This window comes from Adiantum capillus-veneris, chromosome 17, assembly GCF_014529385.1.
Source record: "Adiantum capillus-veneris isolate H3 chromosome 17, ASM1452938v2, whole genome shotgun sequence".
Classification (NCBI taxonomy): domain Eukaryota; kingdom Viridiplantae; phylum Streptophyta; class Polypodiopsida; order Polypodiales; family Pteridaceae; genus Adiantum; species Adiantum capillus-veneris.
The window spans coordinates 73,807,129-73,879,217 of record NC_140947.1 but is presented as its reverse complement, the minus strand read 5'-3'; the positions used below and the strand labels follow the sequence as shown (position 1 = coordinate 73,879,217).

The window sequence follows — 72,089 nt, the reverse complement described above, 5'->3', positions numbered from 1 at the left end:
CAAACCACTTGGCTCTTAACTGATTCTGCCTCTTGCTCACTCGGTATCCGTTGCTTCCTTTTTATAATGTCGATGATCTCCTCATGGAACGCGTGCTTGGCAATTCCCAAAATATCCTTAATGTGAGCTCCACTTTACTATTCAGGAGACTTCAAAAACCTTCTTCAGATCTGTAGCCAATTCAATATCAGATTTAAGTTTATATGAAGCTCCCTAGGCTTAACTTGCTTTTTTTCCTTTGGACCCTCCTCCAGAACCACTTCAGGAGCAGGCCCTTCTTATTTCTTACTATTGGATCTCGTTGGCCTTTTCGATGTCCCGGCAACCTCTTCATCCCTTTTTCGCTTCTCTTCCACCATAGCTTCATTTGCTTGAGCTTTAGCTATATATGCATATACTGAAAGAGAATCTACTGGACCGGTCCACCCAGTAGTTTCCCGAATTGATTTCCCTACCTGTTGTAACTTCCCATATGTTACCTTACCTGCTTTTGCTGTCTTTAAAGCATACGGCCACAATTGGCCCTTTGCACCTGTACCATCATCATCTCCCTTACCACAAACCTGTAGCCCATATGTAGCTGCATCCACAAGAGCAACATTATGTTGTATTCTTCCACTAGCTTCTTCTCATGCCGCCCTTGCCAAAGTTTAAGTGGAGCATCTCTCCTGTTGCGCTCAGAAGAATCTTTCTTTCTTTCGAGAAAACCACATTCTTCTTGTAAGCTTCATCAAACTCATCCCACTCTTTCACATACCTATGGTCTTCACTATCGCACAACATGCATTGATTATCCCAATTTTTACATGGTGGCTACTGCTGCTTAGGTTCGAAAGTAGAGGCTTTTGCAGCTAACCCTTCAAATTTAATAGTTTTGAAATTTAGATTTAGCTCTTGAATACATTTTACCAGATCGTTGAAAATAGGCCCCTCCACCTTGGGTACTGTCGAGGGTGATTTCTCTTTAATCTCTTCTTCGACATCATCTATTACCTCGACCAATGATCTCCTTGTCAACTTGCCCCTGCCAAAGTTTAAGTGGAGCGTCTCTCCTGTTGCCCTGAGATGAATCTTTCTATCTTTCCAGAAAACCACATTCTTCTTGTAAGCTTCATCAAACTCATCACACTCTTTCACATACCTATGGTCTTCACTATCGCACCACATACATTGATTATCCCAATTTTTATGTGGTGGCTGCTGCTGCTTAGGTTCAAAAGTAGACGCTTTTGCAACTAACCCTTCAAATTTAACAGTTTTGAAATTTAAATTTAGCTCTTGAATAGCTTTTACCAGATCGTCAAGAATAGGTCCCTCCACCTTGGGTACTGTCGAGGGTGATTTATCTTTAATCTCTTCTTCAACATCATCTATTACCTCGACCAACGATCTGCTTGTCAACTTGCTTCTGTCGTTTTACAATCATATTCAGCGCTTCAACGACTATTTTTCAATCTGATGTCAACCCCAGTTCGCCTGTCGGATCCTTCAATAATTGCACCAAATTCTTTTGAAGTCATGGATCAATAGCTTGAATAAACAATTCCACCTTCTGATCCTTCAAAGAACGTTGTTGTGCTGATGACAACTGATCAAACTTCTTTTCAAATTCTCGTAATAGTTCTTGTGCAGATAAATTTTTACTCTTCTTCTGCACCCACTTGATAAAACTCTGTCTGATCACCCTCTGAGAATCTTCCAAAGAATATTCCTCTTACAGCGCCTTCCTGAAGTCCTGCCAATTTGGTCCTTGAGCCGCCTGAATTTGTTTAATTCGGGCCCTAAGTTCCGGTATTGCAATCAGGTGAAATCCTTCCACCAAGTCTTGGTCCTCAATTCCATTATCTTCCATAGACTGCTCATAAAGATTGTAAAATTTTGAAATATCTCGGCCTTCAAACTGTTGCAACTTTTTTGTAACAGTTTTTCAAGCTTTACGAATCCGTTCCTGCAGATTATGTTCCTGTTAGACAGCGTGTTGCTACTGCAAGTACGTTGCAAACTACTGCATCATTTGCTGCATGGATTCCTCTTGCAGTGTAGACATAGGCTACAACTACTTTCCCACCCCGGCTCAGTTTCACGTCGGGTTTAGCAGGTTGTCAGGGGATATGGGTTCGAAACATGAGCCAAGTGCCAGGCTACTGGCTATGGTAAAATTGAGAGCCAAGAAATGCTAACGACCCACAAAAACCGCTTGAAAATTGATAACACTGTCAAAATTGATGCAAAATTTGAGGCAGTGTCGTTAATGACACCTGCTACACAATTCTATTGATGTTGTAGGAGTTTAAACTCCCCTTACAGTTTCCTCCGAGCCGTTATCGGCTCCGTCATTTATCAAAACAGATTATTTAAACCTAAATTGGCCAAAATTTCCTCCGTATCTGATTTCCCTGCTTTGAATTTTGTCGAGCTCTATATATTTTCACTGCTTTCTCTTACCGAGCTTGAGCTCAAGAGAGTTTGGAAATTTTAGCTTGCTATCCCTGGTCTCAATCGAATAATTTCCCTTGGCCGAGTCCTTGCTTCAAGTACCTTCTACTTGCCTTTGCTTAGAGTGGTCGTCAGAGCTTCTTGAGCCTTTGTTTTCCCTTCTCCAACTCTTCTTGCCTCGAATAACTACACAACAACAATTGCCTCGAGAGCTTTCTTGGAGTTTCTTTCTCCTCCAAGCTTCCTTCAACTCTTGCTTCGAGGCCTTCCTTGCCTTGCTTCTCAAGCACGAGAGAGAGCCTCCCTTTGCTAGTCAAGGACGAGAGAGAGAGAGAGAGCTCTTCTTTCTTCCTTGCTTCTCCGACACGAGAGAGAGAGAGAGTCGTTCTCTTCCTTTGCTAGCCGAGAGAGAGAGAGAGAGAGAGAGAGAGAGAGAGAGAGAGAGAGAGAGAGAGAGAGAGAGAGAGAGAGAGAGAGAGAGAGAGAGAGAGAGAGAGAGAGATCCCTTTGCTTTGATTCACCTCCTGTTTGTCTCCCTCTTTGCCTACCCTAAAACAACCCCTTACATTCTCCTTCCCTCCCTTTAGCTATTTTTAACCCCCTCTTTAAAAATACCCCCTTCCCTCCTAAGCAATGACGGCACCGTTGTTGCTAGGTGTAGGAAAGGGTGCTTGATGATGTGGTAGTGCTTTCCAGGGTACGCCATTCTACGTGCGAGTGATACCAAAAAGGGGCGCTAGGACACGAAGAGAAAACTTTGTTTCATGCTCGTCTCCATCTGCGGCCCGTGCAGACCACTGCGTGCCTTCTTCTCCCTGTGCAGCTTGTGCTACCCTGTTTACGCCATCCCCCCTTCTTGTTTTTCCTTCACACTCAATAAGGCAAAGCCCTTATGCGCGGCATTCTTTGGACGATCGGCTTTAAGTTAAATTTTTAAGTGGCCTTTAATCGGTTGAATTGGGCGGCCACCCTTTGTGTGACCATTAAACTTTAATTACCAAAGCATTGCCTAGCAGCACATCTTTCTCCAACTTGACATGGTTGCACATTGTAGGAGACACATTTGGCATATAATTCACCAAAACATTCCTGGACTCCAGATGTCCTCCTGAAGCCCTCGGCTTGCATATCATCATGAATTTAGTTGCTCATTTCAATTCCTTGGATATGGTGCCACTGGCCTTCATGATGCAAGTATAAATGATTTCATTTGAAGAAAGGCCTTCTCTTCGCATTCGGTTACGGACACCATCATGGCAACAACGAGCAACAGATTGGCACAAAATCATCTGCTAATATGCGGTCAACAATTGGCACACACTTTAACTTGTTATATCTTTTTGACCCGGGTTCCGATTGATGCACAATCACTTTCTGATGACCCCATATACTGAGTAATACCCTCTCAAATTGTGTCAAACTCCATAAAACACCAAATAGCACATCGATTGAGGCGACCGACCTGGCATGGAATTGGCCCTCGAGGAAACTTAAACTGGCAATAACTTGGCGCCCAGATCTTCGATTGTTGATTTGAAAAGACCGATGTGCTCCACAAAGTGAGCACTTCAAGCCCATGCATTCACTTCATTTATGTCCCCTCAGCTGCAGTTGCCCAATCCGGTACGGATGTGCAATTGACTCAAACTTCACACTACCATAACTTTTCCACCGTAGCACCAATCGACGAGCCATAAAGACAAGCCGGCAGAGCACTTCAAGCACTATAGTTCTAGATCATAAACTCCCATCAGTGCTCACTTTAAGAATATTATTTCTTAGCATCATCAAGGCATCAGTTGGCCCTTTGAAGCCGCATCTAGCATACTTTTAGCATTAAAGTTGGATTGTTAACAAGCCCTGAAAACTGTTCATTAATCAAGTAAGCTTCAAATAAGCTCGACGTGTATTTTTACGGTATCTTTCTTAGCATGGAAGCGGAGTTGCACGACAACGGTACCTTTGCCATCACTGCCTTATCAGCATCCGATTTGGGACAATCGTGCTTGCTAATTTCTTTGTATGCAGCCATTGGGGTACTCAATGCTTTCCCCCCTTGCATATTAAAATGTTGCAAGGCCTTGTGAATATACTCTTCCTGTGAAAGTTCAAGTATACCACGTTTGTGATGTCCCTTGATACACATACCAAGAAAGTGATGTACATTGCCCAAACCTTTCATAGCAAACTGCTTGCTTCAGGCATCCTTGAGAAGTGCAATCTCACCTTTTGTCTTCCTGGCTATGAGGATATTATCAATGTACAAAATTAGAATGATGAGGGAACCATTGTTCAACATCTCTATGTACAAGCAGTGACCCTCTTGGCTCCTTACGTAACCCTGGGACTGAATGTACTTGTAAAACTTGATGTACCATTGCCTTCAGCCTTGCTTTAATCCATACAAAGCTTTCTTGAGTCTACACACCAATTCTACTCATGTTGGCTTTTCAAGCTTTATTGCAAAACCTTTTGGCTGTTTCATGTAGACATCATCTTCAAGATCCCCATGAAGAAAAGCTCTCTTTACGTCCATTTGGACCAATTCCAAGTCCTTGATGGTTACTAGATCAAGCACAAGACGTAAGGTAGTCATCTTGACCACTGGAGAAATGATTTCATCGAAAACCATGCGTATCATTTTCTTGAACCCTATTGCAACCAATCTTACCTTATAGTTAGGCTCGGGATCAGGTGATATACTTCTTCTTGTACACCCATTTGCATGGCAATGGTTGTTTACCTGCTGGTAACTCTGTCAAATCTCAAGTTTCATTGGCTAAGATCGAGTTATACTTAGATCCCATAGCCTCTTCCCACTCATGTTATCATTCATTTGAATGGCCTCTTTGTAGTAGCAAATGGTTCACCACAATCAGTGACTAGTAAATAGTCCAATCCTGGCTTAAAATGCTCAGGTACCAGATGTACCAGTAGACCTCTGAAGTGCCTCACTGTTGGATTCCACTCTCGCTGGAGCAACATGTGTGTGTGTACTAGTGGAAGGTGCATCACTAGCACGCCCAACATTCTTTGTAAATGGCGATGAGGAAACATCCTCAAATCGTACTCTGTGATACCCAATGTCTTTTGTTGCCTTTCTATGCATCTTAGACTCGTTGAATATCACATGTGAGTTGCATATGACCTTCGTTGATTTTGAGTGCTAGAGACGATATCCCATCTCTCCGTCTACACCATATGAAGATGCACTTGTGTGATATGGGTCCAACTTTTTTCTAAGCGCTTTTGGTGAATGTGAGAATGCCTCACACCCAAATACACGTAAACTGTCATAATTGGGCTCTTTGCCCGTCCACATCTCCTGCAAAACCTTGTACTATAGTGGTGTACTAGGTGATCGATTGATCAAGTAAGCAGCCATCGTAACAGCTTCTCCCCAAAATTCTTGAGGTAAGTTGGCTGTAGACAACATAGAAGTGACCCATCCTTGAATGGTTCTATTCATCCTTTCAGCCACACCATTTTGGGTGGGTGTGTAAGGTGTGGTAAACTATCTTCTAATGCCTCTTTATTGCAAGATTCCTTGAACTCGGAGGAGATGTACTCACCTCCATTGTCAATGTGCAAAGCTCTAGACTTCTACTCGATTGGTTCTCTACCAATGCTAAGAACTTCTGAAAGACACTAAAGGCATTGCTCTTGTGTTTCGAGAGATAAACCCACACCTTTCTAGTAGAGTTATCTATGAATTTTAGGAAGTATAATGCTCCCCCTAGAGACTTGACTGGCATAGGTCCGCACGAGTCAGTATGTGGACTCCCTAACTCCTTGTCCAAAGGCACTAATGTCTAACCTAGCCTACTTGCCATATATACAATGCTCACATAAAGAGAAATTAGAGTAACCTAGCAAATGGATATAACCAGAACACTACAAGACTTTCATTCCTTAACTCATATGTCCTAGCGGGTTATGCCATAACTCTGAGGACGACAGATTGGCTACATAAATAGAACTCTCTTTCACAAAAGAGACATAAAGTGAGTACAATGAGCCAGACTTCTGGCCTTTAAGCATGAACAAATTTCCGTTCTTGATAATCCAAGAACCATGAGCGAATATGGTAGTGTAACCCAAATCATCCACCTATCCAACTGACATTTAACTCTTTGTCAATCTGGGTACATGTATGCAACATAAACTCAGTGCCATTACACATAGTAAACTTGATGTTGCTAACACCGCATATATCAGGCTCATAAGAATTTCCTAGCTTCACTGTGCCATGCACAACAGTGTATGTAGAAAACCACTCCTTGTGAGGAGTCATGTGAAAGCTAGCACATGAGTCCACAATCCAATTTTGCACATAACACTCATCATGAGCTAGAAATGCATCAGGACTAAAATTTGATGTGAAAATCAACACATCATTTGACACTTCATAAAATTTTTCAATGGCTGGAGACTCAACCACATTAAGCTCTTCAGGCTTTTCTTTCTCTTTGCCCTTATCACGCTGCATTGTGCGGCAATCTTTCTTCAAGTGTCCCTTTTTATGGTAGTACTAACACTCAACATTTCACATGTCTTTGCCGTGACTCTTGCTATGACCTTGCTTGCCTCTTGAGAATGATTGTAGCTACAACCACGCTGCCTTTGCTTGTCACTATTGCCACTAGCCACATATGCATCACCATGTCCACTCGCATGAAAAGATTGACGTCAAATCTCCTCAATGAGCAATGCACCAACAACACCGTTGAAATCTAGCTTGCCATTGGGTGCAAAGGTGCTTATGGTTGTGTTGAAGGTATCCCATGACGATGGGAGCAAACATAGAGAGAAAATGGCCTTCACTTCATCATCAAAATTGAGACCTTTGAAGTAAGCTATGAAAACATGTTGTTGAACTCGTTCAAGTAAGAACTAACATTACTGCCTTCTTTCATGTTCATGCGTATCAATTTATTCATCAAGAAAACCTTGTTTAAGGCATTGTTGCCATCCCATGCCTGACATAGAGCATCCCACAAACCTTTGGCATTGGTCTTATCCATTATGGTAAAGTAAATAGATTCACCAAGATACCGCCAAATCGACCTCAAAAGCACAAAAAAATGTCCAGATACATGTCCTATGGCGAGGGTATCGTAAAGGGGGGAACTCTAGCTACCTGTATCACCAAAGGTATCTTAACATTTGCGAATACCCCAGCTCAAAAGAAACCTCATGCTATCGACCCTCCAAAGGCTAAAGTAGACACAAAAGGACTAGCCACAGTCTCAAAAAGGTCTCTTCCGGTCTGAGTCTCAGAACTGATAAGGAAAACTACCAAAATAGCAAAAAAATGGCTCCACGTGTAGTAGTATGGGCTGTGTCCGCAACTCAACGTACATGAATGACTGTCCTCAAACAGGCACCAAGAATTTTTGTATGAAATAAAAGTGATCCCTGCGAGGATATCTGCTCTCAAAAGAGCTCAATAGCAATATGGTGTGCTAAAGCAAACATACATCTATCAACTCACCCGTCTGCAGAGAAATTGATGTCAAAATGACTGCTAAATCGCCTATAAAAGCGTTGTGTCTATAAGTGTTTAGAAACCTGGAGAATCTGTGTGTAAATAGTCTTAAAAGCCCCTTGTACCTAGCATGTCGGTGTGGATATGTCCCAATTTCCATTGTTGGTGCTAGTTGAATAGCCACCAAAGGTGCACGGAGTCCAAAAAATGTCATAGAGCTTTGAAGTGCCTGACTGTTGGATTCCACTCTCTCTGGAGCAACATGTGTGTGCGTACTAGTGGAAGGTGCATCATTAGCATGCCCAACATTCTTTGTAAATGGTGATGAGGAAACATCCTCAAACCGTATTCTCTGATACCCAATGTATTTTTTTGCCTTTCTATGCATCTTAGACTCGTTGAATATCACCTGTGAGTTGCATATGACCTTCGTTGATTTTGAGTGCTAGAGATGATATCCCATCTCTCCGTCTACACCATATGAAGATGCACTTGTGTGATATGGGTCCAGCTTTTGTCTAAGCGCTTTTGGTGCATGTGAGAATGCCTCACACCCAAATACATGTAAACTGTCATAATTGGGCTCTTTGCCCGTCCACATCTCCTGCAAAACCTTGTACTATAGTGGTGTACTAGGTGATCGATTGATCAAGTAAGCAGCCATCGTAACAACTTCTCCCCAAAATTCTTGAGTAAGTTGGCTGTAGACAACATAGAAGTGACCCGTTCTTAAATGGTTCTATTCATCCTTTCAGCCACACCATTTTGGGTGGGTGTGTAAGGCGTGGTAAACTATCTTCTAATGCCTCTTTATTGCAAGATTCCTTAAACTCGATGGAGATGTACTCACCTCCATTGTCAATGTGCAAAGCTCTAGATTTCTACTCGATTGGTTCTCTACCAATGCTAAGAACTTTTGAAAGACACTAAAGGCATTGCTCTTGTGTTTCGAGAGATAAACCCACACCTTTCTAGTAAAGTCATCTATGAATTTTAGGAAGTATAATGCCCCCTCTAGAGACTTGACTTGCATAGGTCCGCGCAAGTCAGTATGTGGACTCCCTAACTCCTTGTCCAAAGGCGCTAATGTCTAACCTAGCCTACTTGCCATATATTAAATGCTCACATAAAGAGAAATTAGAGTAACCTAGCAAATGGATATAACCAGAACACTGCAAGACTTTCATTCCTTGACTCATATGTCCTAGCGAGCTATGCCATAACTCTGTAGACGGCGGCTTGGCTACATAAATAGAATTCTCTTTCACAAAAGAGACATAAAGTGAGTACAATGAGCCAGACTTCTGGCCTTTAAGCATGACCAAATTTCCGTTCTTGATAATCCAAGAACCATGAGCGAATATGGTAGTGTAACCCAAATCATCCACCTGTCCAACTGACATCAAACTCTTTGTCAGTCTGGGTACATGTATGCAACATAAACTCAGTGCCATTACACATAGTAAACTTGATGTTGTGAACACCACATATATCAAGCTCATAAGAATTTCCTAGCTTCACTTTGCCATGTGCAGCAGTGTATGTAGAAAACCACTCCTTGTGAGGAGTCATGTGAAAGCTAGCACCTGAGTCCACAATCCAATTTTGCACATAACACTCATCATGAGCTAGAAATGCATTAGGACTAAAATTAGATGTGAAAATCAACACATCATTTGACACTTCATAAAATTTTTCAATGGCTGGAGACTCAACCACATTAAGCCCTTCAGGCTTTTCTTTCTCTTTGCTCTTATCACGCTGCATTGTGCGGCAATCTTTCTCCAAGTGTCCCTTTTTATGGTAGTAGTAACACTCAACATTTCACATGTCTTTGCCGTGACTCTTGCTATGACCTTACCTGCCTCTTGAGAATGATTGCGGCTACGACCATGCTGCCTTTGCTTGTCACTATTGCCTCTAGCCACATATGCATCACCATGTCCACTCGCATCAAAAGATTGACGTCGAATCTCCTCAGTGAGCAATGCACCAACAACACTGTTGAAATCTAGCTTGCCATTGGGTGCAAAGGTGCTTATGGCTGTGTTGAAGGTAGCCCATGACGATGGTAGCAAACATAGAAAGAAAATGGCCTTCATTTCATCATCAAAATTGAGACCTTTGAAGTAAGCTATGAAAACATGTTGTTGAACTCGTTCAAGTAAGAACTAACATTACTGCCTTCTTTCATGTTCATGCGTATCAATTTACTCATCAAGAAAACCTTGTTCGAGGCATTGTTGCCATCCCATGCCTGAGATAGAGCATCCCACAAACCTTTGGCATTGGTCTTATCCATTATGGTAAAGTAAATAGATTCACCAAGATGCAGGCGAATGGTCTCCATAGCACGCTCATTCAAGTCATCCCACTCATCATTAGTATACACATTCTCTCTTCCTGCACACAAGAGTTGTATCAAGCCTAATATTGCATACGCTGCCACCAAGTGACAAAGTTTGAGCCATCAAAGTTTTTGATGTGTACTCTTCTTTTTCAAAAGCACTACTCGTAGCCATGATTAAGAGAATGTAGCCAAAAACTTTATGGAGAATTTCTTGGGATAATTTTGACAGAGTTTCCCCTAGAATAGGAGCAAAGACTTAAACCAAAAGCTCCACCCGTAGTAGTATGGGCTGTGTCCGCAACTCAACGTACATGAATGACCGTCCTCAAACAGGCACCAAGAACTTTTGTATGAAATAAAAGTGATCCCTGCGAGGATATCTACTCTCAAAAGAGCTCAATAGCAATATGGTGTGCTAAAGCAAACATACATCTATCAACGCATCTGTCTGCAGAGAAATTGATGTCAAAATGACTGCTAAATCGCCTATGAAAGTGCTATGTCTATAAGTGTCTAGAAACCTGGAGAATCTGTGTGTAAATAGGTTTAAAAGCCCCTTGTAACTTGCATGTCGGTGTAGATATGTCCCAATTTCCATTGTTGGTGCTAGTTGAATAGCCACCAAAGGTGCACGGAGTCCAAAAAATGTCATAGAGCACGATCGATGCGCTTGATGCAATGCCGGGTGTCACTCCTCTATGGTGGAGGCACCTCACCCGTGCGTGTGGCAAGCACAACCATCTGCGAGAATGCTGGCATGGAATATTGGGAATTCGCTTGTGTAAAGATTGTTGCCAAAATCGGTGTCAAACCGAGTCGAATCGGCGCTAGACTCTAAAATCGGTGTCAAAACGGTTCTAATCGCAGATGTCAATGTCGTCACTCACTGCCGGATGGGAGCCTCCAAAGCCGAGATGAACGGTGCACTATGATGTTTGAGAGTGGCCCTGGGAGATGTTGCAAAACCCTGCTCTCTCGCTCTCTCTCATCCACTCGCTCGCTCTCTCTCACAACTCTGTATCTCTCAAGCTCTTTTCTCACAAATTTTGCTCTCTCACTCTCACTCAAAAAGCTGTCTCTCAATCTCTCTCACACGCTCTCTTTCTAAGCTCGATTTGCCTCAAGCTTTTGAGATATTGTCGACCTACTGCCGCGCGGCCCGTGGGAGCCTCTACCGCTGTGGGGAGAGATGTGTGTGATCGGGGTCGGGGAGTCGGGGGGGACTGGTGGGAACAAGGCCTTGCACACACATTCAATGTGTGAGTTCAAAAGATTAAAAAAAGAAAAATCAAATTTAGTTGACTGCAAAACTCTTGAGAATTGCTACAGGTTCTGATGAGAATTGATGAGTTGTAGGGATGGGTGTGTGTGTGTGTGTGTGTGCTACAGGTTCTGATGAGAATTGATGAGCTGTAGGGATGGGTGTGTGTGTGTGTGTGTGTGTGTGTGTGTGTGTGTTTTCAACTCGATTTCTCAAACCTTCCTGCTGCTTTTGATTCCCTTTCAAGCTTGCAGGCTTTGATTATCTCCCAAGTGCCCTCAATCTCTTGAAGCTCCGATTCTCGCTTTTCTCCATGCATTGCTCCCCAAATTCCAAGCTCAATTTACTGCAGAAAGCTTCAAAGCTCTCATGCATCCCTCACTCGGGGTCGCTGCACGTGCAATTAGCTAGGGCTCGAGAGCCGTGCTCCTAGGCTCTGATACCACTTGTAGATGCTATGGAATGCAAGGGAAGGGATGGAGAGAAGGGGGAAGGAGATGAGAGGAGACATGCTGTGTTTTAGTGGAGATTGTGAGAAGAACCTCTCACTCTTATTACTCATTATAACCAAAGAATGAAGTAAGTGGGCGGGCGCCCCGGCCACGGGCCCTAAAAGCTAACAGTTCTGATGTGGAAAATTGTCCCATGTGAAATTTACTAATGTGCTAGTTATCTACTTGATGGGCCTTAGTTCTTAGGTCTGGTTGCTACTCATCCTGGATTGTTTGGCTGAGGTAGTTCTCAATCCTTAGCAGGCTTTTAAGATTCTAGCTTATACCTATCAGGCTTTGTGGAGATAGTAAATATTGACATGAGCATGTATACTTAAAAATTACTTGGGATTATGATATGGACATTGACTCTGATGGTTTATTGCTTGACATTGTCTTGAAGCATACATTAGGTCTACTATGCTACTGGTTTGGGCATTGGGCGTGGTTTTGATTTGATTAGCTCTGACCTACTAACATGGTGGTTACTGGTGTATAGTGAATTTATATGATAGTCTTGACTTGATATTTGGACTTTTTTCAAAGATCGGACTCTAGATGTTTTTGGTCTTTTGACTAATAGTCTCGTGTTGATACTTGCATTTTTTTCCAGGTCTTCTTATGAGTTCCTGTTTGGTTACTAGGGTGGATGTTTCTTTAGCTTCAAAAGGCATGGTTCTGACATTTTCTATCATAGGGCTGGCATGCTCTGCTTTGTATGGTCTGGGATCTAACTTTGACTAATGCTTCAATACTTTGATTGTTTGATCATATGGGATTTCGGTTTTGTTGTAACAATGGATACTAACAGACTACTGGTTCTGCTAAGGACTGGGTCCTCGTGAATGGCACGAGCCTTTTGCTGGTTCTGTTGACCCTAAAAGCAATATTGATGCTGCTTTTGCATACAAGTTTTAATTAGCTTATGGAGTGTTTGACAAGAGTAAACTCTTGGATATAGAAAAAGGTTACTTTGAAAGTGGTTTTTAGATCATATGGTTATTTTTTGAGGATATAGTCTTGACAAGGTTACTTTAACTCAGGTTCTATACATTTTTCACTCACCACTTGGCCTTAACTCATGAAGAACCTAAGTTATAGACTATGCATTGGTTTTTAATTTGTTCAAGAATGATAATCTAAAAATAATTTACATGAAGCAGTAAAATATAGTGATGATCAATTATAAAATATGAAGATGATCAAATGGACTTTACCTCGTGAATATAGCTTGGAATCTCAAAAACTAACTAAAAAAAATCTTTTACTAACAATTTTGTTAGACCTTGTAGTAAGGAAAGGATGGGTTTTTGTATGCTTAAAGAATAGGACCATTTTTTTTCACATATAGGATTGTAGCTTGTCTAATAATTTTTAAGTTTGACATGGATAACAATTTATAGGTTATTGGACACCTGTTATACGTAGCCAAGTCCAATAGATCTGTGGACTTGTCTATATGGATGCATGTGAGAATTCTATCTTGGGTTAAAAAGGTTTAGCATGCTACATTATGACTCTAAAGATCCCTACTAATTCAACTTGGATGACCTTGACATCCCTACTGAGTCAACTTGGATGACCTTGACATCTCTAGTACTTTTAAATAAGATCATTGGAATGATGCCTCATTCATATTATGTTGTACAAAAATGAATCTAAGACTTAGTCATTTTTGTAAAAATTATTGTTCAATTATCTAAAGTTAGTTGTCTTTTGAACGTTATGTTCTTTTGTGTATATATATTAAGTTTAATAAAACAACACACACACAGAGCATCTTAGGCTGCCTCCATTGCTTTGCTTCCCATAGCTCCAACATGATCACCGCCTAAATCTCCCTCGCCGCCTCTCTTGTCATTGTCTTCGCTTGCTGTAGCTCTAACAAGATCGCCTCCTACTACTAGCAGCAGCAACCCCCCCGGAGTCCCCTACCCAAGTAGCTGCAAATTTTGTCAATGTGTGATCACACCCTATCTGATTTTTGCTGGTTGCAATGTGAGACCATGCTTAAGGTAGCTAGGTCCTTGTTAATATCATGGGCTACCATGTTAGATCTACACCACTCTGCTGCTTCACACAGGTCTAGGGCACTTCCTTGTACGGCTAGTGTCTCTGGGCTAGCCACCCATAGTCTAGGTTGTACCTTGTCTGACCGCCCGAGTTTGGGGCCGGCCCCCCACTTGAGTTGGGCGCCCACCTTGGGAACTCATATAGGGAAAATATCATAGATTGACATTATACTGGTCTTGCACTCTAGCAGTCAGGGGGGTTGATCACCCCCTCTTCCCCTACATCATTGTTTTGGTTTGTGCCTCTCCTCTCTCTCTCTCTCTCTCTCACACACACACACACACACACACACACACACACACACACACACACACACACACACACACACACACACACACACACACACACACACACACACACACACACACACACACACACACGTGCGCACTTCTGCACACGTGCACTCTCACATGGTATCACAACTTTATCTCTTCATGGTCTTGAGAGCGGGCCCATTACCTCTGCTTCAAGTTTTCTCCTAGGGTACTAAAGATATGCAAGTGTTTTCAACATGGAGATGGGGCCCCTGCCCCTAGGAAGATTTCATTGTGATGAATTGCCTCTTCCCTTGTGTTTTTGGCTGTGCATCTCAAATCTACCCTTCCTCCATCAATGCCCCTCCTTTTGGGATAGATTCGTCACCAGAAGTACCTCTTATATACCTGTGTTTTTTCTGTCTCCTGCGTTTTTGGGGCTGGACCTTTGTTTTGGCTTGGGGTGGGCAGTGCTACATAGTGGGGATTCAGATCTTGCCATTCTCTACCCGGTTAGGTATCCGATGCCTGGATCAGCCCAGATTTCTCTCCTTTGGCACTGTTTTGCAAGAATTTTGGTGCTGTTTTTTCTCAGTTTTCAGCCCTCTGACGGTTGTGCACATAGAGATAAACCCTTTTTGGACCCTCTGCACCTCTCCAATCCGTTTTGGGAGCATACGAGCACACTAAAATTTGCTAAATAACAACGTTTTCATCACCTTGCAGTTGCATTTTTGGGTGGATTGCAGCCTACATGCTTGCATTTTGTGCATTGGAGGATGCTACATCTTGATAGGACACCATTGGTATTCCATGCGGTCTCTTGGTGATTGCTACAACACATGGCAACTTTTACATCGGCTTGATCATCTATGGTCATACGATCCTTGGGAGATCCATTCATTCCAGCCATCATTCGGCGGTTGCGCACTCCAGAGGGGGTGATGACTTGTGGTCTGCTATGGACACACCTATGCACTCATCAGAGGAGTTCACACGAGATTGTATGGCCATGCTCATGGCATATGGGATTCCAAAATTCCGAGAGAAGACACCACCATCTTTGGTGGACATACAATTACCACTTGACCTTGACTCATCAGATCACTTGCTTACATCAGGAGCATCTACATGGACTTAGGGAGAGGATCTTGAATCTCTTCTTGGACAAGTTCATTGCTTGGATCTATAAAATGGAGTGTGACTTTAGTTCTTTGGACTCTCTTGGAGAAATTACTGGCAAGATTCGGGACATCAGGCATCATTATGCAACTACATCTTGAGTCACCCGGAGCTTGGCTTGGATGGTAGTGCAATTTCTCTTCTATACTCTTGATAATTTGGATTGCTATTTTCAAAGTTGCTTACACACCCTCAATAAACTTACAGCAGATTATCCCCCAACCTGGGCAGTAGGCCACTCCCAGCTCATTCACACTGAGAGCCACACCAACATGCGGTTTGGTGGCATCGTGGATTTTTTTTTGGTTGACACTGGAGGATTGGTGGAAGGAGATACAGGCAAGACGACACAAACACATTAGTTTGGCCTTTCCTCTTCTTAGAGGTTCTTCAGAGCACATACTTCTTAGTCTGGATTCCTACTTCTACACTATGATCATGGTGCAGACAACTTGGTCTAGCCACACCTCTTCTCAGAGGCCCTTCATAGCGCAAACTATTGAGTCTGGCTTTCCCCTCATCTTGGGTTACCCTACCTACTATCTGGACACCATCCGGTGGTGGTCCATGCGATCTCCCCGTGACCTGTAGCTTATGGTAGCTTCTATAGTGCAGATTGTTTAGTCTAGCTTTCCTTGTTTTGGAGGATGTTAACGACACAAGTTGCTACATCTAGCCTTCCTGGAGTTTTTCACAGCTTACCCACCTGGCCACACTGGGTTGCAGGTTCATGCATTGACAAGCTTCCGTTTACTCTCATGACGGTTCCTGGACTTCCCCATTTTCTCCAAATAGTTTGACTATAGACACTTGCAAGTTTACTGGCACTTCTTTCACAACAAGGAGTTGTTTTCACACTGAGTATAGGAACTTCATGTAGTACCTTCACACTGCATTATCCGAGTACAACAATTTGCTACACTGCTTGTGACGACACTTAACCATGGAAATCTCTCACAAGTGGGGACACACTAGACTGTTGCAGACATCTCAATAGACATCTTCATCATTTGCCTCACATATTTGGCTTTATGCGATTTGTTTAGCATTAGGTGCTGAGAGGGGGTGTTAGATTTACACCACTCTACTGCTTCATACAGGTCTAGGGCACTTCCTTGTACGACTAGTGATCCGGGATGGCCACCCATAGTCTAGGTTGTACCTTGTACGACCGCTCAAATTTGGGGCCGGCTGCCCACTCGAGTTGGGCGCCCACCTTGGGCACTCGTATATATGGGGTCAAGGGGGGTACACATATCATAGATTGACATTGTACTGGTCTTGCACTCTGGTAGTCAAGGGGGTTGATCACTTCCTCCACCCCTACATCAACGCTTTGTACTCAGGGGGGGGTATACATATCATAGATTGACATTGTACTGGTCTTGCGCTCTGGTAGTCAAGGGGGCTGATCACTTCCTCCACCCCTACATCAACGTTTTGTACTCCTGAGAGACTTGAGTAACATTTGCAATGTTTGTTAGGTGATGCCTCCTCTCATTTAGATCGCCTCTTTTCAATGCAACTTTCTTCCTTAAGCTAGGTGAGTAACTCCATGATTAAGTGAAATATTCTTGTTCTTTCTTGTAGCAAAGGAGCCCACATACTGCAAAGATGATACGAATTGGGTGGGGATGGGATAATAGCCACAATGGAAGATCCAACAAAAATTGGAGCTGACATGTGGAGAAACGACAGTTGAGGAATGGGATAGAAATGACAATTAAGGAAAATTGACTCCAAACGATCTTGATGTATACATAAAGCAAAGGAAAAACCAATTATTCAACTATGTATAGTAGGGAGGACATACAATTACAACAGCATTCCCAAAAGATCATGATGCTTGTTTTGCAAAAAGGGAAGATATAACGAAGCCTTTTTTGATACTTGATAATAGGAGGTTGCCATACCTGTTTTACGTAATGTGTTTGTGTGAGTCTTGTTTTCTTGGATTACACAAATAGGTGAAGCCGAATGGTGACGTTCACCCTTTGAATGCATGCCTTTTGTTGACTTTCTATTTTTTAGACATAAAAAGTGCATGCCCTTATCGTTGTGGAAAAACTGCAAGCTATGTGTTGCATGGCCCTGGCTACATTGACCCCCTAAAATGGGATGCTAATGAAGCTTGTCCCGTTACAACAGTTTGATGAGAGAGATCTTGTTTATCGTCCTTTTTTGTTCTCCTCTTTGTGCAGTTGCATGGTCCTACTTGCCAGATTACCTCTCCTACGCATCTCAAAGACTTCATTCGCTCTCGAATTGCTTTCACGTGCTTGCAAAATCATACTACATTCTCGTGAGGTTTCATCAAGAGTATGTGGTTCAATGTCTAAGGGCTCTTGTCCCACTCCATGTCACCCTCATTTAGCAGTGCCACAATTGTAAAGAGATAGAGAAGGAGAGAGATTGAGCTCTTGCAAGCAAAACACACAACCAAGAGAGCGCACAATGGAGATGGAGGCACAAAGCTGCTTCTTCTTCTTCACTACTCAAAATGATGATAAGATCTACAAAATATAACAGGGAAATACAACATAATAAGAGGTATGTATAATGGTCAATGTGAAACTGCTAGCGAGTGAGCTAGCTAAATAAGTGGACATCAGTCTCGGTAGGTAGACCATGTCGTGAAGTCCATCTGTAGTACTACTGGTGGTAATCCTCGTGTCTTCTACCTCATGCCACTGATAAATGGAGGTGAGAAGTCATCCAAGCATGCCATGTGTTCAGTTTGATATCTCAACACTCCTTCTCAAGCTCAATGCCATCTCTTGTACTCCAAGCATAGCTTGAAATCGCCTCAAGTTCTCTGCTCCCAAGGCCTTTGTGAAGATGTTCACAATCTGCTCATCTGTCCTCACATACCTAAGATTGATGTCACCATCCAAGACCCTGTGAAGTGGTAGTGCACCTTAATGTGCTTTGTCCTTGCATGGACCACTAGGTCCCGTGCCAGCTATATGCTAGTAATATTGTTGCAATAGATGGCAGTCAACCTTTGAACTTGTATGCCCAACTCTGTCAGTAGCATGCCATCGTCACTCGTAGATCGTCTATAATATAGACTACCATCCCAATTTGCATCTATGTAACCATAGAGCTACACATACATGCTAGCCTCATAAACGAGTGCATACGCCAAGGTAGCACTCACATAGCGCAATGTGCACCTCACTAAATCCAAATGTGGCTTCCTGGAAACCTGCATAAATTGACTCTCAAGCCCAACAATGTAAGTCGAACCTGATTGCGAGATTGTTAGGTAGATAAGGTTACCTACAATCTTTCTGGCATTCTCAAGCACATCATCTACATCAGCTCACACCTTCAAATTTTGATCCAAGGGCATCACAATTGTTTTACAATCAGCCATACCATACTTGGACAGCATATCCAATGCATACTACCTTTGTGACAACCATGTGCCCTCTTCTGTGCAAATAATTTCAATGCCCAAGAAATAACGCAGCTCCCCCAAATCTTTCATGTTAAGTTACTGCTTCAAGAGTCCCTTTACATGCTCAACTTTAGCCTCATGATTTCCATCAACAATCAAATCAGCCACATAGACACATATGATCACAATATTTGTCACATTCTCCCGCACATATAAAGATTGATCCGCATCATCCATATGAAAACCAATAGTAACCAAGTAGGTTGCAGTCCTATCATGCCAATCTCTAGGTGCTTGCTTCAATCCATAAAGTGATTTCCTCATCTTGCATACATATTTGGGATGTCTCAGATCCTCATATCCCTACGACTGATCTATATACACCTCTTCTTGCATGTCACCGTGCAAGAAGGCGTTCTTCACATCCATTTCATGCAACACCCAACCTTTTGCTGCAGCCAATGCAATAATGGTACAAATAATTTCCATCTTAGCTTACGGGGATAAATGTATCCTCGTAATCAATTCCATAAGTTTGTGCATAACCTTTGGCTACCAATCTAGCCTTGTACCTGCTCACAATGCCATCCATGTTATGCTTCACCTTATAAACCCATGCACATCCAATCATATTATAACCTTGAAGAAATGGAACCAACTCCCATGTCTCATTAGCATCAAGGGCATCCATCTCCTCATCCATAGCTTGATCCCATTGGGATCTCCAACAACATCCTCAAAACAAGTAGGCTCTACATCCTGTATAATCTTTTCCATAAATGCATAATGGCGAGCCACATAACTATTAGAAATCAACCTTTGCACACGATTTCTCACTTTCCTGAATCTATGTGGCCCATGATCACTACCAGTCAGGTGCCTTATTTTTAGTATGCATCCTTCTTACACCCAAAGTTCTCACAGAGGGTATACCGAACTCCTCATCAAGACTTTGTTCTGAGCCACTTGAATCACCACCATCATGGCTTGCACTTCAATTTGGCATCCTTGGAGCATCATCAAACTTCTCCTTACCTTTCTTTGACACATTTGAAGAGCCTGCAGGACTTAGTCTTCCACATAACTTGCCACTCTATGGATTTTCAAAACTACTTGTGCTAGGTGACCCTTGCGGTCTACTCAAAACCTATGATTGCGTAACTGTAATTTTGGCAGCCACTTTATTCTTTACATAAGACCCAAATCCATCATTTATATCAGCATACCAGCTCTTCAACTCATCAAAAACAACATCCCTGCTCACCCTTTCTTGACGCATGACAGGGTTGTAACATTTGTAACCTTTTTGCTCAAGGGAACATCCAATAAACACATATTTTTCAACCTGTTGTCCAACTTTTTTTGCAACTCATCCGTCCAAACACTTTAAGGTGTCCCATATCAGGTTTCTCCTCGGATGTCATATTGTGTACATTAGCAGCAAGAGTCTTGTTCATAATGTAGACAGTTGTAGAGACTGCCTCAACCCAATAATAATGAGAAAAATTCTTCTCATTTACAATATCTCTTGCAACTTCTGCTATGTGCTTGTTTTTCTTCTCAGCAACACCATTTTGTTGCGGAGTTGCAAGAAAATCACCTTGGAATTCCATACTTCCTCAAAAAATCGTTGAACTCATTGGAGACGTACTCTCCCCCTCCATTTGATCTCAGGCACTGTACATACTTTCCTGTTAAAAGTGTATAAAAGAGCAAGGATAATTGCTAGCTAGCCTATCTTGATCAAATGTGGAAAACAAAGGGGGTTGATTAAAGAAATTATAGGAGTCTAAAAATAGAAACTAGCTTTCTAAATTTTAAGTAATAAAATTTACTCTTTAGACTTTAAGTATGAAGCCTGGGAAGTATTGGGGTAATATTAATATTTGCCAAAAATAGTCTAAATTTAGGAGGTCTAAATTTAACAGGTTTTGGGTCTAGTTTCTAAGCACCTCCAAATTACTGTGCTAAGGGTTTTGCACATGAGGTGAAGCTCCAAATTTTAAGGATAAATGTTATTTTTGCTAGAGTATGTCCTAATTTAGCAGGTTGACTCTAGTCCGGGTCAGCTTCATACCAACCTCCAAAGGATAGTGCAAAGGTCTTGTACATGAGCTAGTTTAATTGAAATCAAATCTAAGGTTTTCAATTATTGAAAGGAAAAAGAAAAGGACTAAGGTTAGATCAACCCTTCCATTATTAGAAAGTTGACCCTAGTCCTTCTTTACCAAGTTTGGCTAGGACACATATCCAAAGTAGCTTCCAAATGCCTAATTGGTAATTAGGGCTAGTGTGTATGACTTCTAATCTTGCTTACGTCAAAGGATAAGTGTGAAGAGTGCGCGTGCAGGAGCGTGAGAGTGTGAAAGATTGCAGGAGGCACGATATAGTGGAGCAACCATAGTACAAGCTAATGTGCTCCTTATTCTTTCATATATATTAAAGAATAAGAGATAAAGGAGATGGGCGTCTGGCCAGTTGGCATGAACCCTAACAATCTCCCACTTGAAGGCCAATGTGGCCCAAGTGGCTATAAGTGTAAGCGTTGATATGTAGAATAGTATCGTGTGCTCCACCCAAATCTCTTGCTCTCCTTCTTCTCTAGCACACTCACACTCTCATGCTCCCACACTCGCACTCTTCACCATTGTTGGGGGTGTGCTTTGTCTTAGAACATATGGTGGGAATGATTTCTAGTCTACTAGGATTGCTTAGGTGGCTTAGGGAACATATGGAAGCTTATTCATATGCTGTGTGGATGTACTTTGACCTCATCGATCATATCAGCCAAAAGCCTAGCTCATGGCTATAAATTGAGCATCATTGTAGTCTCTTTTCAAGTGTGCTGTTAGTTCATATTAATCAAGTTATTTTCCAGTGTCTAGAATCCCTCTAATTGTTATTACGTAATGATGAATGCTAGTTTAGTTAATCCACTTTGATCCCATCAATTGGTATTAGAGCTTATGGTATCATTTGGCATTCCTTAATGTATCTCAAAATCTCGCTAATTAGGTCCATTAGCTTTTTTCTAGTATGCCAATGCTCGATTAAGCTCTCCCTTAACTAGTGTGAGCATGTTCTTAGGTTCAATTCCCTCGAATCACTACTCGCCTAGCTAACTACAAGGCTACTTAGCATTAGGGTTCAATTAGTGTTGGAATCTTGTATTTAGACTTGCGTTAGCACCATTTGGCCTCATTTTTGCACGTTTTTAATCTTTTAATTAATCCTAGTGCAAGCATTCATTTGAAGCATTACTGAAGTGTGGAAGCAGACCTCAACAACAAGAGCTTGACCACCTTTGTAAACATGTCTGCAGGATTTTCACTTGTATGCACCTTTCCTAGCTTTAGCTGTCCCTCTTCCAAAAGAGTGCGTATGTAGTGATATCTCACCTCAATGTGGTTTGTCCTTGAATGAAAGGCTAACCTCATCTTTCACACACCATTAGCTTAGTTAATCGAGTTCCTGGTCTATTACTATCGATAGGTGTGTGTGAGTATTTTGTGTGTGTGTGTGTGTATGTGTGTGTGTGTGACTATCAAAGAGCTGGGAAAATAAAAGCCATTAAGGCTTGGAGTTAGAAAGTTGACCCTATTGAGGGCATCATTTTCTTTTGAAGGAAATCTACTTTGGGCCGTCATGTGAAAGAAGTCTATTCTTGGAAGCCTTTTTGTGAAAAGATGCCTGCCATAGACTTCACCCCACCTCCGCTCGTGACCTGCCCTTTTCCAACAAACTTGCAACCCCGATTTCCTGATGACTTCTTCAACCAGCTCCAACCCCTTCTCAGCTCGCTTCCGCTCTGAATAACCCCCTCCATTTTCCAGTAGTCAAGATCTTAGACAATTGAATTTCTTGGTCTTTGTTATTGTCAGGACGAATAACAATAATTGATTCTTTTTCATCTGTTGCAAGTTGTACAATCAAGGTAGTTCTATACAATGGCTGAAATTCACCCGTTGGCAGGATATCAATTGGTAAGAAGATGTGTGTTTTGCTGCACTCATTGTTGGAATGGACAACTTGCTGTATAGCTCTTAGTGCAATATCATCATCATAAGCACCTTTCAATACCAGATTCAGAAAGTTTTTAGATGCAAGTGGAGCTGAATAACCATCTAAAACAACCTCAAATTGAGCCAATCCGCACACCCCAACTATTCGGTTCCAGTCGCCCCCCGCCTCCCAAGTCCCCCTTTCCCACTAAATAAACCCTCCCCCCCGGCAAATAGTTCAACCCTGCCTGATGTAGATCATCTCTGTTGAATCGTGCAATTCATACGCTCAACAATGCCATTATGAGCAGGTGTGAACGGCATGGTAAATTGTTGCCAAATCCTTCATTTTATATATAAATTATTGAACTTTGTGGAGACGTACTCTCCACCATTGTTAGTTGGAAAGGCCTCGATCTTTCTACCAGATTGGTTCTCAACTATGGCTAATAATTTTTGGAATGTGGCAAACACTTCGTCCTTCCTCTTCAAGAGGTAAACCCACACCTTCCTTGTAGAGTCATCTTTGAATGTCAAAAAATATAGTCCTCCCCCTAGTGATTTATGTGGCATAGGGCCACATAAATTGCTATGAGCAGAGTCTAGAGGATTTCTCTGAATGTAATGGTAAGGAAGTTTGACTAGTTTGTTTCCCATAGATACAATGCTGACATAAATTAAAATTGAAATAGTTTAAGATAGGTAAGTAGCCCAAACGTTGTAGTATTTTCATTCCTTTTTGACTCATGTGTCCTAGCTAGCTATGCCACAACTCTGTAGAAGGCTGCTTAGTGACATAGATAGAATTCTCTTTTACTGCAGAGATATATAAAGAGTGCAATGAGCCAGATTTTTGGCCTTTTGATAATCACCAAATTTGCCTTACTCACCATTCAAGAACCATTGCCAAAAACAGTAGTGTAGCTTAGATCATCAAGCTGACCTTCCTTGTAGAATCATCTTTGTATGTCAAAAAATATAATGCTCCCCCTAGTGATTTATGTGGCATAGGGCCACATAAATCGCTATGATCCGAGTCTAGAGGATTTCCTAACTCTCGATGTAATGGTAAGGAAGTTTGACTAGTTTGTTTCCCATAGATACAATGCTCACATAAATTAAAATTGAAATAGTTTAAAATAGGTAAGTAGCCCAAACGTTGTAGTATTTTCATTCCTTTTTGTCTCATGTGTCCTAGCTGGCTATGCCACAACTCTATAGAAGGTTGCTTAGTGACATAGATAGAATTCTCTTTTAATGCAAAGACATATAAAGAGTGCAATGAGCCAGATTTTTGGCCTTTGATAATCACCAAATTTGCCGTATGCACCATCCAAGAACCATTGCCAAAAACAGTAGTATAGCTTAGATCATCAAGCTGACCAACTAACACCAAAGTTTTTGTCAATTTAGGAACATGTTTTGACCCCATGAAGTATAAATTCAATGCCATTTGTCATGCATAATTTGACATCTCCCATACCGCTTATATCAATTTGATAAGAACCATTCCCTATGGGGAGTAACATGAAAACTGGCACCTGAATCAATGATCTAATTTTGCACATAACACTCAACATCAAGAGACCATAATGCATCTGGACCCAAGTCGACAGTGAAAACAAGTACATCTAACGGTTGTTGCACGTCAAGAACAATCTTAGGAGGTGAAGATTCAACCACATCTATCTCCTCTATCTTTACGTTTCTCTTTGGAGTGTCAGACTTCACAATGACTAGACCTTTTTTGCGTTGTGAAGCACGATAATCTTTCTTTAGATGGACTTATTATCACAATGGTAGCATTCTACATTTGTTAAGTCACTGCCTCGACTCTTGCTACGATTCTTGTGATCCTTGTGAGCCTATGAACGACTGCCACCGCGACTACGGCCACCTCTTTGTCTATGGCGATTATGACCGCTTGCTATATATGCATCTCCATGCCCACCACTATCTAGAGATTGACATCTAATCTCCTCAGTGAGCAATGTATTAGTAACATTATTGAATGCAACCCTACCGCTTGGTGCGGAGTTGTTAATGGCAGTGTTAAACGTATCCCATGAAGAAGGCAACGAGCATAGGAAGAAAATGGCTTTCATTTGGTCATCAAAATTTAGTCCTTTAGATGTAAGCTGAGTAAATATGCTATTGAATTCATTCAAATGCGCACTAACGATGCTACCCTCTTTTATGCTTAAGCGCATAAGTTCTTCATCATCAAGAAAACTTTATTAGAAACACTTTTTCCATCCCATGATGCGCATATAGACTTCCATAGCTCACGTTTAGTAGTCTTGTTCATAATTGTAAAGAATATGGAATCACCAAGATGTAATCTAATCGTGGCCATAGCACGACATTGAGCTCTTTTTACTGATCATCAGTGTATGCATTCTCTCTACGCTCTTTCAATGGCGCTACCAGGCCCTTGTTGACCAAAATATCAAACTTACACTGTTTTTAGATTGTAAAGTTTGTGCCATTAAACTTTTTGATATAATACTCTTCCTTTTTACAAGAACCAGCCATATGTTGACAAGAGGCAAATGCGAGAGAATGTGACTAAGTTTTTATGGCAAAATTTTTTCCTTCTTTTAAAAAATGTCTACTTTGATTCAAGAATGTACATATGTCAAGTGTCTCATCGCAGTGAGCTCACCTCACCTAGAAATTTCAATGTGGGCAAAAACTGCCAAAACGAGTAGCTAGCATGCACCTCCATCACAAATGTGTCAAGAGGTCATGACAAGTTAAAAAATCATGTTCATCATGAAATTGAGCTGCAGGAAAATTTTCCATAAATTTAGGGACTTTTTCCAGCTCATTTGGGTTTTTAATGTTGAAAAACGATTATTTTTTAATCAAAATGGTTTGAAAGTAGTCCAAAATGGCTAGTTTTAATGGGAAACGACACATCCGCAATTTAGCCATGGACAAGCAAGGGGAGTGCTTCTATGCATCAAGAAACATAGAAGGTGGCATAAAAGTTGAATTTTACATAATGTACGTGCCACACCACGACATTCAACCCCTCTCAACCTGCACATCCTCCGACATGTGCCACTATAAGATTTTTAAAAGCATCAAAACTCAACGTCAGGTATTTCATCTTCACTTTCATCCTCACTTTGTGAACAATCAGATACATCTCTTTCTTGAGTTGTTTGTGTATCAAATGAGTCCGCATCTCCTCTTCTTTCAAACAACTTAATTCTTTTACCCGCTATGGGAATCCTCACTTCTGTCCCATCAAGCTCACACAAAGTGTAAGTTGCATTCCCATGCACATGGTTGACAACATATGGTCCATACCACCGTTTTGCAAGTTTCTTATTGTAAAGTGTTGGTTATCAACATACACCAACACCCAATCACCCTCTTTAATAGGCTTGGGTCTAAGCTTGTGTCGCTTATCAAACCTATCTTTATTTTTCAGCCTTGCGTCTTTCAATCTATATTTTGCATGCTCAATATCTTCAGGCCTTCTTTCCAATTGCCTTATGCGCAATGCAAGGTCTTCCCTACTCATTTCATCATCCCATGGCAATGCATTCCATGTAGATAAGTGGCTTTTCGACACTTATAGCAACACCCACTTTGATGTATGCAACAGCCATATGGACCCCTGCTTTGATAGCCACAAGGTGGACACAAATAGAGAGACCATAGATCATGATGTTGTCAGGCTCGATCTGCAGCAAACCCTCAATGCCACATGATATTATTATATCAAAGCTAGCTACACCATCAATGTGAGTAGAGGCTCTCTTCCAGAAGTGTGCCTCATTCAGCGTATGAGAGAGCTACCCCATGATAGACTTACATGTAGAGCTTTAGACAGCTGGCACAGGGAGGAGAGAGCAGATCATGGTATGCCCAGGTGACAGTGGTTTAGCACACATCAGCTGGACATAGAGCAGCTGCTGCACTTTCAGTATAATCCTGACTTTCCCATCATCCACACCTCTCACAGCGAGAGGAATCCAATCCTCCGACAGGACCTTTGGCAGCTATATATCAGGAGACATGGGTCACACCTAGACAGCCTCTTTTTCCCAAAGATGTTGTGCTACAGAGACCACTTCCTGACCTTTACAGAGGCTAGCTTCATATATAAAGGCTAGGATACATGGATACATATTTGCCACACGGGGCAACTGGGTAGCTCAAAGCGTCATCACACATATTAGAGATTGAGGCAAGCAAGGCAGCACACATGTTCATAGACCAGCCCGGGCTGTTTTCTACTAGAGATATAGAGGCACAAAGTGACACTCCTCCAGGTGCCCACCACTACCATGATTTTTTCCTGAGGGCTACTCCCACACCCTCTCCTCTCACTCAGACAGAGACCATACGATCTGGTAGTCGTCCATGGGCGCTTGGACACGGAGCTACCATAGTACATGAGAGACAGATCACAGTGATCCGACAACAACATCAGCTGGCTCAGTGGAGAGGATTACGCAGGTCTTATCGGATCCGTCAACTTTACTTTCAGGGCCCTTCACCCCCTACCCCCCATGTCTTATATCCTACGCTCTCATTTTGGTACCAGATGGAGCCAGTTAGATGCCTGCATTTCATGCTTGTATATCCCTGAGCACATAGTTCTCACATCCATAGACTTCGTGCTCCATCCCCTCCCAAATACACACATGTACCACCACCACACACATCAGTCTACACAGTCACACCTTTTTTTTATGCACCTTTATCCTTATTTCTAAATGACCAAAGGAACATAATATGTACTTCGATACATCTCGATACACCAGCTTCCGCCTCTAGAAGTCCATTGACAAAGATTCTCTATAATCTACAAATATTTATACTCCTTTAGTAGGCCTTCATTATTTAAGAATCATTATTCCAATGCACAATCAACTGCAGCTTCTGTTTTTGCGCGTTCTCAAAACATAACATTGCCCTTTCATTAGGGCAATGCCAAAAAAGACAACCTTAAATTTGGCACATGAAGTTCATTATTTAAGAATCATTATTCCAACGCACAATCAACTGCAGCTTCTGTTTTTGCGCGTTCTCAAAACATAACATTGCCCTTTCATTAGGGCAATGCCAAAAAAGACAACCTTAAATTTGGCACATCAAGTCACATAACATCATTGACATGTTGTACTGATGAGAAATGCACTTTTACCAAAACCTTCTCATTTCCCATCCAGGAGACGTGAATAGAAGAAAGCAAATCTAGCAATTATAACCATACAACAAGCATCCATATTAGCGTTTTAGCATAAAATTTGTCCTCATCATTCTGGAACATTCATTAATGATAATCACCACAAGAACACTTCCCACTTTCGAAGATGTGAAGGCGGGCTGCATCTTTGACCATTATTTTACGCTTCTCTATTTTTGATATGAGTGAGGTAGCATCATGGCAATCCCCACATACCCGCATATTCTTTGTGACACGTATATCTGTTCCTTGAGGCGTATTGATGATTGCACAAGCAATGGCCAACTTTTCACTGTGCTGGCAAAGCAAAAGCGTTTTGGAATCAGCAGAGAGGTTTTGTGAGACCCAGTGCAGACTTGGGGAATATCCTTGTTGCGACAATTTAAGTTCGAGGTCTTGCAACTTCGCATAAATTTCTCTGCTTTGTGGATGCTTGGAATCGCCAACAACAAATTTATGAACATTTCCACTCACATCAATCCAGCAGGTACATCCTGGCTGCTTCCAAGCAGCATTTTTTATTCTCATGCATTCAATGTTCTCTGCCTCCTCCTGCATGCCAGCAGCTGCATATATATTACTCATTAAGACATATGCTGCCGCATTACATCGGTCTAGTTGTACAAGGCGCTCAAAAGAAAACAATGCAAGCTTCACATTTCCCCATTTGCGACAAGCACCTAGAAGAGCAGACCAAACTGAAGGATGATCTGACGATGGCATCATCCTAATTACTCTCATTGCTTTGTCAAATAGCTTTGCACGTCCAAAAAGATCAACCATACAAGTGTGGTGTTCTACGTTTGGTGCAATGCCATGTTTTGTCCTCATGTTATCAAAACACATCTGGCCCTCATCCACTAGACCTGAGTGACTACATGCATTGAGCACATTAACAAAAGTGATTGCATCCGGGGAGATGCCCTCCTGTTGCATCCATTGAAAACAGTCCAGAGCTTCCTTGGCCAACCCTTGCTGAGCATACCCTCCTATGAGTGCAGTCCAGGAGACTACATTTGGTGAGAAACCCATGCTGCGCATGAGCTGAAAACAGTGACGAGCTTCTTGGCCTTGCCCATATTGGGCATAACCTGCAATCAATGCATTCCAAGAGATCACATCCCGCACTGGAAGAGTATCAAAAACCATTTGCGCTTTCAAAAGTACACCACATTTGGCATACATGTCAATCAAAGCATTGCCGAGCATGATGGTGTTTTTCAACAGCCCCTGACTAACAATCTCATCATGAATTTTCTTCCCTACGTCAACGTCTTGTGTGATGCCACATGCCTTCAAAATACAAGCGTACGTGATTGCAGTTGGAGCGAATCCCTCACTTCGCATTCGCTGAAAACAGCCAAGAGCTTCCTGGCCCTGTCCTTGTTGGGCATATCCTGCAATTAATGCATTCCATGAGATCACATCTCGCACAGGAAGTGTATCAAAGGCTATTTGTGCTTTCAAAAGGGCACCACATTTGGCGTACATGTCTACCAAAGCATTTCCAAGCACGACATTCTCTTTCAACAAACCCTGACTAACAATCTCCTTATGAATTTCTTTGCCCATTTCAACGTCTTGCATAATGCCACATGCCTTCAAGATGGAAGAATAGGTGAAGGCACTTGGGGAGAGGCCCTTGCTTTGCATCCGATAGAAACAACCTAGAGCTTCTTCGACTTGTCCATGTTGGACATACCCTGTTATAAGTGTAGTCCAAGCGATTGCATCCGAGACAAGAAACTCGTCGACAAGTTGGTGTGCTTTGACAAGTGCACCGCACTTGGCATACATGTCAACCAAAGCGGTGCCAAGCACAATGTCTTTTTTCAACAAACCCTGATTAACAATCTCATCATGAATTTGTTTGCCCACATCAACATCTTGCATGATGCCACATGCCTTCAAAACATAAGCATAGGTCAAAGCATCTGGAGAGATATTCAGGCTCTGCATTCGCTGAAAACAGCCCAAAGCTTCTTGGCCCTGACCTTGTTGAATGTATCCTCCAATCAAGGCATTCCAGCACACTGCATCCCGAATAGGAAGCCCATCAAAAACACTTTGTGCTTTCAAAAGTACACCACATTTCGCATACATGTCAACCAACGCTCCGCCAAGAACCACATTTTTTTTTAATAGCCCCTGGCTGATAATCTCATCATGAATTTGCTGGCCCGTGTCAATGTCTTGTGTAATACCACATGCCTTCAAAACACAAGCATAGGTGATTGAATTCGGACGGAAGTCTTGCCTTTGCATTTGCTGAAAATAGCCTAGCGCTTCCCGGCCTTGCCCTTTTTGGGCATATCCTGCGATCAATACATTCCAAGAGATCACATCTCGCACAAGAAGCCCATCAAAAACTTTTTGTGCTTTCAAAAGTACACCACATTTGGCATACATATCAACCAAAACATTGCCAAGCACAACGTTGTTTCTCAACAACCCTTGACTAACAATCTCATCATGGATTTGCTCTCCCATGTCAACGTCTTGCATGATGCCACATGCCTTCAAAACGCAAGCATATGTAATTGCACTTGGAGAAAATCCCTCGCTCCGCATCCGTTGAAAACAGCCCAGAGCTTCTTGGCCCCGGCCTTGTTGGGCATATCCAGCTATCAATGCATTCCAAGAGACCGCATCTCGCACAAGAAGCGCATCAAAAACCTTTAGTGCTTTCAAAAGTACACCACATTTGGCATACATATCGACCAACACATTGCCCAACACGACGTTGTTTTTCAATAGTCCTCGACTAACAATCTCATCATGAATTTGTTCGCCCATGTTAATATCTTGCATAATGCCACATGCCTTCAAGATTGACGAATAAGTAAAGGCATTTGGAGAGAGGCCCTCCCTTTGCATCCGGTAAAAACAACCTACAGCTTCTTTGCCGTGCCCATGCTGGACATACCCTGCAATAAGCGCAGACCAAGAGACCGCATCCCGTGCAGGGAGCTCGTCTATCACTTGTTGTGCTCTGACAAGTGCACCACACTTCGCATACATACTAACCAACGTGCTCCGTAAGTATGCGTCCGTTTCTAGCAACCCACTAGCGCGAATATCAGCGTGTATCCTACTGCCTTCATACAAATCCTTCTTCTTGGCACAGGCTTTTAGTGAGGTCACGAGAGAGAGCCTCATTTCTTTTTCTAAAGGAATGCAGCTACTCTGTGAACGCGAAACCTGCTTCACTACCACCGAAGTTTGAGCGCCATCTTTTCTAAAACCAAAATGTTAGAGGTTTTTGGACAAAAGTTGCTTTAAACTACACTATAGTCCTTTAAAATTTGTAGGTTTTTGGCCTTGCCCCAGAGGGTAAGGCCTAACATCTTCAAAAGGCCAAAGTGACCTATGAGACAAAAGAGTTTACAAATGGTGAATCTGATACAATGTCTATGTAAAAGATCGAAAAACTGAAAACTCAAAAACTGAGACTGAATTGAGCTAAAGTGAAATAAAACGAAATGAAATGTTGAGATGTTGGACTCAACATCCTATCCTATGATATCCAACATCGGTCTTTGCGCAGCTCATGAATGTCCTCCTCAATGAGTACTCTGATTGGGCGTCTCCTATGTTGTGCCAGAATAGTTCGGACCCTCTGATGCAGCTTCCACCAATGTCTCGATGACCCTCGCAATCGTGGGCGTCCTTGATCTCCTACGCTCAGTGGCCGTGTCAGCCAGTGTACCTCTGGTACAGGTGGACTCTGAAGTCTGTTGTGATGCCTGCTGATCTGAATGTCGGAAATGTAGTCTGAAAAATTTAGTGATCTCCCTCTGTGAGTGTCTCCTACTTTCTGGTCTCCTCAAGAGGCTCTCCCTATGTCTGCGAACTCCAATAAAAATAGCTCAAGGCATCTCTGAGCTTGATATCTGATAACTTTGGCCAATGTTCCAAAACCCTCTTTGAATAGGCAATGAAAATGGCCTTGTATCTCATAGTAGAGAGAGAGCTGCTCCTGCCATCCATACCTGTGCAAAAAGGGATGCAACCATCAAGAAGGCCACAACCCATAATTGAGGATAACACCCTCTTGCTGCGAGGAGGTGTTAAAATTAGAGAGAAGAGCATCCCGTTGCCCCGATACAAATTAAGAGCATGCCACATCTCTCGATAGTTGCAACTTGCAGCATGCGATACCAATAATTAAGCGCACATTTGCAAAGACAGGTGATTGATTTTTGTGTGTGTGTGTGTGTGTGTGTGAGAGAGAGAGAGAGAGAGAGAGAGAGAGAGAGAGAGAGAGAGAGAGGAGCATAATTAACCAAGCTCTAATGCACATGTAAGGCACAATGACAAAGAAGAAGAAGAAGAAGAAAGTGAAGCGCCTTGTATCGAAGAGAATCTCAAGATATTGAAGATTCTCTATCTCTTGCAAAGAAGAGCCACTTCTTTCAGAGGCAACGCGAGCTAATTTCGCTACTATATTGTGCCTGGACTTCCATAGGAGAAAGCCCTTGCTGCTTCTCTATCTGCTAGTTGCTGTTGTTGCTTATCACCCTGGTCTTGCTGGCGTTCACACTGTTTGCACTGCAAGTGACCACTCAGAATAGCTTGGGTGGCGGCTCGCCTTCACAAGTCCATCAGTATAGAGTTTTTTTGCCTAGCTACTGCGGAAAAGAGGCCCCCCCTCACTAGACCTCCATCCCCTCCCTCGTGAAGCGTGGTCACATGTGTCGGGACCTTGACAAATACACCACTCAAGATGATGAGCACCTTAAGGTCCCACTGCTTCAACTCTACGTAGCACTACGCTCATGTGTGTGCGCTTGAAGCAACGCTAATAGCTAGTGAATAGTTGTTGGCCCTCTAAGCTAGCACCCAAGCTGTCGTTGCATCCAACAATATCCACTTGGTTTAGAAATTCCACACATGGAAACATGAAAATGTACATTTATTTGAAGCCATTAAGTCAAAAACACTACAAGAGGTACTTCACACTAGCGCCGCACAAAAGTGAAAATCCACGGCGTCGCTATGAGAGCCGCTATTTTCTTTGTTGCATAGCGACACCCATAGCGACGCACATAGCGACGCTGACAGTGGTAAAAAATAAATCGAGAGAGCCAAAAACTCAGATCTCAGATATGAGTTTCGACGCTCCAGCAAAAGAGGTAAACCTGCACTCTTGCTCTCTCTCTCTTTCTTCTCCACACACATACACACACACACACACACACACACACACACACACACACACACACACACACAAGGAGAGGAATGAGAGCCATGTATGCTCCTTCCCTCTCCTCTCTCTCATGTTCCCTTCCCCTCTTTCTCTCTCTCTCTCTCTCCCTCTCTCTCTCTCTCTCTCTCTCTTTCTCACTCACACACACACACACACACACACACACACATTGTGTCTTTGAGAGAGAGAGAGAGAGAGAGAGAGAGAGAGAGAGGGGAGAAAACAAAGAGAAAGAGAAAGAGGGGGAGAGAGAAAGGAAAAAAAAACAAAGAGAGAGAGGGGGGGAGAAGACGAAAAGAGAGAGATAAGGGAATAAAACACAGAGAGAGAGAGAGAGAGAGAGAGAGAGAGAGAGAGAGAGAGAGAAAGATAGATAGATAAAAAAAGTAAAGAAAATATGAAATAAAATGTCATATTAAGCTTTAGGGTTAGGTTAGTTAAAATTACATTAAAATTAGGTTAGATTAAGATCTAAGATTAAATCAGATCACATTTAACTTATATTTAAAATTTATGCTAAATCTAAAATTAGGTTAGACTTAAGATTATGTTAAGATTTAAATTAAATTTAAAATTAGGTTAGATTATATTTAGGTTTATGTTAGATTTAGGTTTATGTTGAGTATAAGATTAGGTTAGATTTAAAATTAGAGCAAAATTTAAGATTAGCTAGGTTATATTACATTTAGGTTTAGGATTTAAGATTGATTTAGATTTAGGTTTATGTTGAGTTTAAGATTAGATTAAATTTAGATTTAAGATTAAGGCAAGATTTAAGATTAGATTAGATTTAGATTTAAGTTAGATTACATTTAGGTTTAGGTTACATTTAAGATTAGATTAGATTTAGGTTTATGTTGAGTTTATTATTAGATTAGATCAAGATTTATGTTAGATTTAAGATTAGATTAGATTTAGTTAGATTTTAGAGCATGTCAATGAAAGCTTTGCCCAAAGAGCAAACACTAGGTACACAACAATATGTATATTCCCATCAGAATCTGACACACATGTTAACTCACCCACTAACCATGTTCAATTAGCTCAAAATCACCATATGTTCAATTATGTTAGATTTAAGATTAGATTTTGGAATTAGTTTTTATATTAAAGTCTACCTTCGAGATTACGAAAAAAAATTAGAGTTAGGCGAATGGTGATCCCTCTTTCCTCTCTACGGATGCGACCTTAAGTTGGAAAGCTTTCAATGGCATGATACTCAGATTGGAAGCCAGCATGTAGTGTGCTAAGTAATCCCTCGAACAAGGATCTGCTGTGAAGAGATGTTAAGATGCTGTGAATTGCTACAGCTAGAGAAGAGACAAAGGGGTTTTGTCCACTACATGCACTATCATGTAAACGTGGGTGTCTAGATTTCTCGTACCCACAAATATAGGCATTGACCAATAAAGACTAGATTATAACCCGCTGGTTCTGATCTCAGTGCACCTCTAGACCGAGGTGTGCGGGGATCGGACATGACTAGAGAATGTGAGGTAGTTTACAGTGTGAACAAAGAGAGAGAGAGAGAGACAGAAAGAGAGAGAGAGGGGGAGAGAGAGAGGGAGAGATAAAAGACGGAGGACGCCAATAGAAGATTAAATTTATGTCCAAATTATAAGGTTTTTACATTCATTATGAGTAGTGATGAGGATGTGGAGCCGTCCAACCAAAACACCTATCTTTCAGCAAGGATCTTATGTCCTTGTATTCAATGCAAGCATGTTGTGCGACGGACAAGACACATTTCGTTGCAGCACATTCGAACGGAAGTCTTGCCTTTGCCTTTGATGAAAATAGCCTAGCGCTTCCCGGCCTTGCCCTTTTTGGGCATATCCTGCGATCAATACATTCCAAGAGATCAAATCTCGCACAAGAAGCCCATCAAAAACTTTTTGTGCTTTCAAAAGTACACCACATTTGGCATACATATCAACCAAAACATTGCCAAGCACAACGTTGTTTCTCAACAACCCTTGACTAACAATCTCATCATGGATTTGCCCTCCCATGTCAACGTCTTGCATGATGCCACATGCCTTCAAAACGCAAGCATATGTAATTGCACTTGGAGAAAATCCGTCGCTCCGCATTCGTTGAAAATAGCCCAGAGCTTCTTGGCCCCGGCCTTGTTGGGCATATCCAGCTATCAACGCATTCCAAGAGACCGCATCTCTCACAAGAAGCGCATCAAAAACCTTTTGTGCTTTCAAAAGTACACCACATTTGGCATACATATCGACCAACACATTGCCGAACACGACGTTGTTTTTCAATAGTCCTCGACTAACAATCTCATCATGAATTTGTTTGCCCATGTTAATATCTTGCATAATGCCACATGCCTTCAAGATTGACGAATAAGTAAAGGCATTTGGAGAGAGGCCCTCCCTTTGCATCCGGTAAAAACAACCTACAGCTTCTTTGCCGTGCCCATGCTGGACATACCCTGCAATAAGCGCAGACCAAGAGACCGCATCCCGTGCAGGGAGCTCATTTATCACTTGTTGTGCTCTGACAAGTGCACCACACTTCGCATACATACTAACCAACGTGCTCCGTAAGTATGCGTCCGTTTCTAGCAACCCACTAGCACGAATATCAGCGTGTATCCTACTGCCTTCATACAAATCCTTCTTCTTGGCACAGGCTTTTAGTGAGGTCACGAGAGAGAGCCTCATTTCTTTTTCTAAAGGAATGCAGCTACTCTGTGAACGCGAAACCTGCTTCACTACCACCGAAGTTTGAGCGCCATCTTTTCTAAAACCAAAATATTAGAGGTTTTTGGACAAAAGTTGTTTTAAACTACACTATAGTCCTTTAAAATTTGTAGGTTTTTGGCCTTGCCCCAGAGGGTAAGGCCCAACATCTTCAAAAGGCCAAAGTGACCTATGAGACAAAAGAGTTTACAAATGGTGAATCTGATACAATGTCTATGTAAAAGATCGAAAAACTGAAAACTCAAAAATTGAGACTGAATTGAGCTAAAGTGAAATAAAACGAAATGAAATGGGATGAAATGAAATGTTGAAATGTTGGACTCAAGATCCTATCCTATGATATCCAACATCGGTCTTTGCGCAGCTCATGAATGTCCTCCTCAATGAGTACTCTGATTGGGTGTCTCCTATGTTGTACCAGAATAGTTCGGACCGTCTGATGCAGCTTCCACCAATGTCTCGATGACCCTCGCAATCATGGGCGTCCTTGATCTCCTAAGCTCAGTGGCCATGTCAGCCAGTGTACCTGTGGTACAGGTGGACTCTGAAGTCTGTTGTGATGCCTGCTCATCTGAATGTCGGAAATGTAGTCTGAAAAATTTAGTGATCTCCCTCTGTGAGTGTCTCCTACTTTCTGGTCTCCTCAAGAGGCTCTCCCTATGTCTGTGAACTCCAATAAAAATAGCTCAAGGCATCTCTGAGCTTGATATCTCATAACTTTGGCCAATGTTCCAAAACCCTCTTTGAATAGGCAATGGAAATGGCCTTGTATCTCATAGTAGAGAGAGAGCTGCTCCTGCCATCCATACCTGTGCAAAAAGGGATGCAACCATCAAGAAGGCCACAACCCATAATTGAGGAGAACACCCTCTTGCTGCGAGGAGGTGTTAAAATTAGAGAGAAGTGCATCCCGTTGCCCCGATACAAATTAAGAGCACGCCACATCTCTCGATAGTTGCAACTTGTAGCATGCGATACCAATAATTAAGCGCACATGATTTGCAAAGAGAGGTGATTGATTTGTGTGTGTGTGTGTGTGTGTGTGTGTGTGTGAGAGAGAGAGAGAGAGAGAGAGAGAGAGAGAGAGAGAGAGAGAGAGAGAGAGAGAGAGAGAGAGAGAGAGAGAGAGAGAGAGAGAGAGAGGATTCCCTCAAAAGAGGAGCGTAATTAACCAAGCTCTAATGCACATGTAAGGCACAATGACAAAGAAGAAGAAGAAGAAGAAAGTGGAGCGCCTTGTATCGAAGAGAATCTCGAGATATTGAAGATTCTCTATCTCTTGCAAAGAAGAGCCACTTGTTTCAGAGGCAACGCGAGCTAATTTCGCTACTATATTGTGCCTGGACTTCCATAGGAGAAAGCCGTTGCTGCTTCTCTATCTGCTAGTTGCTGTTGTTGCTTATCACCCTGGTCTTGCTGGCGTTCACACTGTTTGCACTGCAAGTGACCACTCAGAATAGCTTGGGTGGCGGCTCGCCTTCACAAGTCCATCAGTATAGAGTTTTTTTGCCTAGCTACTGCGGAAAAGAGGCCCCCCCTCACTAGACCTCCATCCCCTCCCTCATGAAGCGTGGTCACATGTGTCGGGACCTTGACAAATACACCACTCAAGATGATGAGCACCTTCAGGTCCCACTGCATCAACTCTACGTAGCACTACGCTCATGTGTGTGCGCTTGAAGCAACGCTAATAGCTAGTGAATAGTTGTTGGCCCTCTAAGCTAGCACCCAAGCTGTCGTTGCATCCAACAATATCCACTTGGTTTAGAAATTCCACACATGGAAACATGAAAATGTACATTTATTTGAAGCCATTAAGTCAAAAACACTACAAGAGGTACTTCACACTAGCGCCGCACAAAAGTGAAAATCCACGGTGTCGCTATGAGAGCCGGTATTCTCTTTGTTGCATAGCGACACCCATAGCGACGCACATAGCGATGCTGACAGTGGTAAAAAATAAATCGAGAGAGCCAAAAACTCAGATCTCAGATATGAGTTTCGACGCTCAAGCGAAAGTGGTAAACCTGCGCTCTTGCTCTCTCTCTCTTTCTTCTCCACACACATACACACACACACACACACACACACACACACACACACACACACACACACACACACACACAAGGAGAGGAAGGAGAGCCATGTATGCTCCTTCCCTCTCCTCTCTCTCATGTTCCCTTCTCCTCTTTGTCTCTCTCTCTCTCTCTCTCCCTCTCTCTCTCTCTCTCTCTCTCTCTCTTTCTCACTCACACACACACACACACACACACACACACACATTGTGTCTTTGAAAGAGAGAGAGAGAGAGAGAGAGATAGAGAGAGAGAGAGAGAGAGAGGGGAGAAAACAAAGAGAAAGAGAAAGAGGAGGAGAGAGAAAGGAAAAAAAAACAAAGAGAGAGAGAGGGGGAGAAGACGAAAAGAGAGAGGTAAGGGGATAAAACAGAGAGAGAGAGAGAGAGAGAGAGAGAGAAAGATAGATAGAGAAAAAAAATAAAGAAAATATGAAATAAAATGTCAAATTAAGCTTTAGGGTTAGGTTAGTTAAAATTATATTAAAATTAGGTTAGATTAAGATCTAAGATTAAATCAGATCACATTTAACTTATATTTAAAATTTATGCTAAATCTAAAATTAGGTTAGACTTAAGATTATGTTAAGATTTAAATTAAATTTAAAATTAGGTTAGATTATATTTAGGTTTATGTTAGATTTAGGTTTATGTTGAGTTTAAGATTAGGTTAGATTTAAAATTAGAGCAAGATTTAAGATTAGCTAAGCTATATTTAAGTTATATTACATTTAGGTTTAGGATTTAAGATTGATTTAGATTTAGGTTTATGTTGAATTTAAGATTAGATTAAATTTAGATTTAAGATTAAGGCAAGATTCAAGATTAGATTAGATTTAGATTTAAGTTAGATTACATTTAGGTTTATGTTACATTTAAGATTAGATTAGATTTAGGTTCATGTTGAGTTTAATATTAGATTAGATCAAGATTTATGTTAGATTTAAGATTAGATTAGATTTAGTTAGATTTTAGAGCATGTCAATGAAGGCTTTGCCCAAAGAGCAAACACTAGGTACACAACAATATGTATATTCCCATCAGAATCTGACACACCTGTTAACTCACCCACTAACCATGTTCAATTAGCTCAAAATCACCATATGTTCAATTATGTTAGATTTAAGATTAGATTTTGGAATTAGTTTTTATATTAAAGTCTACCTTCGAGATTACGAAAAGAAATTAGAGTTAGGCGAATGGTGATCCCTCTTTCCTCTCTACGGATGCGACCTTAAGTTGGAAAGCTTTCAATGGCATGATACTCAGATTGGAAGCCAACATGTAGTGTGCTAAGTAATCCCTCGAACAAGGATCTGCTGTGAAGAGATGTTAAGATGCTGTGAATTGCTACAGCTAGAGAAGAGGCAAAGGGGTTTTGTCCACTACATGCACTATCATGTAGACGTGGGTGTCTAGATTTCTTGTACCCACAAATATAGGCATTGACCAATAAAGACTAGATTATAACCCGGTGGTTCTGATCTCAGTGCACCTCTAGACCGAGGTGTGCGAGGATCGGACATTACTAGAGAATGTGAGGTAGTTTACGGTGTGAACAAAGAGAGAGAGAGAGAGAGAGAGAGAGAGAGAGAGAGAGAGAGAGAGAGAGAGAGAGAGAGAAAGGGAAAGAGAGAGGGAGAGATAAAAGACGGAGGATGCCAATAGAAGATTAAATTTATGTCCAAATTATAAGGTTTTTACATTCATTATGAGTAGTGATGAGGATGTGGAGCCGTCCAACCAAAACACCTATCTTTCAACAAGGATCTTATGTCCTTGTACTCAATGCAAGCATGTTGTGCGACAGACAAGACGCATTTCTTTGCAGCACGTTCGAACGGAAGTCTTACCTTTGCATTTGCTGAAAATAGCCTAGCGCTTCCCGGCCTTGCCATTTTTGGGCATATCCTGCGATCAATACATTCCAAGAGATCACATCTCGCACAAGAAGCCCATCAAAAAAAAATTGTGCTTTCAAAAGTACACCACATTTGGCATACATATCAACCAAAACATTGCCAAGCACAACGTTGTTTCTCAACAACCCTTGACTAACAATCGCATCATGGATTTGCTCTCCCATATCAACGTCTTGCATGATGCCACATGCCTTCAAAACGCAAGCATATGTAATTGCAGTTGGAGAAAATCCCTCGCTCCGCATCCGTTGAAAACAGCCCAAAGCTTCTTGGCCCCGGCCTTGTTGGGCATATCCAGCTATAAACGCATTCCAAGAGACCACATCTCGCACAAGAAGCGCATCAAAAACCTTTTGTGCTTTCAAAAGTACACCACATTTGGCATACATATCGACCAACACATTGCCCAACACGATGTTGTTTTTCAATAGTCCTCGACTAACAATCTCATCATGAATTTGTTCGCCCATGTTAATATCTTGCATAATGCCACATGCCTTCAAGATTGACGAATAAGTAAAGGCATTTGGAGAGAGGCCCTCCCTTTGCATCCGGTAAAAACAACCTACAGCTTCTTTGCCGTGCCCATGCTGGACATACCCTGCAATAAGCGCAGACCAAGAGACCGCATCCCGTGCAAGGAGCTCGTCTATCACTTGTTGTGCTCTGACAAGTGCACCACACTTTGCATACATACTAACCAACGTGCTCCGTAAGTATGCGTCCGTTTCTAGCAACCCACTAGCGCGAATATCAGCGTGTATCCTACTGCCTTCATACAAATCCTTCTTCTTGGCACAGGCTTTTAGTGAGGTCACGAGAGAGAGCCTCATTTCTTTTTCTAAAGAAATGCAGCTACTCTGTGAACGCGAAACCTGCTTCACTACCTCCGAAGTTTGATCACCATCTTTTCTAAAACCAAAATATTAGAGATTTTTGGACAAAAGTTGCTTTAAACTACACTATAGTCCTTTAAAATTTGTAGGTTTTTGGCCTTGCCCCAGAGGGTAAGGCCTAACATCTTCAAAAGGCCAAAGTGACCTATGAGACAAAAGAGTTTACAAATGGTGAATCTGATACAATGTCTATGTAAAAGATCGAAAAACTGAAAACTCAAAAACTGAGACTGAATTCAGCTAAAGTGAAATAAAACGAAATGAAATGGGATGAAATGAAATGTTGAGATGTTGGACTCAAGATCCTATCCTATGATATGCAACATCGGTCTTTGCGTAGCTCATGAATGTCCTCCTCAATGAGTACTCTGATTGGGCGTCTCCTATGTTGTGCCAGAATAGTTCGGACCCTCTGATGCAGCTTCCACCAATGTCTCGATGACCCTCGCAATCGTGGGCGTCCTTGATCTCCTAAGCTCAGTGGCCGTGTCAGCCAGTGTAGCTCTGGTACAGGTGGACTCTGAAGTCTATTGTGATGCCTGCTCATCTGAATGTCGGAAATGTAGTCTGAAAAATTTAGTGATCTCCCTCTGTGAGTGTCTCCTACTTTCTGGTCTCCTCAAGAGGCTCTCCCTATGTCTGCGAACTCCAATAAAAATAGCTCAAGGCATCTCTGAGCTTGATATCTCAGAACTTTCGCCAATGTTCCAAAACCCTCCTTGAATAGGCAATGGAAATGGCCTTGTATCTCATAGTAGAGAGAGAGCTGCTCCTGCCATCCATACCTGTGCAAAAATGGATGCAACCATCAAGAAGGCCACAACCCATAATTGAGGAGAACACCCTCTTGCTGAGAGGAGGTGTTAAAATTAGAGAGAAGAGCATCCCATTGCCCCGATACAAATTAAGAACACGCCACATCTCTCGATAGTCGCAACTTGCAGCATTGCGATAGCAATAATTAAGCGCACATTTGCAAAGGCATGTGAATGATGTGTGTGTGTGTGTGTGTGTGTGTGTGTGTGTGTGTGTGTGTGAGAGAGAGAGAGAGAGAGAGAGAGAGAGAGAGAGAGAGAGAGAGAGAGAGAGAGAGAGAGAGAGAGAGAGAGAGAGAGAGAGAGAGAGAGAGGATTCCCTCAAAAGAGGAGCGTAATTAACCAAGCTCTAATGCACATGTAAGGCACAATGACAAAGAAGAAGAAGAAGAAGAAAGTGGAGCGCCTTGTATCGAAGAGAATCTCGAGATATTGAAGATTCTCTATCTCTTGCAAAGAAGAGCCACTTGTTTCAGAGGCAACGCGAGCTAATTTCGCTACTATATTGTGCCTGGACTTCCATAGGAGAAAGCCGTTGCTGCTTCTCTATCTGCTAGTTGCTGTTGTTGCTTATCACCCTGGTCTTGCTGGTGTTCACACTGTTTGCACTGCAAGTGACCACTCAGAATAGCTTGGGTGGCGGCTCGCCTTCACAAGTCCATCAGTATAGAGTTTTTTTGCCTAGCTACTGCGGAAAAGAGGCCCCCCCTCACTAGACCTCCATCCCCTCCCTCATGAAGCATGGTCACATGTGTCGGGACCTTGACAAATACACCACTCAAGATGATGAGCACCTTCAGGTCCCACTGCATCAACTCTACGTAGCACTACGCTCATGTGTGTGCGCTTGAAGCAACGCTAATAGCTAGTGAATAGTTGTTGGCCCTCTAAGCTAGCACCCAAGCTGTCGTTGCATCCAACAATATCCACTTGGTTTAGAAATTCCACACATGGAAACATGAAAATGTACATTTATTTGAAGCCATTAAGTCAAAAACACTACAAGAGGTACTTCACACTAGCGCCGCACAAAAGTGAAAATCCACGGTGTCGCTATGAGAGCCGCTATTTTCTTTGTTGCATAGCGACACCCATAGCGACGCACATAGCGACGCTGACAGTGGTAAAAAATAAATCGAGAGCGCCAAAAACTCAGATCTTAGATATGAGTTTCGACGCTCAAGCGAAAGAGGTAAACGTGCGCTCTTGCTCTCTCTCTCTCTCTCTTTCTTCTCCACATACATACACACACACACACACACACACGGGGAGAGGAAGGAGAACCATGTATGCTCCTTCCCTCTCCTCTCTCTCATGTTCCCTTCCCCTCTCTCTCTCCCTCTCTCTCTCTCGCTCTCTCTCTCTCTTTCTCACTGACACACACACACACACACACATTGTGTCTTTGAAAGAGAGAGAGAGAGAGAGAGAGAGAGAGAGAGAGAGAGAGAGAGAGAGTACACACATGCATAAACAAAAAACACATACACACACACACACACACACATGCATAAACAAAGAATGCATATACACACACATTGAGAGAGAGAGAGAGAGAGAGAGAGAGAGAGAGAGAGTGAGAGAGAGAGAGAGAGAGAGAGAGAGAGAGAGAGAGAGAGAGAGAGTGAGAGAGAGAGAGAGAGAGAGAGAGAGAGAGATAGATAGATAGATAGATAGATAGATTGAATTATCGTCCACGGAGGTCAGATATGACCTATGGGACCAAAAAGGGGACATTACAACGGTTGCACATTAAGCGAAAGATGACGATACATATCAGTTAAGGACTGAGGGTCCGGTAGGAAGATGAGAGAAGAAAATAGAAACCTAGGGGGAGTCAGCTGTGGGGGGAGCCGGTTTGGGATTTCGAAACTCCTGGATGATGGCTTTGCCGCCTCGATAGACTGCCCATTTGCCTTGTTTGCGGGCTTCATGTACCTTCTTGAGCTCTTCACTTTTGTGTTTGAGTTGTAGCGGAGTTAGTTCTTCTGCAATCCAAAGCTTGGTATCTTTGAGAAGACGTGATTGTTGAAGAAGCTTGAGTCGACCCTCTCGGCTTTCGAATTCAAGGATGGCTTGTCCACTTGGTATTGGCTTGTTAGGGCCTCCCGACATGATGCACTCTATTGCATTGTAATCGAGCTTGATCGGTTGGAGAGTTTCGTTGAGGAAATTGATGCACGCCGAGAAGTCTTTCTCGGTCGTATCCCATGCTTGAGGTAGCCCACCAATGTGGACCTTGAGGGCATTGTCTTCTTGGAGTCGTCGTTCTCGAAGTTCTCCTGCCACGCATGTTTTCACCTTCGCAATTGTTGCCGAGTGTGTTTCGACGGCCTTCACTTCGACTTCTTTCACTTTGTTGGTGGCGAGCTCGACCATGGAGTCAAATCGTGCCTCGAGCTTGCAAAGGCGAGCTTTGAGGTCACGATTCTCTTCCATGACCCGGTCAAGGGTTGCTTGGAGGCGCTCGATTCGGTCAGATTTCTTCGGAGCTGCTAAAACGGCGGCAAAACTCGGCCGTGTTTTTGCGGGGGTCTTCGGGGTCGTCATGTCTGCAAGCACCGATTCACAGAGAGTCGAACCGGATTGTTGGGGTATTTCTGTGCAATGCAGCTCAAGGCTTGTGCGGAAAACTCCGTTTCACTGATTTTCTGTGTTAAAATGGTGAGATGCCTTGTGTGGAGATCTCCCTTCGTAGAGGGTCGTTACCACAGTTGAGTCGAAGCCGGTCGGGCATCAACACCCTTGGAGTCGAGGACAGGGTCGGCTTTAATCCGGTTTCGCTAATGTTAGGGTCGCTGTGTTAAAATGGTGAGATGCCTTGTGTGGGGATCTCCCTTCACAGAGATTCGTCACCACAGTTGAGTCGAAGCCGGCAACACATTTCTGCACAAAGCTGCCCGTGCCGCAGACCTCAAGCAGGTTCGAAAACCACCCTTGGGGTCGAGGATAGGGTCGGCTTTACTCCGGATTGGCAAGGTCGGCAGCAAGTCCTCGGCACAGTCGCCACTTAGGCAACTGCGGCAGAACGTCGACACCAGAGCAGGGCTGTGAGCTGGGAGAGGGAGGGCGAGGCTGATGAGTAACGCCCCCCCACAGGGCTGCCCTCGCCCAGGGGGAGACTGTGCAGGCAGCTGTGTTGAGAAGGGTGAGAGAGAGAGAGAGAGAGAGAGAGAGAGAGAGAGAGAGAGAGAGAGAGAGGGGGGAGAAAACAAAGAGAAAGAGAAAGAGGGGGAGAGAGAAAGGAAAAAAAAACAAAGAGAGAGAGAGGGGGAGAAGACGAAAAGAGAGAGGTAAGGGGATAAAACACACACACACAGAGAGAGAGAGAGAGAGAGAGAGAGAGAGAGAGAGAGAGAGAGAGAGAGAGAGAGAGAGAGAAGAGATAGATAGATAAAAAAAGTAAAGAAAATATGAAATAAAATGTGATATTAAGCTTTAGGGCTAGGTTAGTAAAAATTACATTAAAATTAGGTTAGATTAAGATCTAAGATTAAATCAGATCACATTTAACTTATATTTAAAATTTATGCTAAATCTAAAATTAGGTTAGACTTAAGATTATGTTAAGATTTAAATTAAATTTAAAATTAGGTTTATGTTAAATTTATGTTTATGTTGAGTTTAAGATTAGGTTAGATTTAAAATTAGAGTAAGATTTAAGATTAGCTAGGTTATATTTAAGTTATATTACATTTAGGTTTAGGATTTAAGATTGATTTAGATTTAGGTTTATGTTGAGTTTAAGATTAGATTGAATTTAGATTTAAGATTAAGGAAAGATTTAAGATTAGATTAGATTTAGATTTAAGTTAGATTACATTTAGGTTTAGGTTACATTTAAGATTAGATTAGATTTAGGTTTATGTTGAGTTTAATATTAGATTAGATCAAGATTTATGTTAGATTTAAGATTAGATTAGATTTAGTTAGATTTTAGAGCATGTCAATGAAGGCTTTGCCCAAAGAGCAAACACTAGGTACACAACAATATGTATATTCCCATCAGAATCTGACACACCTGTTAACTCACCCACTAACCATGTTCAATTAGCTCAAAATCACCATATGTTCAATTATGTTAGATTTAAGATTAGATTTTGGATTTAGTTTTTATATTAAAGTCTACCTTCGAGATTACGAAAAAAAATTAGAGTTAGGCGAATGGTGATCCCTCTTTCCTCTCTACGGATGCGACCTTAAGTTGGAAAGCTTTCAATAGCATGATACTCAGATTGGAAGCCAACATGTAGTGTGCTAAGTAATCCCTCGAACAAGGATCTGCTGTGAAGAGATGTTAAGATGGTGTGAATTGCTACAGCTAGAGAAGAGGCAAAGGGGTTTTGTCCACTACATGCACTATCATGTAGACGTGGGTGTCTAGATTTCTTGTACCCACAAATATAGGCATTGACCAATAAAGACTAGATTATAACCCGGTGGTTCTGATCTCAGTGCACCTCTAGACCGAGGTGTGCGAGGATCGGACATTACTAGAGAATGTGAGGTAGTTTACAGTGTGAACAAAGAGAGAGAGAGAGAGAGAGGGAGAGAGGGAGAGATAAAAGACGGAGGATGCCAATAGAAGATTAAATTTATGTCCAAATTATAAGGTTTTTACATTCATTATGAGTAGTGATGAGGATGTGGAGCCGTCCAACCAAAAGACCTATCTTTCAACAAGGATCTTATGTCCTTGTATTCAATGCAAGCATGTTGTGCGACAGACAAGACGCATTTCTTTGCAGCACGTTCGAACGGAAGTCTTACCTTTGCATTTGCTGAAAATAGCCTAGCGCTTCCCGGCCTTGCCCTTTTTGGGCATATCCTGCGATCAATACATTCCAAGAGATCACATCTCGCACAAGAAGCCCATCAAAAAAATTTTGTGCTTTCAAAAGTACACCACATTTGGCATACATATCAACCAAAACATTGCCAAGCACAACGTTGTTTCTCAGCAACCCTTGACTAACAATCTCATCATGGATTTGCTCTCCCATGTCAACGTCTTGCATGATGGCACATGCCTTCAAAACGCAAGCATATGTAATTGCACTTGGAGAAAATCCGTCGCTCCGCATCCGTTGAAAACAGCCCAAAGCTTCTTGGCCCCGGCCTTGTTGGGCATATCCAGCTATCAACACATTCCAAGAGACCGCATCTCGCACAAGAAGCGCATCAAAAACCTTTTGTGCTTTCAAAAGTACACCACATTTGGCATACATATCGACCAACACATTGCCGAACACGACGTTGTTTTTCAATAGTCCTCGACTAACAATCTCATCATGAATTTGTTCGCCCATGTTAATATCTTGCATAATGCCACATGCCTTCAAGATTGACGAATAAGTAAAGGCATTTGGAGAGAGGCCCTCCCTTTGCATCCGGTAAAAACAACCTACAGCTTCTTTGCCGTGCCCATGCTGGACATACCCTGCAATAAGCGCAGACCAAGAGACCGCATCCCGTGCAGGGAGCTCGTCTATCACTTGTTGTGCTCTGACAAGTGCACCACACTTTGCATACATACTAACCAACGTGCTCCGTAAGTATGCGTCCGTTTCTAGCAACCCACTAGCGCGAATATCAGCGTGTATCCTACTGCCTTCATACAAATCCTTCTTCTTGGCACAGGCTTTTAGTGAGGTCACGAGAGAGAGCCTCATTTCTTTTTCTAAAGGAATGCAGCTACTCTGTGAACAGGAAACTTGCTTCACTACCAGCAAAGTTTGAGCGCCATCTTTTCTAAAACCAAAATATTAGAGGTTTTTGGACAAAAGTTGATTTAAAATACACTATAGTCCTTTAAAATTTGTAGGTTTTTGGCCTTGCCCATGAGGGTAAGGCCTAACATCTTCAAAAGGCCAAAGTGACCTATGAGACAAAAGAGTTTACAAATGGTGAATCTGATACAATGTCTATGTAAAAGATCGAAAAACTGAAAACTCAAAAACTGAGACTGAATTGAGCTAAAGTGAAATAAAACGAAATGAAATGGGATGAAATGAAATGTTGAGATGTTGGACTCAAGATCCTATCCTATGATATCCAGCATCGGTCTTTGCGCAGCTCATGAATGTCCTCCTCAATGAGTACTCTGATTGGGCGTCTCCTATGTTGTGCCAGAATAGGTCGAACCCTATGATGCAGCTTCCACCAATGTCTCGATGACCCTCGCAATCGTGGGCTTGATCTCCTAAGCTCAGTGGCCCTGTCAGCCAGTGTACCTCTGGTACAGGTGGACTCTGAAGTCTGTTGTGATGCCTGCTCATCTGAATGTCAGAAATGTAGTCTGAAAAATTTAGTGATCTCCCTCTGTGAGTGTCTCCTACTTTGTGGTCTCCTCAAGAGGCTCTCCCTATGCTTGCGAACTCCAATAAAAATAGCTCAAGGCATCTCTGAGCTTGATATCTCATAACTTTGGCCAATGTTCCAAAACCCTCTTTGAATAGGCAATGGAAATGGCCTTGTATCTCATAGTAGAGAGAGAGCTGCTCCTGCCATCCATACCTGTGCAAGAAGGGATGCAACCATCAAGAAGGCCACAATCCATAATTGAGGAGAACACCCTCTTGCTGCGAGGAGGTGTTAAAATTAGAGAGAAGAGCATCCCGTTGCCTCGATACAAATTAGGAGCACGCCACATCTCTCGATAGTTGCAACTTGCAGCATTGCGATACCAATAATTAAGCGCACATTTGCAAAGGCAGGTGATTGATTTGTGTGTGTGTGTGTGTGTGTGTGTGTGAGAGAGAGAGAGAGAGAGAGAGAGAGAGAGAGAGAGAGAGAGGGTGCTCTCGTTTTGGTAGATGACGCACAATACAATATACCTTTCACACCTACGTTGGCTGTCATACTGATGTCACCCCAATCTATTGATGCTCCAATGTAGTGCCCTCAGTTGTGCTTCCGCGTTATCTTCCAACCGGGCATTCCTTGCAACCGGGCATAACCTCTTGTAGCAAACGACATTGCAGCCCCTTCTTGCCATATATAAGGCCACAAACAATATTGTTGATGTCGAAGCAGATGCAAGCATAGCCTCCCTTGCTGGTAATATGTGTGTGTATGTGTGTGTGTGTGAAGAAGCCCGCATGGCTACATCAAAAAGCTCCACATCGAGAGAGACATACTGAGCTTAAAGATTCTCTTTCTACGCTCAAGCTCAATATTGTGTGCGAAGAAACCAAGTGTCCTAACATTGGAGAGGTATGCGGGTTTCAAATCTTTTGACATTGTAAGCTCATCGTGTTGTTGTTTTCAAGTGTGTGTGTGTGTGAGAGAGAGAGAGAGAGAGAGTGTTTTAAATTTGACAGAACTGTAGAGAGAGAGAGAGAGAGAGAGAGAGAGAGAGAGAGAGCGCACATGCTATGGCGAAACTGAAAAGAGGTAGAGGGGGAGAGCTGGTCGCTATGCCTCGTCTATGCCAGAACTGCAGTTGACCAAACTGTAGAGAGAGAGAGAGAGAGAGAGAGAGAGAGAGAGAGAGGGTGCGTGACGGTCCAAGGCCCAGCCCTACCTCACCTCTGCGCGCCTTTCGCCTTGAGCTGGTTTTGCCTTGGCTTGGCCGGCCGTCTCATACTCATACTGTATACACACAGTTTCTCGTAGAGAGAGGTGCTCCCCTATTTGCAGCCACCCGACATTGTCCAACGACTCTGTGGCTTCTGGCCACATGTAAGGTGCCCATTTTTCCTTCCATTTTTGCAGATTCCGTCTTCGCGGCCCTCATATCCCCCCTCCTCCTCCTCCTCGATTCCGATTCATTCACGCGAACTGGGAACTATCATCTTCTACTCTTCCCCGTACTCATCAGCGTGGCTGTGGAGTACCCTTCTCATCGCTATCATCTATGGTATAACTGCAGAGAGAGGGGGGGACCCGGGGCCCGGGGGAGAGCGGGAACTGCAGAGTCGTGCAGACTTTGACTCGCCATTATGAGGTCCAACTCAATTCCGGTACATGTCTCGCCGGAGCGAGGCAGGCTGCCAATTTCGAAGGCGACTGGCTCCGGGCGAGTAAAATACATTTTCCCTAACCGGCAGTGTTTGGGAAAAATCATTTTCCCAACCATACAAAATTCCTTTCCTTGAATTTGCCAAGAAGAAATTTTAGAAAATTAGGCATATTTTGCCGGCTTTTACTCTATATTGGGGCGGAATTTCTCCCTTTCCCCTTGCCCTCAACCGGCATTTTTGAAATTGAAAACGACACGATATTAAGTTGAGAGTAGAGACACATTTTTCTCGAACACTGCTAACCGGTCAAGACAAGAAGAAATCTAAAATTCTCTCGCTTTTTAGGTCAAAATTTGAATCTTTTGCCGGTTATTACACAAAAACTTGTGTAAATTTGCCGGTTTTCTTAAAAGCAAGCTTAAAATCTCACCGCAATTTTAAACTTTTGTCCAATTAAAATACAATGGACCCTGGTTTTTTTCTAACTAGAGGTGTTAAGCGTGAGAACGTCAAAGCCTTCAGCCTCATGCATTAGAAAAAGTTTGGACTAAAAAATGGGCCTTGTAAGAAATGCCAGGTCAGCTTAGAGAGAGATAATAAAAAGTCCCTAATTTCATTTTTGATATTCACTTTCAAAAAAACTCGGATATCAGATTTGGGGGGTACGTTTATTAAAACTCTCAAAAAGTGCTCAGACGATGATAACATACGACGGCTCCGAATTGAATGCCGATTATCTCAATCTTTTGGATTTTTCAAAACTAAGATTTGGCGCTCAACTAGGTGAATTGAATGTTATTCTTCTCCTCAGTTTCGCGTCTCTCTTGCTTTCCGCCTGCGCGCAGTCTCTTCCCTTGAGCTCTCTTCCAGCTGCTCCACTCTTGCACTCTCCTCTGTTTTGAGCTTTCTCATTCACCAAGTCGTCTCAATGTCATTATCATCTTCACAGAGAACTCACACGAGGAGTCAAAATGATGTGTATCATATGCATATCGAACTGTTCAGAGAATACGAGCCCCTCCAGAAGAAGAATAAGCGAGGCATCCTTTCCGAAGCTTCAAAAGAGAACTTCAGACTTCAAGGTAAAAAAAGTGTCGATCTTTTGATGGATGGCAGGATGTATCCTGAGCATCCTGTCACCAACTCAACTCCACCGTTCAGAAACATAACGTCATTGCTGAACTACGTAGGAGATGGTTATTCTGGTTTATATGGCTACACCAAGCATTTGACGGCCAGAAATGATATTCTTAAGCTTGAGAGTGACCTTGCACACAAAGAAAACTTTTGCTTGAAGCAAACTGTGACAGAGTACGCTCAACAACTGAAAGGCAAGGACGAAAGCACCACGCAGCTCACGCAGGATCTCAGAGAAAAAAATACTGTCTTGGGTCCTTGGTTAAGAGAACGACGCTTACGAGACATTGAACAACTGAAGGTTGGTTCTGGGGGTTTGAAGAAGAGGGTTAAAGCAATCAAGTAAAATTACCATTCAAGCAGGTTTAATTCATCTTTACATTTGTAGTTTTATATCTTACTTTTCATATTTATGCTTAGATCGTTGCTACATCCTCAGTCAAATATTGACAGCAACACACCAACTTCTTCAATTCCTTATGGTCTCATACTAAAACGCAAAGATGTCGCCGGAATTTTGGACGATAAGCGCTACTGCAAGATTGTTGCTAAGCAACTTGACACTCTTTTGAAACAGAATCAACTCCAAGCACGTGATGTTCAGTCAATTCTGGATGAAGCCGGAATATCCAACAAAGGTTATTCTGCAATTTTTAGGTATGTCTGGTGTTTGAATCAATTGTCTTCACCTGTCAAATCAAATGTCTGCAATTTTTAGGTATATTGGGTATGTGTAGCATTTGAAAACTTGAAAATAGTCCATTTACTTAATTTTCTGTTTACAGAACTATGCAGCAACAAAGTAAGAAGTTCAATCTCAAACACACGTTGCTGCCAAATCCTTTCTCCATTCGAAAGACAAGATTGGAGGTCAACCAGGAAGTGCTTCGGACATTGGGCACTCCTTTTCACATTGAAGCAATGTACAGATCGCCATCAGCAGAGGAAGTGGTCTATGACAAATACAATAATATATTTTATAATTTAGTAGCTTTGCAAACATATATTGTTCAATTGTTCGAGGTTTCTCAAGAGGAATGCAATGGAGTTTTGAAGTTTGTGTTTAAATTGGATGAGTGTGAGCTAGTGAAAGAGACAAAGGTTGAGCGTGTCACAATAACACTTATGAATAGAGCATTAGATGAAAGCATTGCTTCAGACGACCCTAGAAACTTTAGCGTGCAATCCGAAAACAATATATTGTTATTAGCCACATTCAAGGTTTGATATTAACAAGTTTTTGCTAAAAAAAATGGTTAGACATGTTTCATTTGATTGGTTTGGTTTTCCCATTTCAGGTGCTTGCAGAGAATTTTGATATTCTTAACTGGGTTTTCCATCAAACAAGTATTCCTGAAGTCATAAGAGAATAGAGAAATGGAAAGACACTCGATGTATTAGGCATGGGTTCATACACAGTAGACTGGCATATGGCTGGAGATCTCAAAACCCTAAAGTGTATGTACAACATCTCAAAAAGAGCAACAAGTAAAAGCCCTTGTTTGTATTGCATGGGAGGAGTCATTGGTCTTGACAAAAGAAATTGGAGGAGAGCACCGGACAGGCACTTGCAGGACCTTAACTTCCGCCCAGTGTTGGATATTCCACTATCCACAATACATATTTGCACGATGCATGCACTCTGCAGAATCATTGAGAAACTTATATTTCTGTACATTTATTTTGCTTGGACCACACGGCCAGCATCAACAAAACAAAGGGCTATATTATCATTGGAAACAGTTTTCTCAGATATGGGCTTGCATGGAGGACATGTGAAAATAGAGTAGGACGAGAAGAGGTCTAAGAATGGTCGAGATTTGCCAAAGAAGTTGTCTATTGGAGGTATGAAAGCCCGTCTCTTCTTGTCGATGCCAACAAGTGGCGGACAACGCAAAAGCCAAAGTGCTCAGGAAAGGTTGACATTGAGATACAACCGGTGGAGAAACCTGCACAATGCAGTGGTTGACCACGCAGACAATGATCAGCAAGGACTCACAAAGTGAACGTGTGGAAAAGTTTGGATTCCATATTCAAGTTTTGTGAGCTCAATACTTGGAGAGATATTGACTATACATTGTTTCAAGACGCTCTTTCATAGCTGCATGGACAAATCAACACATAACTCATTACATGGTATATTAATTTATTTGATAAAATTGTGATTATATATCTACATATAAACAATAGGCTGGTCTTTTTTGCAACATATCATATGCAACCACATGCCTTGGTTTGCTAGGCAGTATGGTAGCTTGGCTATATGGTCTACACAAGGTATGGAGAAAACCGTCACGTAGGTGGTGCAAACAAAGCCAACAGTTTGGAGGAACTACATCCATGGACTTATCGAAAACTTATGCATAGAACACACGAAAGGAATGTGTCAAAGACAGTCAGATTGGCTAAGCAATGAGATTAGCAAGCAAACAACAGAAGAAGGAAATATGGGAGGCATCTTCTACGGCATCGCGACATGCAGAGTGGTGACTTCAAAAAGAACGCATTGGAAAAACTTGGACAACTCCGACCCAAGTTGTTTGAGACTTCCTAAAGATAGCACATTGTAACACAATATAATTTTTTGTGCCAAGAGAAGACAACGAGTCACAAAAGTGAGAAACATAATGTACTCATTGTTTTGATAGAAAATGTACTATTTTTTGGCATTGACAATATACATTGGAGCTTCTCTATTCCTCATCTTCGTCAGGAAAAGTTACAAAATATTCTAGTCTTTTTGCCTGCTGTGTGTTATCGTCTTCTTCTTGCCTTGGTCTTTTGCAACCGAGTCCTGCAGGTTCGTTTGTCGACAGTACATTTGTCTCCACCTCCATAGCCACAAGAGACATTTCTTTAGTAGGCAGATGTACAATTGGTTGTTTATTGAGAAACATAGCATGCTTGTCATACTCTAGTAATTGCACAGGGTCAGTGATTCCGCATGCCAAACCATATGCTGCTTGGGTCAAAAAATAGCGACTACGCAAACCATACATTGATGGCCCTTGGCCAAACATATACAATGCGGACTTTTTTTCTAAAAGAATTATTTTATCTGCATTCCACCTAATGACGGCCCCTCCTAAATATCTTGAAAGTGTCTTCAACGTCATCAAGGGTAGCTCCGCGTTGTCATTGGAGAAGGACGAATGGAAGACCAAAAAACTCAGATACTTAAGATTCTTTAAGTATTGGCCGAGAGAGGAATTCTTCCTTAAATCTCCCATGCCTCGTCCACGAGGGCGAGGAATGAAGATATCATCATAGACCACCAACTGCAATAGATTAAAGTTATGAAATGAGATAAGTAGAAACCAAAAAGGTAAGGCAAAAAAAAAAGATTACCTTCTGGTTTTCATCTTCCTCAAGTAAGTCCTCATTCCATAGGTTGATGCCGCCCTGACCTCTAGTGGGCGCATTGGAGGTTGAGGCCAAAGATGATGAAGAAGTCCTTGCCTTACCCATTTCTTCAATCCCTAGCTTTTTTTGCACTTCCATGAACTCCTTTTCTGTTGGAAGCGTGCGCTCATACCTAGCAACATCATTGTAAATCATCACAAGTGCACTTGCGAGGTCAACGAACTCATCCTCATTTACATGGGCATCTATAACAGAATACTTGCCGTGCTCAGTGTCAATGACAGCATCATCCTGTTTGAGATTCTGTGCCACAATGGCAAGGCAATAGTCCTCTCGAAGGTCAAAAAAATCCATAATGTCATTAAGCATGACATACTGCAAATCACCAATAGGTATGATAGGTAGAACACTAGTAGGCAAAGCACCCTCCTGAAGCTGGACTCCCTCTGAAACCTGCAAGGCAAGGCTTCCACGAGACTTGGGCTCTTGACCCTTCCCAGTTTGATCCTCTAGCGAGGCCTCTGTAGCATCAACATGCTCATCCAAAATTAAATGCAAATATAAAATAAAACCTGCATAATATTCAGCCACTCGACACTTGCGGTTATGAAGTGTACACTTGTAGTCTGTTATCCGCAAGTGCACTGGCAGCTTAAGGCAACTCCTAGAAAATATGTGTTTCTTGGAGGAGTCCGAATTTATATCCTTCATGTGAACAAAACGAACTCTTTGTATCTCGACAATGCCACCGGACGTTTGCTGCTGATAGGTCTGCTCAAAACCTGATAGGTAATGTTGCACGGAGACAATCCACTCATGCAAAGAAAAATCTGGATTGATCATCGGCCTGATCTCTGTCTCATGCTGCTGAAGCCCAATGCGGTATAGAAAATGAGATAGTTTGTCTTGGGGGGCATCCTGAGAGCAAGGCACTTCCTCCTCTGCTTCAACATTGAAGGGGTCCATAACGGAAATTCAAAAGCGAAGATAGACGAGAGAGCACAACATTCAAACAAAGGGAAAATGGGGGAGCAAGTCATATTTATAGGACTCCCGAGGACATTGATGACATCGATTGACGTGCATCATGCGGCCGCTGTGCATCATGTAGCCGCCGTGATGATTACGCCACCTATCAGCCGTCATGGAACGGTCACGCCACAACGAGAAACTGGTGCCGCCACTCCACAAAAGCACTGCTATCGCATTTTGGCGCGACAGCTTCTTGTCGTGTCATAACGCGATCGCCAATCCAGAGTACTCAGGAACGCCCCATATTGTGTTGTGACGCGACACCTTTTTGTCGCGCCACAACGCGATACTTGTGGTCAAACTAACCGAGACCTTACTTATCGCGTTGTGAAGCGACAACATTTTGTCTTGCCACAATGCAAACACTGCAATTTGGAACCATCAGGGTCTGCCTCCTCGCGTTGTGCTGCGACATATCGTTGCTGCTAGGGCAACCCGTTGGGGTGCTTCTTTCCTCGTCGTGCCACACCGCGAATAGGCAGTGCCACTAATTTCGGCACCATCAATATCGCGTTGAGTCTCGATGTGCCACGTGGCGCTGTTAAGGCGGTTACGCCGCTAGCGGAAGCTAAATAGCGAGAACTCAACCAACAACAGAATTTGTCAGACGAGGACGAAGCTTGACCCGCAGGCGCATGGAAATAACTAGGTGGGTGTCAAATCACCTACTCGACCTTCTAATGACAATCACTACTAAGGAAATCAAATCTAAGTTCTAAAAGACGCAAGTGACTGAAATTCGTACTACGAACGAATGCTATACGAAACAGGATCTAGAATCATGGAATCGATCTCAAACTCAAGGGGAAGTCTATACACTAGGTAAGAACAACACCCTAAAGACTTGAACTGCAAAATCAACCTATAACCACTCCGTGCGGTAAACGCGTATGAAGACAGGCCGAAAAATACAGGTGACCGAAACTTGACCCCGATGGTACTAATGTGTAGCTCTACTCGTTGTGGTTCTATAGATATGCTGCACGCTCTATTCCGACACACGAGTTGGAAGAAAACTCACACCGAAGCTTGTAGGAACTTACCACACGTAGAAGCCGATAGCGCGCACTCTTGGTATCTGTGCGTAGCTCTCACCGTTGCTAACACAATGGCGGTGTCGCTTCTCCAATGGCGGTCCCGTAGCTCGCGTAGCAAGGAGATAAGACCCTCTCTCTCTCTCTCTCTCTCTCAGACACAGTCACGGCGCTCAAAAACTCACTTTGATTAAATTGAATCCTCCCTTAGGTTACAAAACTTTGGCTTATATACCTCAGCCTTGGAGGTGAGAACATCTCTAATTATTTACATTAACAGGTGAAATTACCTCGGGATTACAAGCTGGAAACTCAATTGAGTCCCGTTACTTAATGAATGGCTCAAATCAAAATTAATGTCGGAAAGACATTTATTACAATCAATGGTTACAAAATGATGGGTGTGAGCAAAAATGTGGGTGTGATCCTCTGCTGGCTCAACACTCCCCCCCTCCGCGTTCATGTCGTCCCTGACATGACTTTTAGGCTTGGTCAATAGAGTCCTGTCGTCTTGAGCATCTGCAAATGTGATTCGTAGCGTAGGTTGCCGATGGTCAAGGTTGGGCCGAATATTTTGCTTTCGTGAGTGAAAAAGCCGGTGTAGAAAGCTTCTTCGAATGTTTGCATGTGGAAGCTAGGCAAAAACATAATTCTTTGGTATAAGAGATGTAACACCTTTGGTGATGGCTGCAATGAAAGATCATACATCATATCCGTCACTGTGTCGGCCGTCGATAGTAGACTCGAGGTCGTGGCTTTATCTGGCGCGAACACTTCAATGCATGCTAAGAGAGTCCTGCAGATTTTCTTTAGCATCTGACACGAAAGGTCAGGAGAGCCAGTAAAGAGTTTGATGGTGCCCGTTAGGGTTTTCACCATGTAGGCTTTACCTATTCTCTCTCCTTCCTTTGGTCCTGGCATCCTTGGGTAATTAAGCCAATTTGGCTTCTTTTCTGCAATCCTGCCATGCTCTTTCCAGCTTCTGACTCTTGGCAACGGGCAGAAGGTTGCATCCTCCCGAATCTCCTTTGGAGCCTCTACCAAGTAGATGAGGTAGGCTGGGTATTTGTTCAACCAACCTTTCCTCCATCTAGGTTGAGAATCTACAATCTTCTTTGATTGTTCATCCTTTGTGATGTCGCCTTCGTAAAGAGCGACATACTGCTCCTCCTCTATTCTCTTTTTCGTCTTTATCACTTCAAATTTCATCAGAGGGAAAGGCAGGCTGGGTTGCATCCACTCTTCGTGGAGCACTTTTGTGTCTAAACCTTGAAGTCTAATGGAGATGAGGAGTCTCCTTTCCCATTCCATTTCCGCCTTGGCACTTTCCTCTGTTGACTTTTCTATTTGGTCCTGGAGCCTTTGTTCTTCTTCTTCAGAGATTCTTGAAGTCGAGGCCACTTCTTGAACTGGGGCTGGATCTTCAATTGTGGTTGCCTCTCCAGTTTCTGGTAGCTCTATGGCTGCTCCCCCTGCTTCTTCTTGTGGTGTCTCTGTTTCTCTTCTTTGTTGCTCTTGGAGGTCTTGGAGCTGTTTGCGGAGGGCCTCATTTTCTGTCCTTAGTGTTTGGTTTTCTGATGTGAGCCTCTCCTCTGCAGCCAATGATCCCTCCGCCATGTGCAATGTTTGTACTTGCTCTAACCTCAGCTCTCTTTGCAAACTTCTGACCTGCTCTTCCAGAGCTGGTACGAGGGCTCCCTCTTGTTCTGTTCCTGCTCTGCTAGCTCTAGGGGTGGTCCTGAGTCTCGTGATTGTCCTTTCTTGAAGTTCGACTCTTTCCCTTAGCTCAATGAGCTCATCCTTGGCTGCCTCCAGCTCATCTTCTATTCTCTTTTTTGCTTCCTGTGAACTTGTTACCTCTCTTGAAGCTTCGGCTAGTTGGAGTATCAAGCCGTCTCTCTCGTTTTCGGCGTCGTAGAGTGATGCTTTATGACTTTCAGATTCAGTCATAGCATTCTCTAACTTCTTCTGCAACTCTGCTTCCTTTTGTTTTGCTGTCTCAAGTGCTACTTCCTTTGCTCTGGATCTTTCTTTAATCTTGCTGAGCAGTTCATGCACCATGTGCATGTCTTTTTCATCTTCATCTGTCAACTTGACAGCTCTTTCTGCCACCACCTCCAATGGCTTCGGCTCGTCCATTTTCTCTTTACTCTCCATTGTACCCTTTGTCTTTTCCTTTGTCCCTTTCCGATCATCTTGTTTCCGTAGGGATATCCCATAAACTGCCTCAAGGGCCTCTTCTTCACTGTATCCGATCGCTACTAGATCCTCATAATCATCTTTCTTTTGCTGAACTGGATCTATCTCCTTTTCCTTGGTCCCGGCCTCCGGCTTTTCCATAACTTCTGTTTCTATTTCTATTGTGGTCTCTTCCACAATAATTTCCATCTTCTTCGGGCTTGGTACAACAATAAAAGAGGGCTGATTTTCCTCAGTCATCTTGGCTTTCCCTTTGTTTGCTTGCTCGTCTTTCTCTTGAGGTTCAGTAGACTCATCCACTTTCTTCTTCCCCTTGTCGTCCTTTTGCAGCTCAGCTTTTAAAAGCTGTACTTCCTCTTTAGTATAAGGCTCGACAGGTTGCTGCTCCAGTATGGCCTCCGACTCCTCATAAGCTCTAATATATTGATCATATTGATCAACATGTGGCCTGGCTGAGCTGGTTCCGACTTTACTGGGGTCCGACACCCACATTTCTTCAAAGTTCCCCTTTAGAGCTCTTTCCGCTCTAAACTGCTCCACCAGCCTTTCCATTCTTGCGGCTTTTTGACTTTTGGTTTGCTTGGGATCAGCCTTCTTCTTCACTTTCTTATTGAGCGGCTCGTCCACAACCTCTTCAGGTTCTGAAGCTATTTCTAGTTTTCGGCGTGCTCTTGTGGACGCCCTCTTGGATACTTCTTGCTGTTCTTCCTCCTCATCGGCTTCTCTAAGCCACTCATTCTGGGAGGGAACCTGTGGCCCTTGATCTCTGGCTCCAATAGCTTCATAAGCTATTCTTGTTAGGATTTCTCCTCCTCCTATGTACTTTGGCTTCTGGTTGTGCATGGCGATTACTTGCTCGTGGATGTATTGAGCATAATTCACCTCTTTTGGCACGTTGCTCTTCAGTGCCCATGTGATGGTTGTCGCAATGGCATGGGGTGGTGTAGTATACTTCTGCAGTCTTTTACTGCACACATGGAAAAACTGGTTGTATAACCGGCAAAGGGTTGCCGCTCGTTGATCTGCCATATCTCCGTAGGTTGTATTTTGTTTCTTTGATCCATAGACCTCTATGGCCTCCCTTCTTTCTCTGACAGAACTCCCTTTGTTGTGCAGCTTCAATGCATCTGCAATGAGCTGTGGAGTGATCTGTACTTCAACTGTTTCTCCATCCATGGCTGTCAACGTGGCTTTCCCATCCTTCTGAATGGATGTTGCCAACTCATACACTCTTCTTGTGTCTACACTTGATGGTCTCGAGGTGAAGAACCTGTGTAAGTCAGCCTTTTCCAGGTATCTGCTTATGTTCTCTGATCTGCTATAATCCACTAATTCTCGTGGGATCATAGGTACATCGACCGATTGCCCCTGAGGATCTCTGAAAGTCCGCTGGTAGATCTTTATTCCCTCTTTTTCTAGTACTGCTTCCTCCACCCAAGTCTTGGTTGGCTTGAGGGTTTGTTGGAATATCAAAAGGTTCTGCCTCTGCAAGAGCATCCTTGATGGTTGGTCTTTTTCTCTTAGTTGCCGATGACTTAGCGGAATCCATGGATCCTGTAACTCCAATTACAGAAGTTAGCGTCTTTTTAGTACTGAAAGCCGAAATGAAGCTTTTAACTATTCAAATGACTTGAAAATTGAAACATGAGCTATTCAGGGCCTAAGGATGCAATGTAGGTGAAAAAATATGCAAACTGGGCTCAAAAACATGCTTGAGACATCATACGCGTATGATGTCTTTTGTGTCAGAATGACTTCATATTGGTTGTGCTTGTAGCTGATAGTGTATACATGAGTGTCATATGCTTGGATTTGAGTTTGGATCCCATTTGGTCAAGTTTTGGCCAGTTTAGTCCAATTCAGGCTCTTGGCAAAATTTTGAAAGGGAAATGGATTTTATGATCCAAATTGGATAAAACTTGGTGGATTACTTTCAAATGGCATGTAGAACACTTCTGTTTGGTGGTTGAAGCCCTGAGGTGCCAAAATCACATAGTGAGACATCATACGCGTATGATGTCTTTTATTGCATTTTTGGACCAATTTTCTCTATAAGCTTGGTTTTGGCTTTAGATAGGCTTATTCAGTGGATTTATCAAGTTTGGATAGAATTTGGGCTAAAAATGGCTCTGGAGACATCATACGCGTATGATGTCTTTTTCATCAATTTTTCATGGGATTGGTTATGTGGACTCTCCATGTGCTAGTGAAGGACTGTTTATACTCAAATCTTGGTTTGGACTTGAATATGTTGGATTTGGGACAAAAATAGGCTTTGTATGAAGGATTTTCTCTTAATTGGCCTAATGGGGTGATCCACCTGACCAAATGGTTCTAAACTTCATATGTAGCATGTATTAGATATATATAATGGATGTATGATGACAAATGAGCATTTTTGGCTCTGTAAGTGCAAATAGACATCATACGCGTATGATGTCTTTTGTGTCAAAATGGTGCTTTTTGGTTCCAGATAGCTTGTAGATGTGTTAATCAACAATCCTACAAAGTTTCAATGAGTTTGGAGTTATTTTGACAAAATTAGGACCAAAAATCAATTTTATGGCCTACTTTGCGTCTTTTTGGTTTTCCTTGAGTTTTCTAACTCCAATTCTCATGATACTTGGTTCATAGGATGTGATTAACATGTGGAATGAGGCTATGCACTCAAATGTTGAAATGGATGTGAAAATCATGCTGTGAGACATCATACGCGTATGATGTCTTTTCTTGAAATGTTGGTCTTTTTGTGCAAAGAATGCTTTGTGCTAGTGCCCTAAGCCCTGCTAACTAGTTTTCAACTTAAAAAGTCATCAGTTTAGCTAAAAAGCCCCCTTATAGGCATTTCAGTCTCCGAAGTCGTCTTTTTGCCTTGGAGTTGAATTTCTTCAACTTTTCTTCTTGAGAGTTGCATTTCCAGCTCATTGGATATGTTGCGAAGCCATCCAGTTGGTTGGACTTGACTTTGGCTCCCCGTTCTCCATCTTTATCCATTTGGTTGCTCGAAAGCGTCTTTTTCACCATCGGTAAGTGAATCAGCTTTCTTTTGGGTTTTGCTTGCAAACATAAGTCATCCATGTATAGTTGAAACTGCTCGTGAAGTTTCATGTCATTTGGTCGTCAATTTTAGCCGTTATGCCAAAATGATGCTTTGTGTGTCCGCAACCGAATCGGTTGTTCCGACCTACTTTTGGTGATCCAAACCCGGAGATACTCCATGGTTGCATTTCCCTCGATGTTGTTAAGCTTCTTGAGAAGTTTTGTGTCGTTCCGACAACTTTTTTCTGTTTGCCTCTTGCAGGCTCTGTTGACCTAGGGTTTTTTCAGTCGTTCTTTCTCGAGCTTTGAGTGTTAGAAACTCATCTCCTATACTAGGGTAACCCACCTCTAAGTTCTTGCAAGGTTTGGTTAAGCGGTTGTGCCCCTACCTAGCGTTCTTCCCCATTCCCCGTCTGCTCTTGTTTCTTGGTTTTGGTGAGTTTTCGCGACAAAAGTTAACGATAAGCATCAAAAGCTTATGCCAACGAGTCTACCTCTCATGTCTGGTGTCCTCTGAGCTCTCGTAGCAGTCGTAGAAGGCGGTAGAAGGTCGGATGCTCCTGTGTGCTCTTTGCTCTCTCCAAGAAGGTAATAGTGGAAATGAGCTTGATAGTGAAGTGAAAAAATACTTAACTTCGGGCTTCCCGGATCACTTGTTACCAAATTTGACATGTGCTCCTATCTCGTCGTGAAATGCACTTTAGGATTTGAAATTTCTCAATTTGGACTCCATTTGACCTGTTTCTGAGAAATCTGTCCACTTTGCCAAAATTCTGTCATTTCGGGCTTTCCGCAACTTTTTCAGAATTGTACCCCATTTTTACCATGGGTTGCCCTTGTCATTAGGATCATCACCGTCTATTCTTTTCTTTTTTCCGATCTCATTTCACCTGCTTTTTTATTTTTCTTTTATTTTTATTAAGAAAATCATAAAAAATAAAGGAAAATAGCAAATTGAAGCCAAAAAATTCCAAACATACACGATAAATAGCTGGTAACCCTGTGTATATGAATATACACTTCTTTGTGATTTCTGGACTTGGATTACCACTTTTTTCCACTTTTTAGCTCCAAAAACACTCTTATTTAGTGATATTTACACATCTAGAGACCCAAATTCATCATTTGATCTCTTCTTGTTGCAAAACAAGGTATATAAGGGCATAAATATTATCAATATCGCAATCAAACATAAAAAATTGCAAAATCATGTAAGACACTGCCCTTGTAATATAATTTTTGTTTTTCTTTGTTTTTTTTTCCGCTTGTAGCTGCTTTGTAGCTCCTGTATACCTCCCCCCCTCCTAGTCTGAGTCCTCCCGGACGACTATGAAGTGTCTGTGGGTGAAGCATTGTAGTTGTTTTGGTCATAAGTTCCCAATGCAATTGTAGAGCGATGATACAACAGTCTTTCCAATAAAGCTGCTCTTTGTTTGATTGAAGGATTGGTGGTCGGGTTTTGGGTTGGTTTTGGCACTTCGGTAGTAGAATCAGTAGATGGATTCTTCGTTACCTTGTTGTCTTTTTTTACAATCCAAATCTGCTTCCGCTTTGCTTGTGCTTGCCACAAACTCTTTGCGACCCAAACCTGCTTTGTTCTGTGTGTTGATTTCCTTGGCTTGAAATACCTAGGAGTTTCCGTTGATTGTATTGAAGGGAGTTCCTTTTTACAAATCTTTGGGATCCAAATTTGCTTGCTATAGCTTTGTGCCGTCATGAACTGCTTTGGAATCCAGATCTGTTTCACTGTCCTTGATTGTCGGGGATCACTCTGTTGTCTGGTATTGAAGACTCTGTTTGTGTTTTCTGGCACAGCCTTTTTTGGTCTCCATACCAATGTTGACTCCGTTTTATCCCAAGGTTGAGCTGTTATATTATTGCTTGTCTTCCTTATCCAATGTTGAGAGTTCCTCGTCGACGAGAAATCCAGTTGTGTAGAAACTTTTGGTTGCCATTGCTTCTTCCTTTTCTCTGTTTGTTGTTTGACCTTGTCCGTGGATTCTTCCTTTGGAGTTGGCTCTGCTCCTTTGGTGAACTTAACTGATTGACTTTCACCTTCGTATTTGATAAGCACTGATTTAGAACTCCAGTCAATCATTGCATTGTATTGCTTCTGCCATGGTTGTCCTAGCAATAATGGATGTTGTGTAGCTTGGTCTTCAACCACGTAAAACATATGAGGATACACATATTGGTTAATCTGTATATGTAAAACTGTGCATCCGACAGTTTTGATTGCATTCTCAGAGTAACTCTTTAACTCTTGCTTGGCAGTTTGTAGTTTAGTGTCATTTGTCAATTGTCTATACAAACTGAGTGAAAGTAGGTTAGCTTGAGCTCCTGAATCCAATAGTGCTCTGGCTTTGATTTGGTTGGTTCCTACTTTGCATTCAATGATGGGTTCTTCTTTGTCATTCCCCATTTCTGTTATACTAACTGCGTTTATTCGTATTGCTCCTTCATTGCGCTGTTTCTGACGCAGTAGTCTTCTTTTCTCCATTCTTTCCTTCGCCTCGGCTTGCGCTTCCTCCTCAATCTTTTTCTTTTTCTGGACACGCAGCTTTTCTTGATGTATTTTGAGAAGCATGTCTTGGGTTAGCGGCAAAAGATACTTTTTCACTCTGCATCCACTAATCCAATTGGGCATTTCTTCTCCGTCTAATGTAGCAAGCTTGACGGCTCCACTTGGTGATAGATCTTTAATCACCAGAGGTCCCATCCCTCGCTTTTTAAGCTTTTTAGCATGCTGTTTCAGAGTGTAAACTAGGACATAGTCCCCAACTTTAAACTCTTTAGTCCGCACATGCTTATCAAAAAATTCCTTTTGTCGCCTTTTTTGAGCGTAGATGGAAGCTACTGCTTTTAGGCGAAGCTCATCTAGCTTTTCCAGGTCATCTATTCTATCAGAGAGCTCGTGCCCTGTCCACTCTAGATCCTTAGCCACCCTTAAGGTTGAAATCAAGAATTCTATTGGCAAGATAGCATTTAGCCCAAAAACCATGTTATATGGGGTCGTTCCTATTGATGTTTTATATGCTACCCTATATGCCCATAATGTTGAATGCAACTTCTGGTCCCAGTCAGTTCTCGACTTAGATACAATCTTCGTAAGGACCGTGCATATGGTTTTGTTTGTTGCTTCGGCTTGTCCGTTTGCTTGTGGATGATACGGGGCTGATTTCCTATGGATTACCATGAATTCATCTAGAAGGATCTCTATCACTTCATTTATGAAATGTGTGCCTCGATCACTCACAATTTCTATTGGCAATCCATATCGTACAAAGACATATTCATATAGAAATTGTGCCGTGGTCCTGGCATCTGCTTTTTGAGTTGCCATTGCTTTGACCCACTTTGTTAGATAGTCTGTAGCCACAATGATGTGTTGTGCATGAGTCTTATATGCAGGAGGTGAAATGGGTCCGACATAATCAATCCCCCATTTTGCAAAATCTCTTGCCCCCATCATTGGTCTAAGCGGCATATCATCTCTTTTAAGTGGTACTTTGGTCCGCTGACAGTCATCACACCGTTTAACGTATTCCTCAGCGTCCATATGTAATGTTGGCCACCATATTCCTGCGGCTAAGACAAGTTTTGCTGTCTTATCACCTGAGAAATGGCCTCCACCTACTCCTCCATGAGCTTGCTCCAGGATTATCACATACTCAGACTCTGATGCGCAAATCCTAAGCTGGTTGTCTTTACCTCTCTTATAGAGTTGATCTCCTATTAAAGCGTAATCTCTAGCTTCTGTCTCTACAGATTTCTGACGAGCTTTTGACGTTCCTTCTGGGAAAGTTCTATTTGTGAGATATTCAACAATATACTGACTCCATTCTGGAGCGATCATTATCTGATATAATGTTGAATACTCGGCTGGCGGTTTTGATGAACATACAATACATACTGTGACATATTCATGTACGCTTTCTTTCATTCCTGGCCAATAGACTCCCAATTGTAACAAATTCCTATATGTGTTCCTTCTTGAACAATGAAATGCACATTCCTGAACATGTGCTTCGCACAGATATATATTATATTCCTCAGGATTGATGCATAGTCGTAAAACATGATCATTTCCCAATTGATACAACCTTCCTGCAATCAATTGAAGATTCTTGGATTGCTGAATAGCAATATGTTTCAGGTTGTATTCTCTTCTATCAAACTCTCCTCCATAGGTTAATAGGTCAACGACATTTTGAGACCACTTAGGTATCATTTCTATGTTGAACAAGTACGCGTCTGGCATGTCGTCATCTACTCCTATAGGGTCTTCTCCATTCGTCAATCGCGAAAGATGATCAGCTCTAAGATGTGTTTTTCCTTTCTTTACTACTACCGTGAAGTCGAATTCCAGTAAGATAATGAACCATCTCACTATTCTCCCGGTATTGCATGGTTTATTCACTAGGTAGAGCAAGGCTTGGTGATCCGTAAAAAACACAAACTTGTTGGCTAGAAGATAATGCCGAAATTTCTTCACAGCATATATCATTCCTAATCCCTCTCGCTCTGTTGTGGTGTAATTCTTCTCTGCATGGTTGAGCTGTCGACTGGCGTAACAGATAGGAAAATCCATGTTTCCTTCTTCTGGCTGAGCCAGAATGCATCCTATTGCATATGCCGAAGCATCTATGTGCACATGGAATATCTTCTCCCAATCTGGTGATTTCAAGACTGGAGCAGTAATGAGTGCCTCTTTCAATTTCTTGAATGATTCCTCACATTCCTCTGTCCATTCAAAGTTCACTATTAGCCTGTAAAGTGGTTGGCCTATTATAGCGTACATGTAAATGAATCGTCTATAATATCCACAATGTCCCATAAAGCTCTGTACTTGTTTCGCATTGGTTGGTCTAGGCATATCCACTATAACTTTTATCTTCTCTAAATCCGTGGATATTCCGTTTTGTGAGACAATATGTCCCAGAATTCTGCCCTGTCGGACCATAAACACACATTTCTCAGGATTGAGACAAATGCGATATGTCCTACATTTCTCAAATACTTTTCTTAGGTGTTCTAGATGCTCATCTCTCAGTAGAGAATGTACACATAAGTCATCCATGTATATTTCGAGAAACAGCCTTAAGTATTCTTTGAAAGCATGCGTCATCAGCCTCTGGAAGGTTGCGGGAGCATTGGTTAGACCAAAAGGCATAACCCGATAAGCATAAATTCCCCACTCCGTTGCAAAAGCTGTTTTATGTTGATCTTCTGGTGCTATGGCTAGCTGGTTATATCCTGAAAAACCATCAAGAAAGGAGTATGCTGTTTTCCCTGATACACGCTCTAGAACATGATCAGTTATCGGCAGGGGATAATTGTCCCTGATTGTTGCAGCATTCACTTTCTTTAAGTTGACACACATTTGGAGTTTTCCGTTCTTCTTAGGTACTACCACAATCGGAGATACCCAATCGGTGTGTTCAATCTCGTATATGAATTCAGCTTCCATTAGCTTATCTATCTCTTCCTTGATTCGCTTAGCAAAAGTATCATTATATGTGTATGGTCTCTGTCTGCTAGGCTTTGCGTCTTGTTTCAGTGGGATTGTGTGTTGGCATATCGATGGGTCAACTCCCTTTAAGTCCTTATAAGACCATGCAAACACATCCCTATACTCTCTGAGAAGACTCAAAAGTCTCTCTTCCTCGCCTGGAGACAAATCTGTGGCTATGTAGACCGGTCTAGGTGGCTCACCTGGAGCTGCTAAATCAACTTTTTTTGCATCCTCCGGTCCGTCATAAGATTCGTTCTCCTTCCTCTTTCGAATAGGTGGGGTTAATATCACCTTCCTATCCTCTATTGTGAATTTCCTATAGTGAGAGGGAACATCCATGTTTTCCTTGATTTTGGCGTTTTTGTCCTCTCCACTCTCAATTTCTGTCGTCCAAACTTCCTTCAGAGTTTTCTTGAGCTCTCGGTACTTGTTTCTACGTTCTAACTTGGACTCCGTGTATTCTCTGTTGCGCTTGTTCTTTTCTGATTTTTCTGTTTCAGTTTTCGTTCCATTCTTTTGAACTTGATTTCTTGAGCCTCTTTTGTCTTTTCGTAAGCTCTTTTGATCACTGCCTCTCATTCTTCCAGAAATCTTATCCTTAACACAATCTTCAGCCTTTACTAGCATTAGGAATTGATTTTTTCCTCTTATTCTAGGCATCGGATTGGTTCTAACCCCTTTTGTTTTTTTCTTTGCTCTATAGTGTTTCTGGCGTTGTTTAGTTTGGTTCGGAAAATCATAAAATCGGACATCCGTTATAGTTTCTTCGTTTCCTCTTGAATTGTCCGTTGACTCGTTGTCTGCTTCATTTCCCCACTCTGGATGATTGGGAATGTCATGAAACACCTCTTCTTCATCCTTCTTTTCCAGTGTATCGTTCTTTTCAGTTTCTTTTTCGAGCACAGTTCTCAACATGAAATACAGAACCACGTCGTATCCGTCCTTGTCGCAAAATTTCGTTGTGGGACCATCCGGAATTGCGCAAACATCTAGGGTTGCTAGAATGTGTGTCCATTCTAATGGTTCAAACGTGTCCTCTGGAAAGGGTTCTCCTACATAAGTTTCGTCTTCGATAGCCCTTTCTAAAACACATTCTTCTCGTTTCAGACTTCCACATTTCGAAGCTCCACACATCCATAACTCCTTGGGTTTACCTAACCAAGCTGGAAATTCGGATCCCGCCAAAGTAGCTGAATCAAACTCCTCTACCGGTGTTCGGTTCACCTCTTTGTAGCTATGGTCTTTCAGGTTCACACGTGTAGTGGTTTCCATATTTCTCAAGTATATGTGATCGTAGCCCCAATCTTGGACCATTTTCAACTGTCTCATGAATGGTCTTCCCAGTATGATATCATAGTTATTCTCCTTGCCAAAATCGACAATAGCAAAAGTATGTTCGTATTCAATGCCGCAAGAAGTCACTACAACTTTCTCTAATAACCCCATAGGTTTCTCCATGTGTCCATCTGCTAATTGGAGTTTCAACCTAGTCTTCCTTATTGCTGGTTTCCCCCATTTTTTCCAGATTTCTTTTGTAGCAATGGCTACCCCAGCTCCGCTGTCTAGTATTGCCATTGTGTTCACTCCTTGGAATTCAACTGGTAAGGTTGTATTCCCCTCTTCACCTTCGCAATACTCTCCGACCTTGTTTAAGGGTACAGGCTTAGCGTTCTTTTGTGGCTTGCTCAGCTCCTCCATGCTCTCTTGCAATCTTGATGTTGGATCTTTTATCCCGAATTTCTCCAAGCATTTTTCTACAGTGGTCCACATATGTGGTCTTAGCCTCAAAAGCTCAGCTAGAGTGATAGTGCATGTCACTGGTGTTGACAAAATCTCTATCAATCCTTGCGAGTCCATGACTTTTTCTGATGAGATTTTTCGTGAGGGAAGTGCTCTAATCTCGGATTTTGCTTCATACTCTCCTAAGTATGAAGGTAAGGTTTTCAGTGAATGAGGTTTGCTCTCCATTGTTCTAACAGAGCCCCCATCTCCCCAGTAAGATTGCAGATCCAAGTCCACTTGAGATCCTGCCTCAAATTCCACTATGGGAGGATTCCTGATGTCCTTTTCCCAATTTGTCTGATTAGCTTGGCAACTTAGCTCGTTTGCAAAGTTTGCCTCTCTCACTTGTTTCCAAAATTCATTGTAATCATCATCTCTTTCGTAACTCCTCTGTATGACTGGATGAAAACTCTCTATCTCCTGATCGGTTGTGTTCAATACTATGCGATCATCCTTTTGTGTATTTTCAGGCTTTTGTGCAGTGGGAGTCTTTTCAGCTACCCGTGAAACGATAGTCTCTTGCTGAATTGGGTTTTCCTTTCCACAATTCATTGTTTCTTTTGGTGGTTCTAATAAGGCTTGTGCAGTCTCGATCATTCTCAGGCACATTTCAAGTCTCTGCTTTTCCAATTCCGCGTTTGGATATGTCATCCACCTCTGTTCTTGTGTTTGGTTGTTCTTTAACCTAGCTTCGTAAGCTCTCATCAGTGCGTCCAATGGTTCGTGTACCTTGTCGACTAGCACTGATCCCCCTGAGCTTAAGCTCGTTGTTTCTTTGATACTCTTTTGTTTCGTTCTTTCCGGGCTCATCTCTCGTTTCCCGTTTTGACTCTCAAGTTTTTCTAATCTAGCTTTAGTTTGCTTTAGTTCCTCAGCTAGAATAGCGTCTTCACGTTCTTTTCTCAATTTCATGCGTGCTTTTCTAGCTTTCCATGTGTTTTTCTGACTCCGCGGTCCTTGACTAACCACTTCAGTCGCCAACTTTCCATTCTCAGGTTCTCTAGTGGTTTTCTTAGCTTGAGCTCTAGTAACAACTTGCGTTGGTATCAGAGTTTCATTTTCAGACCCACTGCTGGTAGGAATAGTTTCTAGCATATTCAATGTCGTCTTTTGCACTTTGTTTGGATTCTTTGAACAATCCTCAATGAAGTGAGTAACCCCACACTCAGTGCAATAAGCGTTAATTCGAATGATTTCCGTATGTGGGCAAACATTCATCAGATGGTCACCTCCACACTTGTAACAAGGTCCTAGTGCTGGTCTTGGTCCCATTTGATTCGTCCTTTGTGGATAGGATGGTCTCTGTCCTGCTAACCCTCCATGAGCTATGAACATCAAGGTTCTTGCATCCATATTGTATCTCTCTTCATCAGAAGCACTTGTAATTGTTGGTATTCCAACATTCCCCATCATGCCCCATGGTTCTGGTTGTTTTGGTTCTTCTGGTGGGTAATACACTGTTGGAGACATGTGTGCACCCGATTCTTCATAATAGGCTTGAACAGGCACTAAGGCTTGTTCTTCCTGATTCTCTAAGGTTGGTGCATATCTAATGCCCACTGGTCTTGCTCCTGGTAAAGGTGGTTGTTGTCCCAATACCGGTTGAGGTCTTTCTATCCCCATAGGTCCTGGTACATTTCCCGTTGGGTATCGAGGTACTGGATGTATCTGAGGTGGTGCTAATTGAGCAGGAGGTGCATACTGGCACTCCCTTACATACCCTTTGTTGTAATAACACTCCTCTGTTGGATGATTTGTCCATTTTTGTTCAATAGCACACCATTTCAGTGTTTTTGGCAATGGTTTTTGGTATGGTGCCATCCTTTTTAGAGCATCTTCTATCATTTGCTCTACATTTGGCATGGTTGTTGTTTGAACATTCTTTTTAGTGGTAGTCTCGCTCGCTACGGAGGAGGAGCTACTGGATGCAAAATCTGTATCCGCTGACACCTCTCCATAAACCGTACAGTTATCCACTAAGTACAATGCCTCTCTCGTTACTTGCTCGAAACTTGTACAAGCTTTCAAGTGCAAGTCCTTCTTGAGAGTGTCGTTCCTCAGTCCCTCAATAAAGAGAACAGATAGTCTATCATCTTGTGGTCGTTCACGTACTGGACATCTCTCAATGTATTGTTTGAAGCGAAGTGAAGCTTCCTTCACTTTTTCGTGTTCTCTCTGTTTAAAAGCATATATTTGTGAGACCGTATTGTGCTTAATCCCTCGTTTTGAGAATTCCTCAGCAAACTCTCTTAGCAAATGGTCGATGTCATGGAATCCCCCTATGTTCATTGGTTGAAACCATGTCAATGCAGTACCTTCTAGAGTAAGACCAAATCCCTCGTATTGTGTATGGAAATCTGTTATCTGCTCAGCTCTTAAGACTTGCTTAAAGAGTGTCACATGTGCATACGGATCTCCTGAACCACCATACTTCTTTGGCATACACTTGGTTACTTGAGATGGTCTCATACGTCTATGATCTGCTACCAATCTCATTGCTCCTGTGTCTCGGCTAAGCTTTCTCTAGCATCATGGACTTCATGGGTTACCCTTGTCGGTTCCTCTGCCCTGAATCTACTACTGGGAGGTAAATGTGATGGTTCCGCTTCAAACCTTGGACCTGGAGTGGTATAGGTGGGGATTGGAACTGCACTACCTCGATTCGTCTCCATTGACTCTCTGGAATGTAATGATCCCATTGGTCCGAGCTTCGAGTCCCAAGGTTGACTGAAAGAGTCAGCAACCTGAGTTCTTTGTCCTCCTGTTGTCATTGAGTTTTGCACTCCATTTGTTGGTGCTGGTCTATGTGAGCTAGAAGTAACATAATACTGATGTAGTGGTCCCCCAAAGTATGTATATCCTTCTAATTCTTTCTTGCCCATTGTTGAGTATTGCCTGCCATACTTATCGTAAGCGGCAATTTTCACTTCCGATCCCTCTGTGTAGGTAAAGACATAAAGTCTTTTTTGGTCTGTCAACTCTCCGGTGTAGGGTTCTTCACATCTATAATAGAGATCTTGCTCCCCATTATTATATTTGTACAGCCGCACATAGATGTTATCAGTGTTGATCCTTGTAGTTTCATTCTCTCTTCTTAACCTCGCATTAGGGAAGTTCATTATTGGTGCTTTCTCCTCGAGTTCTTCATCTATTTTGGCTTTGGTGCCCATCAATCCCCACTTGTCCACAATGTTAGGGTTTAGGACTACCAAGTACATGGTACCCTCGTCATCTAGATAT

At 42.4% G+C, this 72,089-nt stretch overlaps 2 protein-coding genes across 2 annotated transcripts; both read right to left on the bottom strand.

Annotated features, from left to right (window-relative positions):
• Positions 1-26,638: 26,638 nt before the first annotated feature.
• LOC147437479 (pentatricopeptide repeat-containing protein At2g27610-like) lies at positions 26,639-40,906 on the bottom strand. Its single transcript, XM_086486566.1, has 4 exons — positions 40,513-40,906; positions 40,005-40,338; positions 35,103-36,117; positions 26,639-31,397 (listed from the first exon to the last, which is right to left on the bottom strand). The coding sequence occupies exons 1-4, from the start codon at positions 40,904-40,906 to the stop codon at positions 28,236-28,238; spliced, it is 4,905 nt and encodes a 1,634-aa protein (XP_086342692.1). The 3' UTR covers positions 26,639-28,235.
• Positions 40,907-46,550: 5,644 nt separating this feature from the next.
• LOC147437478 (pentatricopeptide repeat-containing protein At3g24000, mitochondrial-like) lies at positions 46,551-47,485 on the bottom strand. Its single transcript, XM_086486565.1, has one exon. The coding sequence runs from the start codon at positions 47,454-47,456 to the stop codon at positions 46,551-46,553; it is 906 nt and encodes a 301-aa protein (XP_086342691.1). The 5' UTR covers positions 47,457-47,485.
• Between the last annotated feature and the right edge of the window lie 24,604 nt (positions 47,486-72,089).

Bases quoted from the DNA above. Each gene is read 5' to 3' on its own strand.
- LOC147437478 (XM_086486565.1), bottom strand. From the start codon at position 47,456: ATGAGGCTCTCTCTCGTGACCTCACTAAAAGCCTGTGCCAAGAAGAAG.
- LOC147437479 (XM_086486566.1), bottom strand. From the start codon at position 40,906: ATGAGGCTCTCTCTCGTGACCTCACTAAAAGCCTGTGCCAAGAAGAAG. The intron at 40,339-40,512 runs GTCGAGGACTAT...GGGGCCAAGAAG, and splicing joins AATTCATGATGAGATTGTTA to CTTTGGGCTGTTTTCAACGG. The intron at 31,398-35,102 runs GTGTCTTGTCCG...AACCTCTAACAT, and splicing joins CGAATGTGCTGCAACGAAAT to TTTGGTTTTAGAAAAGATGG.